Genomic DNA, 72089 nt, shown 5'->3' on the forward strand with positions numbered 1-72089 from the left:
CGCATCGCATCGCAGTAGTGTGAACCTAGGCTTAAGGTCCAGGACATTATAAGACGTCCACCCAGCACCTTCCCACCGAGTTCATTGCATTTTACCCAAATCCTTAACTTTTTGAGAAAATTTTAGGGACACGAGAACCTACCACTGATTTTGTAACCCCCCCCCCAGGTCTGAAATATCCAGGCTGTGTACAAATCTGCAGCAAATTCAAGGAGCAAATGAGAAGTTTGATCAAAGTTTTTACTCTACGTACAATACAAAGAAGTCAGTACAGCTTTCATATTTTCTGAATAAAGTCCCAATATTTCAATCTTTTTTTTTTTTTTTTTTTTAATTCTTAATTTTCATAGAGATTACGATACAATTATCAAAAGCAAATATATCACCACTATAACATCACTTTGACAATACCACCTCTATCTATACCACAACCCTATTGCCTTGTCATTCTACATTATCCAGTTGCCGACCGCCGCACGCCGATATACATCGGCAGAATGGCAGCGGTGGGCAAATGGGCGTACCTGTACGTCCCCTACAAGAGCCAGGGATAGCATGCGCGAGCGCGCGCCGTCACGTACAGCGTGACCGTGCCCGCGGGACCGGGCGGGCTCGATTTCCGCCGGTGTCCCAGGCGATCGTGTCACGGAGCCGCAGAATGGGGAAGTGCCTATGTAAACAAGGCATTTTCCCGTTCTGGCTTGTGTCATGACAGAGATCACCGCTCCCTGTCATCGGGAGCAATGATCGATGTCATGTGACTTGAAGCCCAAACCCCTACACAGTTAGAATCACTCCCTAGGACACACTTAACCCCTTGATCGCCCCCTAGTGGTAAACTCCTTCACTGCCAGTGTCATTTACCTAGTAATCAATGCATTTTTATAGTACTGATCGCGGTATAAATGACAATGGTCCCAAAATAGTATAGATTTAATTTAATGTGTCCACCATAATGTCGCAGTCCTGATAAAAATATCGCAGATCGCCACCATTACTAATAAAAAAAAAAAAAAAATGAATAATAAAAATGCCATAAAACGATCCCCTATTTTGTAGACGCTATAACTTTTGCGCAAACCAATCAATATACGCTTATTGCGATGTTTTTTTTTTTTTTTTACCAAAAATTTGTAGAAGAATACATATCGGTCTAAACTGAGGAAAAAAAATTGTTTTTTTATATATTTTTGGGGGATATTGATTATAGCAAAAAGTAAAAAATAATGCTTTTTTTTTCAAAATTGTTGCTCTTTTTTGTTTATAGCGCAAAAAATAAAAACCGCAGAGGTGATCAAATACCACCAAAAGAAAGCTCTATTTGTGGGGAAATAAAAGACGTCAGTTTTAGTTTGGGTGCAACGTCGCACGACCGCGCAATTAGTTAAAGCGACGCAGTGCCGAATCGCAAAAAAAGCTCTGGTCAGGAAGGGGGTAAAATCTTCTGGGGCTGAAGTGGATATCTTAAACGTATATTCGTTTCCTCGAACTATCCATTGTGATCAGTTCCATAAACAAAATATGACTTCTCTTTTTCTTTGACCACGAGAACCTCATGTTAATATCAAAAAAATAAGGGAAAGGGGAAAAAAAAAAAAAAAAAAAAGCCTCCCCTCCCCTCCCACCCTCTCCCAGCAGAGGGCGCCAACAACCCTACCTATCTTCTCTCAAAGCCCCTCTCTATATAGGCAAGATAAGGGGCCCCATATCTTCCGATATTTCTCATCATGGTAAGATTCTCCATTTGTTGCCAATATTTTAATCTTGATAACTGCAGCATGAAGCACCATAATAAAGAATAAAAAAAAAAAATAAAAAGCATTTTGTGCTCAGTACTGGCGACCAATAATGTGTTTCAGTCTCTTCTTGATACAAGTTACGGTATAAGGAGTCTTCAGGAAGGTCTTCAGTGTATTGTCCTCTCTCCACATGGATTGTCCGGGGGTGTCCTGGAGACAAACGTCAGGACTGGCGGGATCCTCATGCTCAGGTCTTTGTAGGACATTGGATTTTGTAGCCGACCACGTATGCCTGGACATACACCCGGACCTGGTTGATCCTGCCAGAAGACACCAACATTCAGAAGGGCCATCAACACCAAAACAGTCAAACCCAAGTACAACTCTGCCAGAATTTTTAAGCAAAAAGTCATCTCCTGGGACCTGCCTTATAAGAGGGGGGTGGGGGGGGTGTAACCAGTTTACCCGAAAATTAACCACTAGACAACCAGCCGAGCCCAGGTTGGCTCTCCTGGCCAAATCGCTGTAACTATACGTCAGCTACTTTAAAGTGGAGTTCCACCCAAAAGTGGAACTTCCACTCATTAGATTCCTCCCCCCCTCCGGTGACACAGTTGGCACCTTTCAGGGGGGAGGGGGGTACAGATATCTGTATATTACAGGTATCTGTACCCACTTCCGGCGTAGATAGCCGCAGAATCTGCGGGTATTTACGCCACATCCTGTTGCCCCCCCCCCCCCCCCCCCGCTGCCTGCTGGGAAACACACGGGTCCCAGAGGCAGCAGGGACCATCCGTATTGCGCTGCGCGACTCGCGCATGCGCAGTAGGGAACCGGGAAGTGAAGCCGCACGGCTTCACTTCCTGATTCCCTTACCGAAGATGGAGGCGGCAGCACCCGAGGACGGAGAGACGGAGAGACGCTTCGGCCTCGGGTGCCGACATCGCGGGCGCCCTGGACAGGTAAGTGTCCATGTTTTAAAAGTCAGCAGCTGCAGTATTTGTAGCTGCTGACTACTGGGGGGGCGTGCACCGCGACAACGGAGGCGGGCACCTGCGATCCCTCCTGACAGAGACAGAACGGAGATCTGTCATGGTAAACCGACAGATCTCTATTCTGTCAGGGGAGAGGAGACAGATCTGTTGCTCATACTAAAGACCCCATACACACTATTAGATTTTCTGCAGATTTTTGTCTTCAGATTTTCCAAAGCTATATAAATTGAGGTCAAACCTTAAAGCCTCGTGCACACGATTGGATTTTCGGCAGGGAATTGTGTGATGACAGGCTGTTGGCCTAAAGTCCGAACGTTGGTACGCTCCATCAGGCAATTGTTGGCCAACTTTCCGCCAACAAATGTTGGATGGCAGGCTAGTAAATGTTTCGGCGGACAACGGTCTGTTGTCGGATTTTCCTATCGTGTGTACACACAGAAGTCCTAAGTACAAACACGCATGCTCGGAATCAGTGCTCACCAAACACGACATTAGCAGAAGGTGCCCAACGGGTGGCGCTCAAGAGCTGAAATTCCATGTAGTATGTCACTACGTTCGTGTACGTCGGCCGACAATTGTGTGCCGTTTGTATGCAAGACAAGTTCACGGCACACGCCCTTCGGACAAAAGTCGGGCGCTTTGCGGAAAATCCAATCGTGTGTACGAGGCTTAATGCCGTGTACACACGAGCGGACTTTCCGTCAGAGTGGACTCTGACGCTCTTTCCGACGGAGTTCCGCTGAAACGGACTTGCCTACACACGATCACACCAAAGTCCGATCGTTTAGAACGCGATGACATACGAAGGGACTAGAAAAAGGAAGTTCAATAGCCAGTAGCCAATAGCTGCCCTTGCATCGTTTTTGGTCCGTCGGACTAGCATACAGACGAACGGTTTTCTCCATAGGGATTGAGTCCATCGGAAAGATTTGAAACATGTTCTATTTCTAGGTCCGTCAGAATTTTCAAAAGGAAAGGTCCGATGAAGCCCACACACGATCGGATTGTCCGACGGAATGATTCCGTCCAACCTTTTCTGCCGGAAAATCCGATCATGTGTACGCGGCATTAGAGTTTCAATTTGTATACAATCAGGCAGGCCCTCGCACTACATGGTTTTGGTAAATCTGAAGACAAAAATCTGCAGAAAATCTAATAGTGTGTATGGGGTCTAAGTATGAACAGCGATTGGTCTCCTCCTCCAGGCAGTCCCATCCCCCCACAGTTAGACTCTCTCCCTAGGACACACATTTAACCCCTTGATCGCCCCCTCGTGTTATCCCCGTCCCTGCCAGTGACATTTGGCTATTTATAGCACTGATCGCTGTATAAATGTCAATGGTAGCAAAAAAGTGTCCAATGTGTCTGCCGCAATGTCACAGTCCCAATAAAAATCGCAGATCGCCGCCATTACTAGTAAAAAAAAAAAAAATAACAATAAAAATGGCATAAATAAATCCCCTATCTTGTAGATGCTATAACTTTTGCGCAAGCCAATCAATATACGCTTATTGCATTTTGTTTGTTTTTTTTTTTTTACCTAAAATATGTAGAAGAATACATATCGGCCTAAACTGAGGAAGAAATTTGGTTTTTTTTTATATTTTTGGGGGATATTTATTATAGCAAAAAGTATTGCTTTTTTTTCAAAAAAAAAAAAAAAAACCCACAGAGGTGATCAAATACCACCAAAAGAAAGCTCTATTTGTGGTAAAAAAAAGGACGTCAATTTTGTTTGGGAGCCACTTCGCATGACCGCGCAATTGTCAGTTAAAGCGACGCAGTGCCGAATCGCAAAAAATAGTCTGGTCATTAAGGGGGCGAATTCTTCGGGGGGTGAAGTGGTTAAATAGGTTGTAAAGCTCCATTTGTAATTTGTACCTATAGGTAAGCCTAGAATAAGGCTTCCCTTCAGGTACTTTAAATATCTCCTAAACGTGCGCTGATGTATACTGTATACTTCGCTGATGATGTCATCGGCGCATTGCGCTCTGCAGGAACGCCCGTGCCGTTTCTTCAGGAGCGCGTGCCGTGACCGGCCGTGAGTGACATCACGTGTGTCTCCGGCCAGTCACACACCTGGAGTCCGTGGCCCTGGAAGGAAGACAGGTGAAGATGGATGCAGCCTGCAACGGGGACAACGCGGGCTTTGTTTGCAGGTAAGTGTCACATAACGTGCTAGTATGTGATGCATACTAGCACATTATGCCTTTACTTTACAGGGGAAAAAAAACACACAGAGTTTACTTCCTCTTTAAAGAGGGAACTGCAGTCTACTCACATAATTTGTAATAAAAACATCTTTGCCATTCTGGAGCTTCCCTCCAACCACTTTGCATATTATTTCATATATACTGTGATTTCTGTACTTGCCAAATATGCTGCAGAAATCTCCCTCCACTGAGTCTGTCTGCAGCCATTTTAACTGTGGACAGCTGAAGCTGCTGCCTGTTCACTTCCTGGATTTACACAGACACACACCTCCAGCTCTGCAGCTCTCATTGGCCCTCTTATGACTCAACCCCCCCCCCCCCCCCCTTCCCGGCAAACTCTCACAAGAGTGAGAGAGAGAGCTGTGCATGATGTCATAATAGGATAATGACCAGACAAGAAACAGGAAGTGGGCTGTATAAGGGATTTACTGGCAGAAAGAAAATGTTTTACTATCCAAAGTTAACAACAAGGGGAGAAGATTTAATAGATGGAAAGATAAAAAAAATGACTGAAGTTCCGCTTTAAGTAAAGACGTGTGGATTTTAAACTTTGTCTATATTGTAGAGCTGCACGATTCTGGATAAAATGAGAAACACGATTTTTTTTTTCTTAGAATAAAGATCACAATTCTCGACGTAACATCATCTTTCACATTATACAAAAAAATTGGGCTAACTTTACCACACCTCCCAACTTTTGGGGATGGGAATGAGGGACACCTATCAGCAAAAGTATACAGGCATAGGACACGCCCCCTGGCCACGCCCCCTTAAAGGAGAATTGTACAAAAAAACAAAATTGGTTAAACCCACAAGTGCTTTTTTTTTATCACTACTATTCCTTTATATTGGCTTTTGGAATTTACAAATTCAGCAACTTAGAAATCAGATGAAAGGTTTAGCGCTGGGAAACACTTTGATAGATAAAAAGTACATTTTATATACATCTATATAGATCAGATCAAAATGAGGGACAAATGAGGAGGAAAGAGGGACAGAGGGACATTGCTCCAAATCAGGGACAGTCCCTCGAAATCAGGGACAGTTGGGAGCTATGACTTTACTATTTAGTTTTTTTCTTCATTAATTGAAGTGTATTTTTTTCCCCAAAAATTGCTTTTGAAAGAGCGCTGTGCAAATACAGTGTGTCATAAAATATTGCAACGATCACCATTTTATTCTCTAGGGTCTCTGCTAAAAAATATATATATAACGTTTGGAGGTTCTAAGTGATTTTCTAACAAACTCACTGATTTTAACTTGTAAACAACAAGTGTATTCGATAGACAGCTGTCAGCTGTGAGCAGAGAACAGCTCTGCACTGAATCATGGGAATGCCGGATTAAGATCGTGAGGGGGGGTTGAATCGAGATCGCAATTTTTTACCAGTTAATCGTGCAGCTCTACTGTATTATAGAATATGGCATTTTACAGCAATGACACCAGACTGGCCATAGGTCGCAGCGGGCATTTGCGGGGGCAACGGGCAACATGTCTTAAGACGAGCTGGCAGGGCCGGCCGCGGGTGGATGTGCCACATATGCTTGTGGTGGTGGGAGGAGAGGAAAGAGTCTCTCCAATCCCGCACCCACCAAGGCGTTCCATGGCAACCGAAAGTCCCGGTTTACGCATGCACCCCGCAGCTGTTGGTCCTGGTAACCAGGACGCCAGTAGAGGCGGAGGGACGGAGAAGCCGAAGCCGAGGCCGAGGCCTTCCGCACCACCACCTTCTGTATAAGCAGCTGCAGCACCTTGCTGGCTTTCATGTGCGGGAGGTAGGTCTCAGACCCGCCTCCCGCACATGAAAGCCGGCGAGGTGCTGCAGCTGCTTATAGGGAAAGCAGTGCGGCTGGTGTACGCCCACGGCCCACCTGTCTTCCCGCCGGTGAAGGGGTTGGATCTGATGCTCCAGGGCCAGAGAGTGCTCCTTTAATTATGATCTTTTTTTTAATAACTGGCTCTGTAAGTAATGCTTTATAACTGGCTTTTCATCAGTCACAAAGCCAGGTATAAAGCATTACTCACAGAGACAGTTATAAAGGAGCTTTACTTAATCACTAGCTCTGTGAGTACTCTATTATATCTGGCTTTGTGATCACTACTTTAGAAGTTTTATAAAGGGAACTGCACTTTATACCAGGGTTTGGTCATTTGTTTTCTAAAGTAATAGCTCCCGCCCCCTGTTCTAAGGCTACACTCACACGCGCGTTTAGGCACAATGCAAATGGCAGGGGCAGAAATCTGCTGATTCCTACTGCTGTTTTTGACACCTGTGAGTGGCTAGCTGCGTTGTCTTTCATGTGTTCTGAGGGTGCAGGAATTGGGTTGATCTGTGGTGTGAAGGTGAAGGAATTGGGGTGATCTGAGATGTGAAGGAATTGGGGTGATCTGAGATGTGAAGGAATTGGGGTGATCTAAGGTTTGAAGAAAAGGGGGCATACCCAAGATAAGTAATGTATGATTATAGAAAAAGAATACGCAAGGAGGTATGGGTGGGAGGGTATCACGCACCGGAACTGACAAGGACCACACACATACAGTATCTCACAAAAGTGAGTACACCCCTCACATTTTTGTAAATATTTTCTTCTATCTTTTCATGTGACAACACTGAAGAAATGACACTTTGCTACAATGTAAAGTAGTGAGTGTACAGCTTGTATAACAGTGTAAATTTGTTGTCCCCTCAAAATAACTCAACACACAGCCATTAATGTCTAAACCGCTGGCAACAAAAGTGAGTACACCCCTAAGTGAAAATGTCCAAATTGGGCCCAAAGTGTCAATATTTTGTGTGGCCACCATTATTTTCCAGCACTGCCTTAACCCTCTTGGACATGGAGTTCACCAGAGCTTCACAGGTTACCACTGGAGTCCTCTTCCACTCCTCCATGACGACATCACGGAGCTGGTGGATGTTGGAGACCTTGTGCTCCTCCACCTTCCGTTTTGAGGATGCCCCACAGATGCTCAATAGGGTTTAGGTCTGGAGACATGCTTGGCCAGTCCATCACCTTTACCCTCAGCTTCTTTAGCAAGGCAGTGGTCGTCTTGGAGGTGTGTTTGGGGTCGTTATCATGTTGGAATACTGCCCTGCGGCCCAGTCTCTGAAGGGAGGGGATCATGCTCTGCTTCAGTATGTCACAGTACAAGTTGGCATTCATGGTCCCCTCAATGATCTGTAGCTCCCCAGTGCCGGCAGCACTCATGCAGCCCCAGACCATGACACTCCCACCACCATGCTTGACTGTAGACAAGACACACTTGTCTTTGTACTCCTCACCTGGCTGCCGCCACACACGCTTGTCACCATCTGAACCAAATAAGTTTATCTTGGTCTCATCAGACCACAGGACATGGTTCCAGTAATCTGTGTCCTTAGTCTGCTTGCCTTCAGCAAACTGTTTGGAGGCTTTCTTGTGCATCATCTTTAGAAGAGGCTTCCTTCTGGGACGCCGATGTGTGGCGTATGGTCAGAGCACTGACAGGCTGACCCCCCCCACCCCTTCAACCTCTGCAGCAATGCTGGCAGCACTCATACATCTATTTCTCAAAGACAACCTCTGGATATGACGCTGAGCACGTGACCTCAACTTCTTTGGTCGACCATGGAGAGGCCTGTTCTGAGTGGAACCTGTCCTGTTATACCTCTGTATGGTCTTGGCCACCGTGCTGCAGCTCAGTTTCAGGGTCTTGGCAATCTTCTTATAGCCTAGGCCATCTTTATGTAGAGCAACAATTCTTTTTTCAGATCTTCAGAGAGTTCTTTGCCATGAGGTGCCATGTTGAACTTCCAGTGACCAGTATTCACTTAGGGGTGTACTCACTTTTGTTGCCAGCGGTTTAGACATTAATGGCTGTGTGTTGAGTTATTTTGAGGGGACAGCAAATTTACACTGTTATACAAGCTGTACACTCACTACTTTACATTGGAGCAAAGTGTTGTTACTTCAGTGTTGTCACATGAAAAGATAGAAGAAAATATTTACAAAAATGTGAGGGGTGTACTCACTTTTGTGAGATACTGTATATACACATTATATTGTCAAAAGTATTGGGACACCTGCCTTTACACGCACATGAACTTAAGGCCTCATGCACACTGAATGTTTTCACAGCTGCTGTTTTTGGCTTCAGGCATTTTTTTCTGCAGCCAACAATTTCCCCAGCATATTATCCTATATGTCCATGCACACATAGGCTGTTATCATTTTTTTGTCAGGAGCATTTTCTGGCTGGAAAAAAACCCAGAACTAGTGGGTTTTGAGAGGAGTTTTTCAGCTGTGAAAAAAAGCTAAAAAAAAAAAACCACTGAAAAATGCATTTATTCAGCATCTATGAGCGTTTTTAAACCTTTTGTGGGAGTATAGTTTTGCTAAAAAAAAAGCTAAAAAATGCAGAAGCTAAAAAACGCTGAAAAATGCTAGTGCACAAACTCATTCTACAGCTAACTCTACTGGCATTTTTATAACGTTCTCTGTGCAAGGGGCTTTAATGGCATCCCAGTCTTAGTCTGTAGGGTTCAATATTGAGTTGGCTCCGCCCTTTGCAGCTATAACAGCTTCAACTCTTCTGGGAAGGCTGTCCACAAGGTTTAGGAGTGTGTCTATGGGAATGTTTGACCATTCTTCCAGAAGCGTATTTGTGAGGTCAGGCACTGATGTTGGACGAGAAGGCCTGGCTCGCAGTTTCAGCTCGAATTCATCCTAAAGGTGTTCTATTGGGTTTAGGTCAGGACTCTGTGCAGGCCAGTCAAGTTCCTCCACCCCAAACTTCCCTCATCCATGTCTTTACAGACCTTGCTTTGTGCACTGGTGCTCAGTCATGTATGAACAGGAAGAGGCCATCCCCAAACTGTTCCCACAAAGTTGGGAGCTTGAAATTTCTTGGTATGCTGACACCTTAATGCCCTGTACACACGGTCGGATTTTCCGAAGGAAAATGTGTGATAGGACCTTGTTGTCGGAAATTCCGACTGTGTGTAGGCTCCATCACACATTTTCCATCGGATTTTCCGACACACAAAGTTTGAGAGCAGGATATAAAATTTTCCGACAACAAAATCCGTTGTCAGAAATTCCTATCGTGTGTACACAAATCCGACGGACAAAGTGCCACGCATGCTCAGAATAAATAAAGAGATGAAAGCTATTGGCCACTGCCCCATTTATAGTCCCGACGTTCGTGTTTTACGTCACAACGATCGGATTTTCCGACAACTTTGTGTGACCGTGTGTATGCAAGACAAGTTTGAGCCAACATCCGTCGGAAAAAATTCAAGGATTTTGTTGTCGGAATGTCCGATCAATGTCCGACCGTGTGTACAAGGCATAAGAGTTTCCTTCACTGGAACTAAGGGGCCAAGCGAAACCCCTGAAAAACAACCCCCACACCATAATCCCCCTCCACCAAATGATTTGGACCAGTGCACAAAGCAAGGTCAATAAAGACATGAATGAGCGAGTTTGGGGTGGAGGAACCTGACTGGCCTGACCTCAACCCGATAGAACACCTTTTGGATGAATTAGAGCGGAGACTGCAAGCCATCAGTGCCTGACCTCACAAATGCTCTTCTGGAAGAATGGTCAAACATTCCCATAGACACACTCCTAAACCTTGTGGACGGCCTTCCCAGAAGAGTTGAAGCTGTTATAGCTGCAAAGGGCGGAGCCAACTCAATATTGAACCCTACGGACTAAGACTGGGATGCCATTAAAGGTCATGTGCGTGTAAAGGCAGGTGTCCCAATACTTTTGACAATATAGTGTATAAATACATACAGTATATACTACTGAACTATGCATTACACACTCCTAACCCCTGCTCCCTTTACCCTCCCCTGTCAAGATATACTGTACTACTGTAGCGTTGTATAATATGTTGGGCTGTCACCATCACACCATGTACCCAAAGCCAGGAATATTTCCGCGACTTGCTCAGAATAATCCACACCCACGAGAAGTGCTGCGCGCCCACATTCTAAGGTGGGCCCCACTCTGCTTCTTTTGGGTGGGCCCCAAGTACTCCTACACATAGGTGTGCGCAGCCTATTGCATTAGGGTGTGCACCCCAAAGCTCGAACACACACTACCAATCACTCTCGATGTTCTTTCAGAAAGGAAAGGGGCCGGTAAATTACATATTGCATATACACAGCTGGGGGGAGAAGAGAGGAGAGGAGGGAAGATGGGGGGGGGGGGGGAGAGCCAGGGCAGTAGGGGGAATCTGTGCTACACAGGGTGATTAGTATGTGCCTGGGCACACCTGGCACACCTTGTGCGCAAGCCTATGCTCCTACAAGTATACTCGAAGTGTAGTAGGAATGCAGTAATCCTTAGAAATGGACCAGCACTTATCTTTAATTTTTCTTACATTTCTGTGTCGAAGAAAGGTGTGATCTGATTCTTGGTTGGAGCTGAGGGAACTGTACAAACAATCTTGGGAACTGCGCTTCTGATTGTTGGCTGGAGGTTTTGGCACGGTACAAACAATTCTGGGAACTGTGCCTTGCAGTCGTGCTTTTCCATGAAATGATTGACCAGCAAAAAGCGCGGTATGTTATGGGTCTTTCCTAAAACCTGGGTGGTACTCACCGATATTTGGTACACAATTGGACCCCCAGGGGACCACAGCGTTCCACGTAACTCTCTCGCACCCCCTGGCGGACGGCTCTTGACGTGCTCAGCTTGGTGGTAACGATAGGGCATGTCCTGAATGAGAATATGGGAAACAATCATTTATAGGGATGTAGTCATTTTCTACATTTTTACTATATTTTGGGATTCTGTGTTTTTGCTCAGTGTAACACCTGTCTAGCTCCTATGACTTTGGCTCTAAGGATTTGCAGTGATGGAAGGACCTCCACTCTTGAGAGGAACCCTTGAAGATACTGGCTGCCATGGACTTCTATTTAGTCCTAGAGGAAGTGGACTGCAGTTGTCCCTCACTCTGGCGGTGGTAAGTGACTGACTGACTAGGAAAGTAACACAGGAACCTTTTTAAGCTATCCTACTTTGAATACAAATGCCGCATACACACGATCGGACTTTCCGATGGGAAATGTTGGGTGTGAGCTTGTTGGCTGAAAGTCCGACCGTGTGTATGCTCCATCGAACATTTGTTGTTGGACTTTCCGCCAACAAATATTGGGTAGCAGGTGCTCAAATTTTCTACCAACAAAACTTTGTTGTCGGACTTTCCGATGGTGTGTACACAAGTCCGTCGCACAAAAGTGCAAGCATGCTCAGAATCAAGTACGAGCCGGAAGCGCTCAGTCTTGTAAAACTAGCGTTCGCAATGGAGATATCACATGACTATAGAACTTCCTTTTTCTTGGCTCGCTGTACGTCTTGTACGTTCCTACGTTCGTAATTGTTGGCCAACATTTGTGTGACCGTGTGTATGCAAGACAAGTTGGAGACAACAACCTTCGAACAAAAATCCACGGTTTTGTTGTCGGAAAGTCCAATCGTGTGTACGGGGCATTAGACTGAGATACCACTAGATCCTCAGTTGTCTGGGAGTCAATTTAAAGTTTATGGGGTATATTTATAAAACATTTGCAAAACTGCATTTACATTCATTCTGTGTGAATGCTGGCAAAATGTTATTAGGCTATTTTTCCCACCTGGTCAAATGTTCTTAATTCATAAGAATAGCATGAATCAGGAAAATACTACTTTATGGCTACCAGATAGAGCTGATGAGGAAATACTTATTATCAGCTTCAACTAGTGGCCATAACATGATATTTTCCCGATTCTGGATGAAGAACATCTGCCCTGGGATGCAAATAGCCTGGTAACATTTGATTTTGCCTGCATTCATACAAAATGAATGTACATGCAGTTTTGCAGGATGAATAGCTTTGCAAACTTTTCTTAAATACACCCCTAAGAGTACAGCTGGTATGGCCCTGTGAGAGAGGGCCTCGGAAAGTTGAAAAGATATAAAGAAGACGAAGGACTACTGTGTCCTAAGTAGAAACTTACAGGTATCCAATGCCCCCTCCACTCCCTTCCTGTTCTCATTGCACTAGTGCAGTGATCTCCAAACTGCGGCCCTGGGGCCGAATGTGGCCCTTTGGTTGTCTTTCTCTGGCCCTTGGGGGCACTATTCCTCCCACTGACACCAACAATGTGGCACTTTTCCTCGCACTGACACCAATAATGGGGCACTATTATTCCCACTGACACTGATGATGGGGCACTATTCTTCCCATTGACACTAATGATGGAGCACTATTCCTACCACTGACACCAATGGGGTGTACTATTCCTGCCACTGACACTAATGATGGGGCACTAATCCTCCCACTGACACCAATGATGGGGCACTAATCCTCCCACTGACACCAATGCTGGGGCACTATTCCTCCCACTGACACCAACGATGGGGCACTAATAATTCCCCTAATATCAAAGATAAGACATTTTTTACTCCCACTGGCCACGGTCTGGCCCCCTTAAAGGCTGAGGCACGGTAACCTGGCCCTTCGTTTAGAAAGTTTGGAGACCTCTGCACTAGTGCAGGTGTCTCCAAACTGCAGCCCATGGGCCAGATGTGGCCCTCTGCTTGCCTTTATCCAGCCCTGTAGGCACTATTCCTCCCACTGTTTTGAGGCACTATTCTACTATCTTACCGACATCAACAATGAGGCATCATACCATACACCGACACCAACAGTGGGGCATAATTTCTTCCACTGACACCAGTGATGGGGCATTATTCCTCCCACTGACACCAATAATGGGGCACCTTTTCTTCCTCTGACACCAATGTTAGAGCACTATTTCTTCCTTTGACACCAAGGATGGGGCACTATTGCTACCATTGACACCAATGATGGGGCACTATTCCTTCCACTGACACCAATGATGGAGCACTATTCCTATGACTGACACCAATGAAGGAGCACTATTCCTTCCACTGACATCAATGATGGGGCACTATTCCTATTATTGACACCAATGAAGGAGCACTTTTCGCTGGGGGACAATTCCTCCTCCTAATGACAACTAAGCCTGAGCCATTTTCGCTTCTATTGACGCCAACGCATTTTCTACTCCCACTGCCCACTCGGCCTTTGTTTAGAAAGTCTGGAGACCCCTGCACTAGTGCAAAAAAACTACAAAAACCTCAACCAAGGTGACTGGTGTCCATCATTCTAAACGTCCAGAGAAAAAGAATCACCCCTGAGAAGAATGTGAATGGGACCTTATGGTTGAGTAAGTGGATTTTGGACATCCATTCTCAACCAGGGTTTCGTGGAATCCTAGGGTTCCTCCAGAGGTTCCTTGGCGTTCCTTGAGATATGGCTAGTTGACCTCTCATTTGGTGCTGCTTGCATAGTTCAAACGCCAGTGCAAATCTAGTAAAAGTGACATTTGTGACCACCAATGTATGGGTTTCATTTTCCCAACTGATTGCCAATGTAAGAGGCATTTTTCCCATTGACCCTAACGCACTGGTTTTAGTAAGGGTTCCCCTGAGACCTGAAAACTATTTTAGGAGTTTTTTTGGGGAAAAAAGTTTGAGAAAGGATGACATAGAACATTCGTAACTATTGTTGAGTTAAGGATCGTCGTTAGCTGAAGATCAGTCACAAAAGTTTCATAATAATTCAGTAATTGAAGTTGGAAGAATTCTCAGGTTTGTAAAATTTACGCAAATTCTAATTTTCATCCGATCATCACTACCAGCCTAAACTCAGGGCTGAACCAGCAGCCAAAGAACTGTGAAATATCAAAAACTCTGGAATTGTCTATAGCGAGTCCTCTGCAATTTCAGGAATGGTGCTGGTGGTCCTGCTTGCCTTAATGTAAGAGTGGCCAGTAATTCGGTGGCACCTGCTAACTTCATCTCAAAGTGTAATGGTTCAATCTGAGAGCTGGAGGTTGGAGCTTCATGTTTTTGCTTTAGGCACAACCCGTAGATCCTGCATGAATATGGTGTTGTTCTGCTCACTCTGCAGTCATATCTTAAACCTCCCTCCCAGTTGACCTCTGTGAACCACAGAAAACCTTCACTCTATGTTATGACTTATGAGTTGCACTTAAACATGTGACAACTCTTCTCCTTCATAGATTCTGTACAGTGAGGAGCGTTGTCACCGTGGGACAGGAAGTGTGTTACAGACAGGATCACCAGGTAAAGATAAAGAAAATAACGAATAAGCTATCAAATCAAAGGACTGGTAATCTTCAATATATGACATTTGTGTTGTTGGGTTGAGTTATACTAACACTAGACATGTGTAATTCACTCCGCTACGAATCAAAATTCGGATGAAATTTATGTTATTTGGAGATTCGGACGTATACAAATTCCCGAGTCACAATAGTAACGAATTTTAATGAATCCAAAATAAATTATACCCAAACGAAATAACAAATTATCCGACTTTACATTTGAAAATTAATTCAAATACAAAATGGAAACATATTGTAATAAATGCAGTGAGGTATAAAAGTGAAATAAGATCATGATTCTCACTAAGGCTGTAGAATAGAATAGAATAGAATAGAATAGAATAGAATATAGGGAGAGGGAGAGAGAGAGAGAAAGAGGGAGCGAGAAAGAGAGAGAGAGAGGGAGCGAGAAAGAGAGGGAGAGGGGAGGAGAGGAGAGGAGAGGAGGAAGGTAGAGGGGGGGGGGAGAAAGAGAAGGAGAGGGGGAGAGAGAGAGGGGAGGAAAGGAGAGGTGGAGGAGGAGAGAGAGTGGGGGGAGAGAGAGAGAAAGAGGGAGGGAGAGAAAGAGGGGGGGAGAAATAGAGAGGGAGTGGGGGGGGGAGAGAGAGAAAGGGGGGGGAGAGAAATAGAGAGAGGGGGAGAAAGAGGGAGAGAGAGAGGGGGGGAGAGAGAGAGGGAGGAGAAAGAGGGAGAGAGAGAGGGGGGAGGGAGGGAGAGGGAGAGAGAAAGGGAGAGGAGAGGAGAGGAGGAGGAAGGAGGAAGGTGGGGGGGGGGAGAAGGAGAGGGGAGAGAGAGAGGGAGAGAGAGAGAGGGGAGGAAAGGAGAGGAGGAGAGAGAGTGGGGGGGAGAGAGAGATAAAGAGGGAGGGAGAGGGAGAAAAAGAGGGGGGGGGAATAGAGAGAGAGTGAGAGAGGGGGGAGAGAGAAAGGGGGGGGAGAAATAGAGAGAGGGGGGATAAAGAGAGAGAGAGAGAGAGAGGAGGGAGAGGGGGAGAGAGAGGGGGGGAGAAAGAGGGAGAGAGGGGGGGAGAGAAGAGAAAGAGAGAGATAGGGAGAGAGAGAGATAACTGTCTAATACCAGCATGCTCACACCTACTGACCCCCATACCAGAACTACTTACAGCCTCTCACAGCGATGTCCCGCAGTGCCCGGCACGCACTCACACTTGTTGAAGGGTTTACAGGTTGCCCCATGTTGGCAGGGTGGTACACAGGGCTCAGCGACAGCTGGAAGAGAGCCAGAGAGATGAAAGATAATAAGGGGGGTAGGCTCTGTTCTTCACCGCTGTATCCTGTCCATTCATCTTCAATGCTGAGAAAGGGACTGGGAAATCCATGTCCTCAGCCTCTTTCTCTGTCTCAAAGGGTCTGTATAGACCCCTGATATCTCACCAAAGCCCCCCCCCCAACAGGGTTGATTAAAAAAAAATGCAAAAAATATTAAAAAAGTAAATTGTGAACAAAAATTATAAAAAAGGAAATAATAAAAAAATATATAAAATGTAAAAACTACTGACACCACCCCCCCTGCCCTACCAACACTGTCCACTGCCTGAACCCCCTCCTCCCAAAAAGCATTTAAAAAAAAATTGTAAAAAAACAATAAGTAAAAATAAAAACTACTGACACCATCCACTGCCCTACTGACACCATCACCGCCACATACTCTCCGTCCCTTCCCCAGAAGCACTGTGAAAAAAATATTTTAAAAAATTATTTAGAGAAAATAATAAACAACAAGATTGTAAAAAAAATAATAGAGAAAATAATAAAAACAAAAAACTACTGACACACTGCTCTACTGACACTGCCCACTACCCCCACCCCCAATCATTGTGAAAAACAAAAAATCAAAAACTTAATTGTAAAAAATTATTTAAAAAAATACAATTCTAAAAAAAAAATAATAAAAATAAAGAACTACTGACACCGTCCACTGCCCTACTGACACCATCCTGCACATAATACTTACCGCTGTACACTCCACACTCCTCACATGCACATTATACCCACCTACATAGACTCTGCACTCCTCTCCTGCACAAACTACCCACCGCCATACACTCCGCACTGTACATTCCCTATTTAACATTACTACTTTGTGCACTATGTAAGTCATCTCAGACTCTATAAAACCACACCCCATTTAAGCCACGCGCAATATGTAGCACGGTTTAAGCCATGCCCACCTCCCTGAAATTAGATTTTGCAGGTTGGGATGTCTGTGCATAGGATGTCATATAAATTATGTCATGATTGGATGAGGTGGAGAGGCGGGGGAAGTGATATCATGTTCTCTATCGCATCCAATCAGAGTATGCTTTGCATTCATTTAAAGAATGCAAAGCATTCTCGACATGGCGCCTGTGCCTCCTGCATTCACAATGCATCGGGCTGACCACTCAGCACGTCACTCAGAATCTAGTGGAGATCACTGGAGCAGCGATGTCTACTTCAGTGATTTCCAGCAGCATCGGCACAGCTAGACCAATATAATTATGTACAACATACCAATACCTGGAATTATTCCTTAACTCAACTCCTTCCTTCTCCCCTTAGCTATTTTCTGCTATTTTTTTATCATTATTTTTTTATTTCATTTTCATTCATATTGTTTGTTACTTTGTTTAGTGTTGAACAGCAAAAAAACAAAACAAAATGTAAAGCTTCACCTCATTTGGTAAGCTTTGATGAAAATTCCCTTGAAGAGTGCAACTGAACTTGCAAAGTGAACAGTCTATTCGCCCCAATATTCAACCCATGTAATGGGACTTTCAGTGGGTGTTATGCGATATCATAACTCAATGAAGATGGCTTAGGATCAGTGATGATGTCTCTCACCTGTTTCGCACTTAGGCCCTTGAAATCCAGCAGGACATCTGCAGATGTTGTACCCCACACATCGGCCCCCGTTCTGGCATGGCTTCTCACAGCGCACAGGCTCTGGAAGTGAAAGACAAGAAAGTTGTAATCATGTTTGATTTTGTCACATCATCACTGCCGGTCTTAAGATCACCAGGTCTTACACCATCCATAACCACTGAATGGCAGCCGCTTGAGGAGGATGGAAGTCCAGAGCTCCCTTGCCTCTCAGGCTTGCTGCTTAAGGAGGGTGGGGATCCAGAGGTCCTTCGCCTCTCCTTGCATTCTCTGGGGAGAATGTGTGTATGAAGGGTTCAGTTCTGGCCTCTCGGGCTTAAGGAGTCCAGAGGTCCCTTGCCTCTCAGGCTTGCTGCTTAAGGAGGGTGGGGATCCAGAGGTCCTTTGCCTCTCCTTGCATTCTCTGGGGAGTATGTGTGTGTGAAGGGTCCAGTCCTGGCCTCTCAGGCTTAAGTAGGGTGGGAGTCAAGAGGTCCCTTGACTCTCAGACCTGCTGCCTGGGGAAGGAAGCTGAAAAAGTCTTGACGGCCCCTTGATTTTAAGGAGAGAGAGCCCCAGCTGTTGGAAACATCCTTACAAAGGATAACCACCTTCCCCAAGCAGCAGGCCTAGGAGGCCAGGACTGGACCCTTCACAAAACCCTCTTTAATTCATTTTTAATATTCAATGCAAACTCCCCCATCCATTCATGCCTGTTGAGAAATCACTTTGAAAAAACACCCCTTAGTCAAGCCATCTTGAGTAAGGGCAGATAAAGCATTATTAATGGAATCCAGCGCTGCCTGTGACCTAGATGGGGTAAGTGCTGGGCTGGTGACCGACCGTCCCGGGGGGGGGTGGTTCCTGTCTGTCTGTGACCTGAATGACGGGGGCAGCGTCATGTGGATTGTTTCCCGCCCCGAAAAAAATTATACCACCAGCCATGACTGGTTAAAGGTTCTACACGGGCTTGTAAGTCTATGATTCCTAGCCATAGGTGTGCACAGCCTATTGCATTAGGGTGTGCACCCTGAAGCTCAAACACACATGCGTGTGCGGGTGTCTACATATATATGACCCCTGCACATTGAAAGAGAAGAGCATAAACACTTCTCTTATGGCAGAGCCGGTAAGAGGGAGATCTTTCCCCTGTTTCCGCTGCTACACAGAGCGATAACACTAAAGTGCACGGGGTGATTAGGGTGTGCCTGGGCACACCTGGCACACCCTGTGCACACGCCAACTATCCAATGAGAAGGGCTGCAGAAACTTAAAGGTAGCAGTCCGTCTGGCCTATGGAATATGAATTAGCCTGTGGCAGAGGTTGAAGATACTACAAGATACTGCTGAACGGTGGGAATTTGTGCTGCTGTTTTTGGGTATCCTGTACCCCCCCAACCTTCTTTGCCCTCCGACAACAAAATTGTTCTTCTTGTCCCTTGGGACAAAATCTGCAAAAAAGGAGATGGATGGAATGGAAGTCTGTCTGTCTGTTGGTGGGTAGGTCGGTCCAAACAACACAAAACAATCTCCTGCGCTTGGGGGCTTAGTCTATAGGTAGGTGGTGCAGCCAACCCTTTGGCTAGAATGTGGAATGTCAAAGGTCTTGCTGCCCTCCTCAGAACAATGGGTATCCTCAAAACTGAAAGGTGCGCCCTCCTTTTTTCTTTATTTGGTGGGTAGGTCGGTGCCTGGGGGCAGCTACAGGGCAGATCCCCAATAGGAAGGCTAGGGGGGGGCCCGTAAACAGCTCATTCGGGGGCCACTGCTCACCTGTGCTCATCACACACCCAACACATAGAAAATCTCTCACCTATCTGGCAGCGTGCCCCGAGCCAGCCGTTGGGACACACACACTTGTTGACGTCAATGCATTTCCCTCCGTTCAGGCAGGGCGGGGTGCAGAGCGCTGGGAACAGGAATAAACAGATACCCAATTACATATACTCCGAATGCTGCATCTGATTGGATGTAAAATATGTCATATAAATCACACACTTCAGCAGTTCACACAGAGCATATGATGAAAGCAGAGGTCACCTAACCATAACCCAACAGTCAGTAGATCCAAAGATGCGGACAGCTGAAGTTATGTGCAAATCTCATCTTAAAGTAAAACTGCCATTAATCAGTTCAGGAAGCATGCTGACAGGAGGAATGAGCAGAGTGACAGAGATGAACTCACCAGTAAACTGCTTTTGCAGATAAAACATCTTACCTATTTTAATTACTTCTGCACATGTAGCTGTTTGTACAGATTTAACAGGCAGTAAACAAGCCCACACTGACCTCTTAGCTGCAGGCACTGTGGAGCAATTTATTCTCAAATTCGCTCCCTTCTACCAGCAGTGGCTTTGGAACCTTCCATCCTTCTAACTAACTAATGTAGAAAATCAGGAAAAGGGGAGAGAGAGCAGAGTGCCGAGATCTGACTTGAGGACTTCACTGCCCTGGCTATAAACTTTGAGGATGAGTTTCCCCAGAGTGCCGGTGGCTACAGAGGTCAGTGAGGGGCTTGCTTTAGGTTTTATCCACTACTTGGTAGAAACATTAAAAAACGTGCAGGTTCATAGCTTGGCTATGTTTTAAAGACTTTTAACTTTAAAGGACTAACAGGGATGTAGAGGTCTAGCAAAGCCCAGCAAAATATTTGCAGGAAAAGTGGAGATTTGCACATAACTTCAGCTGCTTTATCTCTCCTGATTGCTGCGACATGCAGTTTTCAGTGATGGTATCCTCTGGTTAGAATTCTTTTCATCACACGCTCGTCAGCAAAAAATCTTTCAAACAAGCCCACATTGACCTCTTTAGCTGCAGTCACTGTGGAGCAATTCATTCTCAAATTCTGCTCCCCTCTTCCAGCAGTGAGTTTGGTACCTTCCATCATTCTAACCTCTAATGTAAACACAGGGTAGAAGCTCAGGAAGAGGGGAGAGAGCAGAGAGCTGACATCTGACCTCAGGACTTCGCTGCTCTGGCTGTGAACTTTGAGGATGAATCTCACCAGAGTGCAGGTGGCTACAGAGGCCAGCGAGGGTTTGTTTTAGAATGTATTCACTGCTTGTAAAAAAAAAAAATTCAATATTTGTAGGTCCATATCTTGGCTATTTTTTTTTAAAGCCTTTTAATTTTAAAGGACTAACAGGGAGGTAAATGTGGCAGGACCAAGCTAAATATTTACAGGAAAAAGTGGAGATTTGCACATAACTTCGGCTGCTTTATCTCTCCTAAATGTCGTGACATGCTGTTTTCATTGATGTATCCTTTGCTTATAAGTCATTTAATCACACGCTCGGTTTAAAGCTGCGTACACACGATTGGATTTTCGGATGGGTATTGTGTGATGACAGGCTGTTAGTGGAAAATCTGACCATTTGTACGCTCCATCGGACAATTGTTGTCAGATTTTCCGCAGACAAATGTTGGATGGCAGGTTTTAAAATTTTCCGCGGACAATGGTTTGTTGTCGGATTTTCCGAGTGTGTGTACACAAGTCCGTCGGACAAAAGTCCAAAGTACAAACACGCATGCTCGGAAGCAAGGAGGAGCCGGAAGCGGTCGGTCTTGTAAACTCGCGTTCGTAATGGAGAATTAACATTCGTGACGCGGCAAATTATGAAATCTGGAAATGCAGCGCACAATTCTCTTCTTCTTTAATGGGATAATAATGAAGCTGCTTTGCTGGTGATACTGATGGAGTTTATTGCAAACGAATTTTCAAAGGCTTTTTTTTTTCTAGTGATATCAAGAATAATATTATTATACTTTTTTTTTTTTTTTTTTTTGGACAAATTACCACAACACCATTATCCTCGTAGTTTTTAAAATCAACTATGTTGGTGTCCCTTGTCAATTTTACATTGTATTTTTTTAAATGTAACTGCCGACTCCCAAACTGTCATTTGAAGTAAAACACATAGCCAAGTATTATTCTCCACAATTTTGCATTAAAAAAAAGAAAACATATAAAATTAGACATGTTATCTGCCAATAGAACTTAAGCAAAAATTGCATTCTATGTATCCAAAAATATAGAAAATATACCAAATCAAATCATTATTATTCAACCAAAAAATAAAATAAAAGCCTCATGTCAAGAGTTGGTGAAAGCAGGGGTCCGTCATCCGGAGATAATTCCGAAAAATATCTGGATTATTCTCCTGGAGCTCCCGCAGCAAAGGCATATGACATAATTGGTCACCATTAATAAATCAACCAATTTTTGGTCCAAGAAATCCTCCTCCTCCTTTTCCTCGAAGCAATAACTCCAAGGCCAATAATAAATAACACGTTATCTCCTCCAATTCCGCAACATGGCTGGTTGACGAACGACCGTTCAGAAACAAACTGAAATGTACGAAATGAAAAGCGCAAACTGAAAAGTGCTAAGTGAAAAGCGCAAAATGAAAAGCGCGAATCAATACTCACCAAGCTTCTACTAACAGGAAATTAGCAGAAGCAGCCCAAAGGGTGGCGCTAAAGAGCTGAAAAACCACGTAGTACATCACTACGTTCGTGTTTGTTAGCCGACAATTCCTTGCCATTTGTATGCAAGACAAAATCCAGGCACACGCCTTCGGACAAAAGTCCGAGGTTTTCGTCTGTGGAAAATCCGATTGTGTGTACGAGGCTTTAGACCTTTTATGACCAACGACTGGAAACAATAACGAAGGAATTGGTAAGGGGCATTAATCCTACCCACAGTCTGGTGTTTCTGGAGTGAAATTATCTCTAGGAAAATATGCTGCATAATATGAAACGTATAATATAGCAGCCACCAACATTGGGGATGGAGATGACACCAAATTCCTTCATTCCGGGGGAATCAGCAATCCTCACATATACAAGTACATTCTAAACTGAGCCCGGGCCTGACTCTGAACCAAACCTTCAGAAGCCAACTATGAAACTTTACCCTAACCTTTCAACCTACACTACCACTAACCAACACTTTGGTGGTCATTTAGGCCACTTTCACATGGGTTGCCAGGGGGCAGTACACCAGATGGATGAGCCGTGGTTTCACCGCCTACCCACCACTCACCTAAACCCAACATATAGACAGAGGGGGATGTACTATGCAATGCTTTGGCAAATTTAACGTGGCTTGTTGAGTTGACAGATGGCAACACCTGTAAAACTCACCCATTCATGTCAATGAGGACACCCTGCAGCCGTGAGCCAAATGCTTGGCCCGTGGTTGAGACACATTAGCTCCAAAAAAAATTAGAAATAAAAAAAACAGGCATTTAGGAGGTGTCAGGATTGCCTCCTTAACGCTGCATTTAGCCGCCCCCTTGGGAAGCGATCTACCGGATGTGTAGCTCGGTATACATCCGGCACTGTGCCTGTGCACCGGGATGTCTGAACGCGTGGGATTTACATCATCCTGCGCCAGCCAATCAAGAAAGTCTGAAGTCCGGCTCCTGGAAGATGCCGAGGAGAAGATGCCAGCACCAGGGAGGGTCCTAAGACCTGCTTCGTGTGCTGCTCAGGCTCTATTAGAGGGGGTGCAAGTCCTATGACATCCAGCGCTGGAAGTGCTGGTTCGGGAGGGAGCTTGTCCAGGGTCCCGAAATGGCTCAGAGTGAAGAGAAAGTCACCCTATGGCCGAACATCCATGACATCCCTGAGCTCCCCATGACTAAGCCCCCAGGGGCAGAGCGAAATGCGTTGGGGACGTGGCCTGGTTGGAGTCCAGGCTGAGGTTGCCACACACACCTCAGGGATGTCATGGATGTGTGACCATAGGGAGACTTTCACTTCACTCTGAACCAGGGAGGAACCTCATTGGCATTGGACTGTTGGCGCCAAGATGAGTATCACCAACTTTAGTTTCAGTTTAACCATAACGAAGAACGGATATCGCTATCTGCTCTCCCACTCTACATCGCTAGGATACTCCACACCGTAGCATGCGTTTTGTGGACAATTTATAAAATGCGAGCCGTGGTGTAGCGGTAAAGCTCTCTGCTTAATGCAGATTAAACAACTCTGTGATTGGAGGACACATAACTTTGAACAGGAAATCCATACATGGACCCCTAGGCTGACTATAGAAGCTGGAGGCAGGGCTGGGACAAGGGATGTGCAGGAGGGACGGCTGCCCTGGGCACTGTATTATTATGTGAGGTGGGGGTACTGCAAGGAGATTTAGGGGGATTTGTGTTGTGAGGGGGAATTTGGAGGGAGGCAGGGGATACGAATTGTTCTAAAAGGGGAAAATTAGGTGGGGGATGTGTGCTAGGAGTTGAGATTTGGGGGGATTTGTGCTGGAAGGGAGGTTTGTGCTGGAAGAGGTGATGGTAGAGGAGGGAGGGGAATTGTGCTAGGAGTGGAAATCTATTTTTTGAGGGGGGGGGGGGGATTTGTGATAGTAGGGATGATTGGGGGGTATTTGTGCTAGGATGGAGAGGGAAATTTGTTCAAGGAGGGGGGATTCAGAGTGGGAGGGGGATGTGTGCTTGGAGGGGAAAGCGTAGAGCATTTTTGCTAGGAGGGGGGGTTTGGAATGGGGGGGGGGGGAAGGTATACTAGCAGGGAAGATTTGAGGGGTAGAGAATTTTTGTGCTTGGAGGGGGGGTTTGGAATGGGGGGGGGGGGATGTATACTAGCAGGGAAGATTTGAGGGGTAGAGGATTTTTGTGCTTGGAGGGGGGGTTTGGAATGGGGGGGGGGGATGTATACTAGCAGGGAAGATTTGAGGGGTAGAGGATTTTTGTGCTTGGAGGGGGGATTTTTTTTTTGGGGGGGGGGGGCGCATTTGTGCTGGGGGGATTTGGGGGATGGGGGATACAAAGATTTGTGTTGAGAGGAGAGGGAATTTATGCTTAGGGGTAAGCATGCAGATTAGTGCTCAATTTTCGGGGGGGGGGGGGGGGTAGAATTTTGCTGGCACATAATGCTCAACCATCTTGGGGGGTCGGAGAGCCTCGGAAATGCTCTGTAAAAGCCTCGGAAACACTCAGGAACCGAGTATTTCCGAGTCATTACGAGTATTTCCGAACGGCTCTGAACCGTTCTGAGTGTCCCCGGCGCCCCTGCACCTCTGGCCAAATACGCACTGGTACTGCACCGCCCATTAGCTTGCATGCTTGTTTTGCGAGACAAGACTTGCAAACTGGGTCAGAATTTAAAAAAAAAGTTGCTCGTCTTTCAAAACGCTTGTTAACCGCACTACTCGTAAACCAAGGTTCCAGCGTATTATCTTTTCTTTGGAGGATGAAATGTCTACAGGATGTGGAGGAGGAGTGCTGGAACCAAGGAGGGCCCAGGGACCCCGGATCATATCCTGAGCCAAGGACCCCATGTAGGCCATGGGCTTGAGGTGTTTGAATGGCACTGCCTCGGTATCAGTTATGTTACAGAATATTTAGGAAGGAATCAAAATCACCGTCTAACATTAGAAGTAATGTATTTACATTTATAGGAACCTAGACATGAAGCACCATGGAAAGTAACATACGTGTCAGACATTGCGCTCCGCTGTATCCCGATGGGCACTGGCAGGTGTTTGGGGCCACACAGCGTCCACCATTACCACATGGCAACTCACACACAGCTAGAGGAGAAAATTAGATCATTAGGCAAAAATCCCCAGCAATGATATGGGTTTTAGTGTTATTGTACCCATCACATTATTAGAGTATCATATATTGAGTGAAATAAAACAAAGGGGTGTATTTATAATAAATCCATCAAAATCATTCGCACGCCCGCTAGGAATAAACCCCGTAATGTATCTAATTTGTTTATTTCCTATGATCATCTGCTCCATCTAGTGCCCATAATGTGGTATTTTCCTGATTCATTCTATACCAGCTTCTCTCAACCTTTTTACCCCCGTCGAAGCTTTGCAATAATTTTCAGGTCTTGGGGAACTATTCTAAAAGGGAAATTATTGGTGAATGTGCAGGTGGGGTGCAGCGCGGTGTGGTGGCAATAATACACTCAGTACCAGTCCAACGAAAGAACTTGTACTGAAGTCCAACCGGGAACACTCACAGTGCCAACAGCGTGTAGAGAGCAGGTTTTCAGTCGGACTGACAGCGCCTGTAGAAAGGGGAAGAATGTTTCCTGGCTATTTCGTGCCCAAACAGGCAGATGTTCAGAGAGGGTGCAAAGTTCTGTCCCTACCAGGCAGGGTACTTGTCCCTACTATACCAAATCACAAAATGCATGCCAAACCTGGGAGCCAGGGCCTTAAAAAGGCTCTGCCTGACCCAAGATGGCTGCTAGAGTCACATTAGGTGGTCACCCAGCTTCCCCAGAAAACCATAGAGGAACCCTGCTCCTCTTGACTTCCTCTCCCTTGGAAAAGAGCCACCTGCAGTGGAGAAAGTAGACTGCACCTGCCTAACAAATAGGAAAAAATGTTATTATTGCTGGCAAGTGGGAAGAATGTCCCCCATTGCAATGGTGGTCAGAATGCCACCCTTACAAATAGTTTTGGTTACTTGCAGCTGGCTCTGTCAAGTGGCATTGACCTTAGAACTATGCAGGCACCATCAATTGGGAGGTCAATCAGCTACAGCTCAAGGAACCCCTAGAAACCTCTGGAGGAACCTCAAGGTTTCACAGAACCCTGGTTTAGAATAGCTGCTCTATATTGTATAAATGAATAACATTCTTGGTAGGAGAACTGGAGCCGCTCACCCTTTGTCTCCCCCTACAGCAGCCTCTCGGAGCAAATGCCACGTTTACACATCTGGTGGCTGGTCTCTTCTCTTGGCCTGACCAAGATTGACCCCCTCCAGTCTGTGTGATTGTTTTAGAGTCCACAATCTATGGGACATATATCTGAAACTTGATCAATCCTAGTAACGGTCGATCTCATTTCTTGAGGCCCGAAAACGCCAGGACAGTACAAATACCCCCCAAATGATCCCTTTTTGGAAAGACATTTAGGCATTTAGAAAAAGGCATGGCAAGTTTTTTGAAGTTGTTATTTAGTGTCCCAATTTTTTGGAAAAATGACAAAATTAAATTTTTTTATTTATTTTTTTCAATTTTTTTTTTATTCTTTACATACTTTCCACAGTGCAGTACAGCGTCGTCGTATAACTGGTGTGGAGGTGATCAGGGACACTGACTGGTGACAGTATGTAAGAGATAATTAATTATTTTTTTACATTTTTTTTTTTCATTATTACATTTTTTTTCTTTTTTTTTTTTTTTAAACAGTGACCAGGGCAATATAGTGTTACCATAATAAAACTGTACTACTCTGGTGAAGTGATCAGGATGTTGTTTTGTTATTTTACACATTATGATTGCTTATACCAGTGAATTTCACCGGTATAAGCAACCATGTTTACTGAATTAATTTGATTCATTCAGTGTGTATTGTTGTGATTAGCTGTGATTGGCCCTGTCTGTACCATGTGATGACTGTGACCAATCACAGCTAGCAACACAATTGTACTGAACGCAATAAATGCCATGAATCAAAGCCATTATTTGTTTAAAATGATCTGCTGTGATTGGTCACAGCGATCACATGGTACCGGCAGCAGGCCGATACACTGATCAGTCATTGGCTGTGCCCGATGGACACAGCCTGTGGGGCGTGCATGAGGTGTGTTTCAGGATGACGTCATATGATGTCCACCAGCGGCGACAGCTCCATAAGGGGCATCGCCCCCCTAATCTTTATGCGCCCGGCCCCTAATCTCAATGTGGTGGGCTGAACGCATGGATTTCTATGAGGTTTTTTTTTTTTTGAAGCACATGATTAGAGCTGGAGGTTCTAGTTGGCTTCCAAATGGGTGGGCTCTGCGCCCTGAGCTCAACCACTTGTGACATTAGCGAATCAACATTCGCTATCGTCTTCCTGCTTCTCCTCCCATACAATCAGGACAGGAAGCGGGTCCTAAGACCAGATTGGCCCGGGGGGGGGGGGGGGACACGATTGGCCGGGAGGAGAAGCCGGGGAAGCCGCCCGTGACCTGGCTGGGGTAAGTGTTGGGCTGGCTGGCGGGCAAACGAACGAGCAAGCTAGCGGGTGGGCTGGGGTAAGTGCGGGGCTGGTGGGCGAGTGGGCTGGGGCAAGGGCGGGGCTGGCTGGCTGGCGGGTTTGTTTGCCAACCCCCCCACCTCTCAAAAAATGAAGTACCAGCCGCCACTGACTTGCAACCCAGAACTATGAATGTCCCACCAAGCCATCATTTGACAGGGAAAGCCGAGAATTTTGTGATAGTGTCTGCTCCCCCGATCCCTGTTTCCTTGCCTGACCCAGCTCTACTCATACCTGTCTTGGATCGCCTTGTTGAGGAACTCTGCCTTGTATCCCGAATACTCTTTGCATTGCCTCCTGCACTTGACCTTGGATTGTTTACTGGACTGGGCTTGCTCACCACCTGCTCTCACCTAGGAATTGCCCAATGGATTGGGCTTGTTTGCTCCCTACCCTGACCCTGGAACTGCTACCTCGGACAATCCCAGGATTCTGCTACCAACAGCTGTCCACTGCCTGACCAGCCTTGAGACTAAAGGTGCCCTTCTTAGCCGCATTCGCTCAGTCCTGGTGCCATCTACTCAGAAACGATGACATTGTGTAATGAGACCTGGGGGGCAACCAAGTCCCCGTAGGCCTGCTTGCCTTGCGTAAGAGTGTAATCAGGACACAGCTAAGTCCTTGTAGCCTGCACCCGAGTTGGCAATATGGACTGAATTGTGGAATGCTGGAAATTCGATGCTATGTTATACACTCTCCTTAGAATTTAAATATAAAAATGACTATAATGGTACACATTGGTAATGCTGGTGACTGATTGAGTAGCTGAACCCTGACAGACACTAGTGAGGACCACTGACACAACCTCACATAGCACTCTATGATGGAGACAGCCTACCTGTCTGGCACCCAGGACCGGTCCATCCAGAGGGACAGGAGCACATGTTGTGTCTCATGCAGGTTCCTCCGTGGGCACAAGGCGGGGAGCACATGGCTGACAAGAGAAATGTGAGGTCAGCACAGCGGCAGAGAGGACAGAAGATGGACAATCCTCAACCTAGATATTCCGGCCCTTTACACACAATTCTATGTGGTCATGTATAGGGTAGTGTGTGACTGAGGTGGAGACATTAGAGTGCAAGCCATTGAGGTGTAGAGGGTGATGTGAGTGGCTCAGTGCTCTCTGTACAGCACTGCGGCATATGTCAGAGCTATATAAATGTATAATAATAATAATAGTGTATGACTGGGGGTGGGACTAGAGTGTAAGCTCCTCTGGTACAGAGAGTGATGTGACTGGCTCAGTGATCTCTGTACAGCACTGCGGTATATGTCAGAGCTAAATGTATAATAACAATAGTGTGTGACTGAGGTGGGACATTAGAATGTAAGCTCCTGTGGTGCTGAGACTGATGTGACTGGCTCAGTGCTCTCTGTACAGCACTGCGGTATATGTCAGAGCTATATAAATGCATAATAATAGTGTATGACTGGGGGGTGGGACTAGAGTGTAAGCTCCTCTGCTGCAGAAACTGATGTGAGTAGCTCAATGTTCTCTGCACAGCACTGCGGTATATGTCAGAGCTATATAAATGTATAATAATAATAATAGTGTGTGGCTGGGGGGGGGGGGGGGGGGGGGCGGGGCATTAGGGTGTAAGCTCTTCTGATACAGAGACTGATGTGACCGGCTCAGTGTTCTCTGTACAGCACTGCGGTATATGTCAGAGCTACAGTATATAAATTATTAAATATAATAGTGTGCGACTGTGTGGGGACATTAGAGTGTAAGCTCCTCTGGTACAGAGACTGATGTGACTGGCTCAGTGATCTCTGTACAGCACTGCGGTATATGTCAGAGCTAAATGTATAATAATAATAGTGTGTGACTGAGGTGGGACATTAGAGTGTAAGCTCCTGTGGTGCTGAGACTAATGTGACTGGCTCAGTGTTCTCTGTACTGCGCTGCGGTATATGTCAGAGCTATATAAATAATAAACTATAATAACGTGCGACTGTAAGGGGGGGGACATTAGAGCGTATATAAATGTATAATAATAATAATAGTGTATGACTAGATATTCCGGCCCTTTACACACAATTCTATGTGGTCATGTATAGGGTAGTGTGTGACTGAGGTGGAGACATTAGAGTGCAAGCCATTGAGGTGTAGAGGGTGATGTGAGTGGCTCAGTGCTCTCTGTACAGCACTGCGGCATATGTCAGAGCTATATAAATGTATAATAATAATAATAGTGTATGACTGGGGGTGGGACTAGAGTGTAAGCTCCTCTGGTACAGAGAGTGATGTGACTGGCTCAGTGATCTCTGTACAGCACTGCGGTATATGTCAGAGCTAAATGTATAATAACAATAGTGTGCGACTGTGTGGGGACATTAGAGTGTAAGCTCCTCTGGTACAGAGACTGATGTGACTGGCTCAGTGATCTCTGTACAGCACTGCGGTATATGTCAGAGCTAAATGTATAATAATAATAGTGTGTGACTGAGGTGGGACATTAGAGTGTAAGCTCCTGTGGTGCTGAGACTAATGTGACTGGCTCAGTGTTCTCTGTACTGCGCTGCGGTATATGTCAGAGCTATATAAATAATAAACTATAATAACGTGCGACTGTAAGGGGGGGGACATTAGAGCGTAAGCTCCTGCGGTGCAAAAACTGAAGTGACAGGCCCAGTGTTCTCTGTACAGCACTGTGGTATATGTCAGAGCTATATAAATGATACAAATATAATAGTGTGTGACTGTGGTGGGGCATTAGAGTGTAAGCTCCTGTGGTGCAGAGACTGATGTGAGTAAACATGTGCGGTTCGTTCCGAATCACAATTTGGGCAAATTTCTTTTTTAGTAAGGTATTTAAATGAATCCAAAAGAACGAAACAAAATTTCGGACTAAATTCGAGTCGAATTCGAATTAAAAAAAAAAGAATTCCGAAAACTAATTAAGTGAATTTGACTAAACGTATTCATGCAAATAACGCGTCGAAACGAAACAAATGTTTTCGTTCTGCACATGTCTAAATGTAAGTGGTTTGGTGTTCTTTGTACAGCACTGCGGTATATGTTGGTGTTATACAAATGAATCAAATTTAAGCATCACCTCTTACCAGAACAACCGGGCCCCGGGTACCCTGCGGGGCAGTCACAGGTATCTGGAGCCACACAGACTCCGTAGTTTTGGCAGGGGGGATTGCACACAGCTAGGAGAAAGCCAATAATATTACAGATATTAGAATGTGATTATTAGTGATAACAGAAATATAACAATCTAATTCTGATACTTTGTGATATAATTATATTTTGGACACACATAGTTGTATCTGTTACACTGGATGCACATGGATACTTTGGTACAAGATCTAGGAATGTGAACTTGTGTTGGCCATGTTCTGTTGCAGTGATCGGGTGTTGGGGGATGGGGTAACCGTCTAATAAAATCTCCAACTGATCAGTAAACTGTGCAAACAGGCTCTCAAAGAGAAGGAGGAGGAACCGCTCACCATTTATAAGCCTTAAATCTGGTTTAATTATATCTCCACTGTACAGACTGCTTCACCTGCCATATTTCGTTACTAACGCGTTTCACTTCGTTGGGAGCTTACTCCCTATGAGACGGCAACCAATGAAGTGAAATGCAATAGAAGCCTCTTGCTGCTAGTGAGGGTTTGATTGCAGCAGTGTCTTTCATACTGCACTACCACAGTAACACTAAGCACCGGCATCTACGGATCGAATCCCGGTTAGGGCACCTAATCCCTTCCTGCTCCGTCCAACATAAAAAAAAAAAAATGTTGGCCTTAGATAAACTTTAACAACTTGCGGACCGCCCACCGTACATATAGGACGGCTGCTCTGTGCCAGATCACCTACCTAGTATGTGGTCCGACACTACTTCCAAGCCTGGGGCGTGCACGCGCGGGCGTGTACGCGCGTGCACACCGCCTGCGACCCGCTTCCTCTGTAATCACACACAGCGGGAGCCCAGCGGTGCGGACCACGGATTCGAACACGGACATAGGCAGATTGCCATTCTGTCAGAAGGGAAGGTATTGATCCTGTACAGGAACACAGATCTATGCCTTTCCAATAGTAAAAGCACCTCCCCCCACAGTACACAAACACTGGCTAGGCACACAGTTAACCCTTTGATCGCCCCTGATGTTAACCCCCTTCACTGCCAGTGTCATTAGTACAGTGACAGTGCATATTATTTAGCACTGATCACTGTATTAGTGTCACTGGTCCCCAAAAAAGTGCCAAAAGTGTCAGTTAGGTGACCGATTTGTCCGCCGCAATATCGCAGTCCCGCTATAAGTCGCTGATCGCCGCCATTACTAATGAAAAAAAAAAAAAAAAGAAAGGAATATCCCATAGTTTGTAGACGCCATAACTTTTGCGCAAACCAATCAATATACACGTATTGGGATTTTTTTTTTTTTTTAAACAAAAATATGTAGCAAAATACATATTGGCCTAGATTGTTGAAGACATTTTATTTTTTAAATTTTTTTTTTAATTGGATATGTTTTATAGCAGAAAGTAAAAAAAAATGTTTGTTTTTTTTTTTTTTTCCAAAATTCTTGCTCTTTTTAAAATAAAAACCGCAGAGGTGATCAAATACCACCAAAAGAAACTCTATTTGTTGGGGGAAAAAAAAGGACAAAAATTGTATTTGGGTGCAGCATCGCATCACCGGGCAATTGTCAGTTAAAGAAACGCAGTGCTGGCCTAGTCATGAAGGGGGGTAAATCTTCAGGCGGTCAAGTGGTTCAAGTGACCTCTGCAGGGAATAACCCTAAACATGGTATACGGTATTTCTGAACACTGTAGCACATAAGTGTTATTTATTCCCGTATTTATTAATAATAATGAAATAGAGAAGAGGAGGAGCGGGAAAATATTACCAAAGAAAATAGGAAGACTATTGGCGGGCTGCAAGAAACATCTGAGGGGCGTGACTAAGTACAGAATGAAAGAGGTGCCAAAATTTTTGCACATTGCTAAACACGATGGTAGACGCGTGGTCACATGACATCACCCCAGAAACAGGGCGCCATCTTTGCACCTATATTACTACGGCAGGGGTGTGGCTTTGGTAAGACTTATTTGCAGGATGCCATATAATAAGGAGGGTCTTGTTCTGTCCTACCACCATGACAAATGTTATAGATTTTACTTCAGCTGCTTTTGTAAATAAAAAATATACAAATATATAAATTAAAAATAAATACTGTATCTATACAAATATATAAAAATATACAAATATATAAATGGAAGACATTAGGCTCAATTCACAAAGGTAACACCGGCATGAAGATACTCATGATCAAAAAAGTGACAGTTGTTTTCAGCTGAGACCAATGAGATTTGAATATTACAGTCACAAAAAAAGGCTACAATAAAGATCCTTATTCAGGTGTTAAAGCTTTGTGAATTCAGACTGATTCACTTTGTAGAGTGAAATGGAATACATCGGGCTGAGTTTTCCTTCTACAGCTAACACAAGGCACAGATGGTGTGATATCGCCCTCACGCCGGCATTTGGTGGAGTCATCGGTGCGGACGGCGAATCCTTTATAGCAGCTGCAGTTGTAGGAGCCCAGGAAGTTATCACACGTCTGTTCACATCCGCCGCGAGTGAAGTCCGCACATTCATCGACATCTGGGGAGAGGAACATAAAGTGTATATACACCCAAAAAAATGAAAATGTAATATATGGCAGCTTATTAGTCCTTAGATTATTATTATTATTATTTTGATGATGATGATGAAGATTTATCACTATTTCTATTATGATGATGATTATTATTATTATTATTATCATCATTATTTCTATGATGATGATGATGATTATAGTTATTTTTTCTATGATGATGATTATTTCTATCATGATGATGGTTATTATTAATATTACGATGATGATGATTGCTATGATGATGATGATTATTAATAGTAGATTATTATTTCTATTATGATGATGATTATTATAATTATTTCTATGATGATGATTATAGTCATTTTTTCAATGATGATGATGATTATTATTTCTATGATGATTACAATTATTACTAATAGATTATTATTTCTATTATGATGATGATGATTATTATTATTATTAATAATAGATTCTTATTTATATTATGATGATGATAATAATTTTAATTTCTATGATGATTATAGTTATTTTTTCTATGATGATGATGATGATTATTTCTATTATGATGATAGTTATTATTATTATTTCTATTATGATGATGATGATGATGATGATGATTATTATTTCGATGATGATGATTATTATTATTTCTATTATGATGATGATGGTGATGATGATTATTATTTCGATGATGATGATTATTATTATTTCTATTATGATGATGATGATTATTATGATTATTATTTCTATTATAATGATGAATTTTATTTTTACTATACAGGATTTATATAGTGCCAACACTTTGTGCAGCGCTTTACAATCTAAAGGGAGACAGTACAGTTACAATGCAATAAAATCCAATAGGATTAAGAGGGAACCGCTCATAAGAGCTTACAATATAATGATGTGGCTGTTTTTTTGTTTTTTGTTTTTTTTTCTTTTTTTTTCCCCCTTTATTTTTATTTGGTAATCCTGCAAGTAACAGACTTCCTATCCAAAGGTAACAACGCTCACTTACTGTACTGTATCATTGGAGGAGCGATGTCACCCTATTCACACCAGATGCGGTCCAGTGCGTTTTTTTTTTTCTGCATCAAAAACGCAAGGCCAGTGATTATTATTAATTCCAAGGGCTCTAGTTCACAGCAGTGCAGTGCGTTCTAGAACAGTCATCAAAAGTAGAACATGCTGCATTTTTTTCTGCAAGGAACTGTACAGGAAAGCAGCAAAAAAGATCAGAAATGCACTGGAACGCACCAGAAAAAAAAAACAAAAAAAAACAAACAAACAAGGAGAATGAAGAAAAGTGTAAGAAAAAAATGACAAGAGAAAAAAAACAAATCTAAAATGTGTCAAAAATGCACTAGAATGCATTAAAAAAAAGTAAAAAAACACGCATGCAGAAATGCACCTGGAACACATCCAGACTGTATTTCAATCGTGTGAACTGAACTAGGATTACATAACGCCTCCCCTTCCTCCTCTTCTCCATAACACAGAGGGGAAGGGTTCTGTAGTGCACAGAGAGAGCTGAGAATATTGTAACTGATAAGTTAGAAGAGGAAGTCATCAGCTCATTGGATTTCTGGTAGGATCAACAGGTACTAGAAACACAGATGTAACTATTTCCTAATGGCACCCCAAGCGCGGTACGATTTTGCAGTGATTGTCTGCTCTTTACTGTAAGAGCGGCAAGGATGTGGAATTCCCTTCCACAGGCGGTGGTCTCAGCGGGGAGCATTGATAGCTTCAAGAAACTATTAGATAATCACCTGAATGACCACAACATACAGGGATATATAATGTAATACTGACACATAATCACACACATAGGTTGGACTTGATGGACTTGTGTCTTTTTTCAACCTCACCTACTGTGTAACTATGTAACTATATGTCTGCGACAAAATATAACCCTAAATGGTCCTGGCTTAGTGCCAAAATTTGACATGTTGTTTGAGCAGAGGGAGGTCCATTCGAAATGAATGTTGTTGCTCCAAAAACACACCACAAAAATCTTGCAAAAAAAAAAAAAACGTGATGCTGCAGCGTCGCTTCGTGTCTCTCAGGTGTGAATGGGGCCAGACAGTGCCAAAAACAACAGAGTGGGGAAAAGCTAAACCCTCCCCCACCAGTCCTTTGTTCTTTTGTTTTTGCGCCAGTGACCCCCTTTACCCTATTTTCTTGTCCCTGTGCCATGGGGAGAGGAAGTATGGGAAAATGTTCCTGTAGTATGGGTGTAACTTTAGTTATTGAGTTACAGGAAACTTAGTAATAGTTTTAAGGTGATTACTTTATATATATATGTGTGTGTGTATATATGTGTGTATGTATGTGTATGTATATATATATATATATATATATATATATATTTCTATATATGTAAAATGTATGTTTCTGAGCTAACAGATGGTCATTCACAGAGGGTCATTGTATTCTGAACCATTCTCTGTTTAGTCTGTTGTTAGTACCAGATTAAACCAGCTTTTCGCGCCTGATATTTTGCCTTTATAAAGTCAGACAATAGAGCAGGTCAGGGAACTGCACTGAGGACGTAAGAGGTCCCCAGATCTTGGACTGTCGCTTCCAGAACTATCTGAAAACTCAGAAGTTGAGAGGTTCCCTGGATTGAATGCTAAATTTATCCTGTATTGTAACATCTGTAATACATCTTTAATCGAAGCTAAGTAAATCTCTTTTATTACATTCTTTGTTTTGTGTTTTAATCATTGCATTTACTGACCACATATCTAAAAGGGTAAATATATAAATGAATCTATGAATAAATGTAACACAGAATTTAGCCCCTTGTTACATAATGGCGCTGTGAGCAGGATATTTAACCCTTTCAGTGCTGGTTTGAAGTGCAGTGATTAATCCTGGTAATACTGTTGTGAATTGTAATGTTTTTTGACAATTGGGAAACTGTATTATTAGTGTGCACTGTGATGGGAGGTTTGTTGCTAGCTTTGCTTTGGTGACAGTTGGTGGCAGATATGTTTAACTGGATAAAAGAAGCGAAGGGGGGAGACAGTCAAAAGAGCCCCATCTCAGAGTGGTCAGATTCTAGACGCTGGTCTACTCTGGCTCGTGAATTGATCAAGTATCAGGATGCATTTAAAGTGGAAGACCCCCGCCACTGTCTCCTGATTCTTGATTTGTTTCGATATTCAAAATCGGAACAGAAAGCTGCATCTATATTAGGATGGATATTTTTGCAGGCATTGAAACAAAAAGGGGGTAGATGGTCAAATGTTTCCACTCATTGTGTGCTTAGCGAGCCCCCGGCAAGCTTTTGATCTTTTGAGATATAGAACAGATGAGCTGATGACCGCGTTAGGTGGACGAGTGGCCCTTTCGCTGGTGCTCACATAATTGTTCTTTGAGGTTTGAAAACGATGAGCAGAAAACAGGTAGGAAAAGGAAAAATATGACCTGTATTGATGCTTAGATTGTGATTACCGCAGTAATATATGTGTTGAGTTTAAATGTTGAGCTCGTTTGTTGGTTGTTTAGCTAGCTATTGGTGAGGACCTTGTATGATATGTAAAAATGCATTTGGCTACTGATGTTTAAGTGAGTTTTTGTATGTTTGACTGAAAAGATCAGTTAAACATACAGGAATGGCTGCAGCTTTCAGCTTCCCCCCCTACCCGGACAATGGACAATAGTCCAGCATGTTGTGAAAGGAACTGCAGCTGTAGACTGCTTGTATTTGTGAGAGCTTAAGAGAGGGGGACAGAGTTGTTGCAGCTATTCCCCCTCAAACCCCCCCTCCCCGGACAATGGACAATAGTCCAGCATTTTGTGAAAAGAAGAGCTGCAGCTTTAGACTGTATTTGTGAGAGTCTGCCTGAATGAGACGATCCCTAAGAGAGGGGGATAGAGTTTGTTGCAGATATTCCCCCTCAAACCCCCCCCTCTGTAAAAAAGCTTATGCCTATGATAAAACAGGACAGTGCTGAACATCTGAGAAATGTCTAATCATGTTGAAAAAATAACATCCTAGTTGAAATTGTTAGTTTTGTTAAAATCTAGGATTATTTGAAACAAAGAAAGTAAATGGCTGATGTTAACACCCTTTAAAATCCTGAATAGCAGTCATGATTATTATAATTTTATTGGTGAATGTAATAAAGTGTCATGTTCTAGGATACAACACTAATGTTTTTTATTTAAGTTTTTCGTTAATACAGAAGGAACCAGATCTATTCCTAGAAGTTTCGTAGATCTGTATGGTATTGAACAAGAGGTTGCAATAGAAACATCAATATGAGTTTGGTGATGTATAATGTTTGTGCACAAATGTAATGAACACCATATAATGTTCTTGTGAATTATTTCAACCATGGTTAATGACAACTTTGAATGGACGTCCTTTAATGAAAATCCACGTGGTGATAATTAATTAAGTAATATGAGCTCAATTAATAAGGGTAATAAAAGTGCACTCATGAATAACAGAAATAATGGCCATATGTTTTGTTGTTTGTGGAAAGTGTTGGTTAAATGTGTTTGTTGCTAACTATTTGTTACTTCCTAGGAAGGAACGGTAAAAATATCACACTAAATACCTTTTATTTTGTTTAGTTCCTAGACAATATTAAACAGCATCAACCCACCTGTCTGATATGGTTTGATGTCCAAGAACTAAAGATGAAGATCACAGTCAAACTAAATCATTTATGTTGTATTTGTTGTTATTTTTATGCAATATCAAATGTACTGAAAGTTTTCATTGGAACTGATTGTAAACCAGAGCAGCTAATACTCTCGATGCTGCATAATAGATTTATAAGGGTTTCCTCTGATTGAGTTGAATATAAAATGATATAGAACAAATAATGTTTGAATATTGACAGCAAGATTGTTTTGATATCTGGAATTATATAATACTTGAAATGGTTTGAAGGGTGTAAGAATACCCAAACATTTACATATTGTTATTTTCTGCGTATATGTAAGCTAAATTATGGCGGCATCTACTTCTGTATATTCTGCCATAATTATTTTGGTACCAGAAGTGGGGTGTGCCTGGGGTTTTACATATAAAGTACATTTTTCTGCATGATTGACAGTTTAAATTTAAAAATATCATTTTATTTTTCAAGAAAAAAAGTACTTATGTCTACTTATAACTGTACATTTAGGTTAATATTATTGCACTGAACACAATTTTTAAGTCTATCAACATGAGGTGTTCTAGTGTTATATATATGGTCAGTTATATCTGACACTCAGTGATTCTTTGACCACCCTGTTCTATACACCTGGTTGAGTTTTCATAAAATTTTCTTGGTAAAGGAAAAAGAGTTATAAAATAGGTTCTTAGGTTTTGTTTTCCTCAATTCTCCTTGATTGCTTGGGGTGGGACTGGCATGTAGAATACAGTGACACATCAGTGTAGACAAAAGAGCCGGTTAGCCTGCCAGAATGTCTTTAGAGTGTGGAAGGAGATCAAAGTGCATAGAGGAAACACACATGAACTAGTTTAAAGTTGGGCCTATAATTTGAGACAGAGTAGTGTATAGTTCAGGTGGGGGATGAGTAATATACCTGTAATAATATTTCACCTTTAATGTAGACAGCTGAGTTTTTCAGTGTTAAGACAGGTCACTAATGATTATCGATTTGCCTGTTCAGAAATCTATAATGGGCTATATGGGCATTGTTGTTAATTAAGGAATGTTGGACTGACATATTTGGTAACACACCTGTCAGGATGTCAACTAGGAGCATATTGGAGAAAGGAGACAAACACTTTTGACAGCAGCAACGGTCTATAAAGTCTTTACCAATGATCAGCAGCTGAACTGTTGGTGCAAGTTCCACCTGTTCTGAGGGTCGAGTACCTGAACTGTTCCATCCGCTATCATGGTTAAGTACCTGAATCTGATGGTGAAGTATTTGAACTGTTCCATCCGCTATCATGGTTAAGTACCTGAATCTGATGGTGAAGTACTTGAACTGTTTTATCTGCTCTGATGGTCATGTGCCTGAACTGTCTGTAGAAGTTCCAGCTACTATGTGGTTATGTGCCTGCATGTTTGTGACTTGTGAGCTGCAATAGTCCGAAGGATATGGACTTTGTATTCTACAGTTCTTTCAGTTCTACAGTGTTTCAAGTGCCATGCTGCAGCTGCGATCTGGTAACCGGATGTCTAAGACTCTGCTGTCCATCACCAGATATGGAGGACTTTGACAAGTATCTATGCGTTTAAACTCTTGGAAAGGGAACTTTGATGCTCATGCCTGTACTTTCAAAAGGAAGTTTGGTGTTATTCTGTTAGTCCAACATATAGTTGTTTTTATAAGCCTGGACATTTTTATATTTTTCAGCCCTAACATAGCAGAATGAGATTTCTTGGACAGGTAAATCAGACAGAGAAAGTGGGTCAAGAGATAGAACTTTAGATAAATAAGACGATAAATAAGACGAGGTGTGAAAGGATATAAAACTGTTATACATTGATTTACATGTGGAAAATACCCAAGGGGTGGGATATATGGGACCATATTTAATAATGAGGAGTGTTTCGCATACATACTTATAATACTGGAAATGTGAAGGATGAAATTAATGAAGTCAGAAATGTTTATATTGGAGTACAAGCGAAAGGACTACCTTAAGTAGAACATCTTGATATATCTATAAGTAATCCTGAGTATGATAAACTAAACTAAGAATCTTGTAAGTCAAGGGGTGGAATGTAGTATGGGTGTAACTTTAGTTATTGAGTTACAGGAAACTTAGTAATAGTTTTAAGGTGATTACTTTATATATATATGTGTGTGTGTATATATGTGTGTATGTATGTGTATGTATATATATATATATATATATATATATATATATATTTCTATATATGTAAAATGTATGTTTCTGAGCTAACAGATGGTCATTCACAGAGGGTCATTGTATTCTGAACCATTCTCTGTTTAGTCTGTTGTTAGTACCAGATTAAACCAGCTTTTCGCGCCTGATATTTTGCCTTTATAAAGTCAGACAATAGAGCAGGTCAGGGAACTGCACTGAGGACGTAAGAGGTCCCCAGATCTTGGACTGTCGCTTCCAGAACTATCTGAAAACTCAGAAGTTGAGAGGTTCCCTGGATTGAATGCTAAATTTATCCTGTATTGTAACATCTGTAATACATCTTTAATCGAAGCTAAGTAAATCTCTTTTATTACATTCTTTGTTTTGTGTTTTAATCATTGCATTTACTGACCACATATCTAAAAGGGTAAATATATAAATGAATCTATGAATAAATGTAACACAGAATTTAGCCCCTTGTTACAGTTCCAATGGGGGAAACGGTCAGCAATATAAACATGACAGAAACTCTAACCCTTCCCTACTCCATCTGTTCTGTTTTTAAACGCCGCTTAATGCATTGACATACCTCCTTAGACCCAGTCTTTCTGGCACCATCCACAGGCAGCTTAACTCTTCGATAAGACACTGAATTCAATCCAGCGCAATTTTATTTCAGATAATTGCAGTGCAGAGGATGTTTTTCAGACTTTTTTTTTAAGTGTAAGAAGACAATAACTTTTCTAAGCCCTGTCTCTCTGAGAAAAGCTAACACTGACTGGGGGAGCATGGAAGAAACAGGGAGGGTCTACTGTAGCAAGGACTGAACACAATCACATTGGTAAACATTTTGTAGTGGCCCAAAACTGCCACTAGATGATACAGAACAACATAAACCGAATGCAGTTCAATACAACACATAAAACATACATATAAATGGGATAAAAAACTAAAACTAAAAAAGTTGGGTCTTAATAATGCAGACAGTTCTTTATATACATTTTGTTTCTGGTACATGTCATGCCTGATGTGAAGGATGTAACCTCTTACCATCACAGGTCCTCCTGTTACTACTTAGTACCCAGCCGGCCCGGCAGCTGCACTCTATGCCGTCCTCCTGCCGCTCGACGCACGTGTGCTCACACCCGCCATTTTGCAGGTCACATGACGTGATGTCTGCCAGATAGCATAGAGGAAAGATTTGTTATTTGTAAGGCTATTGGTGGAGAATATAAAACAAAAGGTAGCTGCTAGTTTTACATTTTCTATTGCACATCCTTTATATATTCCATTTTTTGATTCTCAGATAACTTCTTTTGGATCAACATGGGGGTTCAGGGTTCTGAGGATGTGGGTTCTAATTGTATTTTTGGATTTTGGTTGAACTCAATAGACATGTGTCTTTTTTCAACCTATGTAACTTTCTAAATCCAAAAATGTCAAACGCTGAACTTTAAAGATCAAGAACTACTGTATATACTCGAGTATAAGCCGACCCGAATATAAGCCGAGGCACCTAATTTTACCACAAAAAAATTGGGAAAACGTATTGACTCGAGCATAAGCCTAGGGTGAGAAATGCGCAGCTACTGTAAATGGAAAAGTGGGTCAACAATGCCCATTTGCAGCCTCACTGTGCCCATTTGTATGCCTCACTGTGCCCATTTGTATGCCTCACTGTGCCCATTTGCAGCCATAGGTCCCCCGAACTTCAAACTCTGTAGTTAAGGGTTCCTAGATGCCCCCTTGGGGTCTCTGGACCCAAAGAGTCCCGAAATGACATTGCTGCAGATGGACACAGTTGACCAAATATTAGTGTGCAAACCCAGTGGAACGAGCACTGCAACATATCCAAAGCTGGGGTTCCTAGCACCAAGTGGCCCTGAGATACGGGGCCCCAAAGTCGGTTCGGAAAATGTCAAGCACTTTTCTGCAGCAGAGAATGACATTTTCCGAACCGACTTTGGGGCCCCATATCTCGGGGCCACTTGGTGTTAGGAACTCAACCAAGTGGTTTCGAGATACAGGGCCCCAAAGTCGGTTCGGAAAATGTCATTCTTTGCACCAGAAAAGTGCTTGACTCGAAGTCAAGGGGGGCACTTTCAGCACAAAAAAATGTGTTGAAAAACTCCGCTTATACTCGAGTATATACGGTATTTACTGACACAAGTCCTGTGCACCAAAACTAACCCCTCAATCTCCTTGTCTGCTGTAGTATTTACGGTACTAAAGAAGGTCCTGAGGACATTGTGTCTATTCTGACGTATATTATATGATCCTAAAATTAGCATTTACTTAAATAGATCCTGAGGTTCTTGTCTCTGTTGTAGTACTTACTGATAAAGATCCCAATGTCCATCTCAAGGTCCTTGTGTTGCCTCTAGGACTTTCCAATACAGATCCTGAGGTTTTTGTGTCTGTTAAAGGCTCTACTGATATAGATCCTGAGGTCCTTGTCCCAGATCTATGACTTACTGATATAGATCCTGAAGTCCTTGTCTCTGCTCTAGTACTTACTGATACAGATCCCAATGTCCAACTCAAGGTCCTTGTGTTGGCTCCGGGACTTTCCAGTACAGATCCTGAGTTTTTAGTCTCTGTTATAGGTTCTACTGATATAGATCCTGAGGTCCTTGTCCCAGATCTAGGACTTATGCTGCGTACACACAACTGGACTTTACGGCAGACATTGTACGGCGGACTTTTCGACGGACTTTCCGAATGAACGGACTTGCTTACACACGATCAACCAAAGTCCGACGGATTCAACCAAAGTACGACCGGACTAAAACAAGGAAGTTTATAGCCAGTAGCCAATAGTTGCCCTAGCGTCGTTTTTTTGTCCGTCGGACTAGCATACAGACGAGCGGACTTTTCGACCGGACTTGAGTTCGTCAAAAAGATTTGAAACATGTTTAATTTCTAGGTCCGTTGAACTTTTAGGGAAAAAAAGTCTTCTGGAGCCCACACACGATCGAATTGTCCGACGGACTCCGGTCCGCAGGACCAGGTATGCCGTAAAGTCCGGTCTTGTGTACGCGGTATTACTGATATAGATCCTGAGGTCCTTGTCTCTGCTCTAGCACTCACTGGTACAGATCCCAAAGGTCCATCTCAAGGTCCTTGGTCCTTGGGTTGGCTCTAGGAATAATTACTGATACTGTAGATCCTAAAGTCCTTGTCTCCGCTCTAGCACTTACGGATACAGTTTCCAAGGTCCATTGCAAGGTTCTTTTGCTGGCTCTAGGACTTTCCAAAATAGATTCCATGTTTTTTGTGTCTGTTATAGGTCTTATTGATATAGATCATGAGGTCCTTGCCTCTGGTCTAGCGCTTACTGGTACAGATCCCAATGTCCATCTCAAGGTCCTTATGTTGGCTCTAGTACTTTCCAATACAGATCCTGAGGTTTTTGTCTCTGGTATAGGTTCTACTGATATATATCCTGAGGTCCTTGTCCAAGATCTAGGACTTACTGATATAGATCCTGAGGTCCTTGTCTCTGCTTTAGCACTTACTGGTACAGATCCTGAGGTCCTTGTCCCTGTTTTAGAACTTAATGATATAGAACCTGAGGTCCTTGTCCCAGGTCTAGGATTTACGAAAATAGATCCTGAGGCCCTTGTCTCTGTTGTAGTACTTACTGATACAGATCCCAAGATCCATCTCAAGGTCCTTGTGTTGGCTCTAGGACTAATTACTGATATAGATCCTGAGGTCCTCGCCTCTGCTTTAGAACTTACAGATACAGTTACCAAAGTCCATTGCAAGGTCCTTATGTTGGCTCTCACACTTTCCAAAATAGAGCCCAAGGTTTTTGTGTCTGTTATAGGTCCTACTGATATAGATCAGAGCGGCACAGTGGTGCAGTGGGTGGCACTCTCGTCTAGCAGTAACAAGGGTCACTTTGCATGTTCTTCCTGTGCCTGTGTGGGTTTCCTCTGGGTACTCCGGTTTCCTCCCACACTCCAAAGACATGCTGGTAGGTTAATTGGCTTCTGTCCAAAATTGGCCCTAGTATATGAATGTGAGTTGGTGACCTTGGATTGTGGGCTCCTTGAGGGTGAGGACCGATGTGAGTGTGCTATGTATGTGTGGAGCGCTGCATTAATTGACAGCGCCATTTGGGTACCTTAAATAAATAGTGATAATTGTACAAAAAGCACCCACACTCACTCAGGTTGAACTGGATGGACTGGTGTCTTTATTCAACTTTACTAACTATGTAACTATGTATCCTGAGATCCTGGCCTCTGCAATAGGACTTAATGATATAGATTCTGAGGTCCTTGTCCAGGTCTAAGATTTACTAAAATAGATTCTGAGGAGCTTTTCTCCTTATCCCTAGCTCTTACTGATCAAAATTCCAAGGTTCTTGTTTTTGTTATAGGACATATTAATGTATGTCCTGAGGTCCTTGTCTCTGGTCTAGGACTTACTGATATAGATCCTGAGGTTTCTTGTCTCTTGTCTTACCAATATAGGTCATGAGGTACTTGCCTTTGCTTTAGCACTTACTGATACAGAGCCCAAAGTTCATGTGTCTGTTCTAGGTCTTACTGGTATGGGGTGATATGAATATTTGGGACAGGCCATGTGCTCTCTTCCCCTGGGCTGAAGCCTAGGGAGGTGTTGCTGGATGGAGTTCTGTTTTTGCCTGTTAGGCCCAATAGCCTGTTTTCGGGCCTAACGTGTGCTGAAGTGGTCCTGAAGCTGTCCTGCCTGGTCTGGAGGAAGCTGTGATAAGAGACCCAGGGGAGGCCCCTTGCTGGAGAAAACCAGGAAGAAGGCTGGTCTCTCAGAAGGGCCTGGTGACTCACTTGGAGGACACACTAAAATTTGGGAAGGAGCTTACAGTGTTGCCGAGTCGGCTTAAAGGTTCTGACTCTGCGAAGCTGGACATTGATCTGGATCTGGTCTGTAAGTGATCTGCTACAGTATCTGGGACCCCTAACCCTCACCACCTTAACCGTTCTGCAATAAAACTTTTAAAATGAGGAAAGTGACTGGTACCCAATAACCATTTCTTGGTCTGCCCATTGGACTCAGCCCTGGGGTGAAGTGCTGGCCCACCCCTGTATCTGGAGGTGCTATCCTGCCAGAGGGGTGCTATACCAGATTGAAATACTCACTGATGCAGGTCTTCAGGTCTTTGGCCAAGGCCTGGTGAAGAGGGCAGAGACACTGGAATGCTCCTTCTGTGTTGTTGCAGTTGTGTGAACAGCCCCCGTTATCGATCTTACACTCATCAATGTCTGTGAAAAACAAAGTCACACAGTCAATATCAAACACTGATTGGCCATGAGATCAATAAATGGTAAATACAGGGCCCAATTCTTTACCTGCACACTGACGGAGGTCCACATGGAGCTGAAAGCCTATCCGACACGCACATTCATATGAGCCGTCTGTGTTCCTGCAGATCTGCTGACAGCCGCCATTTTCACTCTGACATTCATCAATATCTGACAAAAAAAAACAAGATTCAATCACAGAGTAGCACAGCCACGTACAAACTGTGTTTTATAAAAACTGGTGATATCATTAAGGGTTCTAGTTACAACAATATTCACTGTAGAAATGTCTCAAGCTTTTGCATAACCAACACGAATAATCGCCATATTGTGCCTAATATGTTTCTTTCCTGTAATTATCACCTCCATCTAGTGGCCATAGTGCAGTACTTTCCTGATTTGTGTATGTAGGGAATATACCACATTATGGCCACTAGATGGCCATAATTGTATTGCATTGGTTTGTAAAATAGAGGAGGCAGAGATATTTCCATTAGTTTTCCTCCACACAGCTTCAACACAAAACTCCACAAAGTGCCGATCATTAGTTTCCACCATGATCTTCTCATACCTGTACAGTTCCTGCCATTTTCCTCCAGCTGGTACCCCGGGGGACACTGGCACTGGAAACTTCCAGCCTGGTTCACACACAGATGCTCACAGTCACCGTTACTTAGAGAGCACTCGTCAATATCTGAAATATTAGAAATAGAAGGAATGAGTAGTTGGCAAAGATGGAGAGTAGAAGCTGAGCAAGAAAGAAGGATAGTTGTGGGATGGATAGAAGATGATGAGTGAGGAGAGGTGAGGTGTGGATAGAACATGATGAGTGAGGACAGGTGAGATGCAGATAAAAAATGATGAGTGAGGACAGGTGAGATGCAGATAAAAAATGATGAGTGAGGACAGGTGAGGTGTGGGATGGACAAAGGATGATAAGTGAGGAAAGGTAAGGTGTGGATAGAGGATAATGAGTGAGGACAGGTGAGATGCAGATAGAGGTTAATGGGTGAGGACAAATGGGGTTTAGGATGGATAGAGGATGATGAATGAGGACAGGTGAGGTGTGGATAGAGGATGATGAGTGAGGACAGATGAGGTGTGGATAGAGGATGATGAGTGAGGACATGTGAGGTGTGGAAAAAGGTTAATGGGTGAGGACAGATGGGGTGTAGGATAGATAGAGGATGATGAATGAGGACAGGTGAGGTGTGCATAGAGGATGATGAGTGAGGACATATAAGGAGTAGAATAGATAGTGGAGAACATATGAGAACAGGTAAGGTGTATGGTAACTAGAGAATGATGCATAAAGACTGGTGAGGTGTAGGAAAGATAGAGGAAAAGACAAGTGAGGTGTAGGATAGATACAGTGGACAGAAGATGATGAGTGAGGACAGGTGAGGTGTGAATAGACAGAAGATGATGAGTGAGGGCAGGTGAGGTGTGAATAGACAGAAGATGATAAGTGAGGACAGGTGAAGTTTGGATAGAAAGAGGATGAGGAGTGAGGACAGGTGAGGTTTGAATAGATAGAAGATGATGAGTGAGGACAGGTGAGGTTTGGATAGAAAGAGGATGATGAGTGAGGACAGCTGAGGTGTAGGACAGACAAAGGATAATGAGTGAAGGCAAATGAGGTGCAGTATGGACACGTGAGGAGTAGGGTAGATAAAGGATGATGGGTGAAGACAGGTCAGGAGTAAGAGAGAGGATAATAAGTGAGGACAAGTGATGTGTAGAATAAGTAGTAGAGGATGATGAGTGGGGACAGGTGATGTCTAAGGTAAGTAGAGGATGATGAGTGAGGACAGGTGATGTCTAAGGTAAGTAGAGGATGATGAGTGAGGACAGGTGAAGTCTAAGGTAAGTAGAGGATGATGAGTGAGGACAGGTGAGGTCTAAGGTAAGTAGAGGGTGACGAGTGAGGACAGGTGAAGTCTAAGGTAAGTAGAGGATGACGAGTGAGGACAGGTGAAGTCTAAGGTAAGTAGAGGATGATGAGTGAGGACAGGTGAGGTCTAAGGTAAGTAGAAGATGATGAGTGAGGACAGGTAAAGTCTAAGGTAAGTAGAGGATGATGAGTGAGGACAGGTGAGGTCTAAGGTAAGTAGAGGATGATGAGTGAGGACAGGTAAAGTCTAAGGTAAGTAGAGGATGATGAGTGAGGACAGGTGAGGTCTAAGGTAAGTAGAGGATGATGAGTAAGGTCAGGTAAGTTCTAAAGTAAGTAGAGGATGATGAGTGAGGACAGGTGAGGTATAAGGTAAGTAGAGAATGATGAGTGAGGTCAGGTGAGGTCTAAGGTAAGTAGAGGATGATGAGTGAGGACAGGTGAGGTCTAAGGTAAGTAGAGGATGATGAGTAAGGTCAGGTAAGGTCTAAAGTAAGTAGAGGATGATGAGTGAGGACAGGTGAGGTATAAGGTAAGTAGAGAATGATGAGTGAGGTCAGGTGAGGTCTAAGGTAAGTAGAGGATGATGAGTGAGGACAGGTGAGGTCTAAGGTAAGTAGAGGATGATGAGTGAGGACAGGTAAGGTCTAAGGTAAGTAGAGGATGATGAGTGAGGACAGGTGATGTCTAAGGTAAGTAGAGGATGATGAGTGAGGACAGGTGAAGTCTAAGGTAAGTAGAGGATGATGAGTGAGGTCAGGTGAGGTCTAAGGTAAGTAGAGGATGATGAGTGAGGACAGGTGAGGTCTAAGGTAAGTAGAGGATGATGAGTGAGGACAGGTGATGTCTAAGGTAAGTAGAGGATGATGAGTGAGGACAGGTGATGTCTAAGGTAAGTAGAGGATGATGAGTGAGGACAGGTGATGTCTAAGGTAAGTAGAGGATGATGAGTGAGGACAGGTGATGTCTAAGGTAAGTAGAGGATGATGAGTGAGGACAGGTGATGTCTAAGGTAAGTAGAGGATGATGAGTGAGGACAGGTGATGTCTAAGGTAAGTAGAGGATGATGAGTGAGGACAGGTGATGTCTAAGGTAAGTAGAGGATGATGAGTGAGGACAGGTGATGTCTAAGGTAAGTAGAGGATGATGAGTGAGGACAGGTGAGGTGCAGGATGTATAAATTATAATAAATCAGTACAGGAGGGACAGGTATTATATTCTCACCAAAGCAGGTGTGACCATCTCCATTGAACCCCTGATAACATTGGCAGAAATAAGATCCGATCACATTTCCACACCGAGCGTTCGTGTCACAGGTATTTTTACCAGAAGAACACTCGTTCTCATCTGTTTTAAAATAAAGGCATTAGAACTATAGTATAATATTATCCACACAGCTACCTCATCACGACTATGATCCCCTCACCTTCACAGAAAGTCCCATTTCCACGAAACCCTGCAGGACAACCGCAGCGATAACTCCCAACCGTGTTTTCACAGACGCCAATCCCCGAACATATGGATGGATTGTCAGCACACTCGTCTATATCTGTAAGTGAGCAACAGGTGGACAGTGTTACATATGAACCCGCTGCTAAGAATTGATCATTTTCTTCCACAATTTTTACTGCTCCAGATGATGCAATTATAAATACAGTAATACCTCAGATTGCGAGTAACGCGGTTTACGAGGGTTTCGCAATACGAGGTATTGTTTTTTATAAATACCAACTCAGTTTGCAAGTGTTGTCTCACAAGACGAGCAGGATACAAGCCTCTGGGGTGTGCAGTACCGCATTTGGCCAGAGGTGCGGGGGCGCCGGTGACACTCGGAGACACACTCAGAGACACTCGGAAACACGCCTCTCTGAGTGTCTCTGAGTGCATCCGAGTGGCTCCGAGCTCTCTGAGTGTTTCCAAGTGCATTCGAGCGGCTCCAAGCTTTCTGAGTGTCTCCGGAACCCCCCACCTCTGGCCACATGCGGTACTGCATACAATAGCAGTCACTGTGGAACAAATTATCTGAGTTTCAATTGATTCCTATGGGGAAACTCACTTTGATATACGAGTGCTTTGGATTACAAGCATTCTTTTGGAACTAATTATGGTCGTAATCCAAGGTACCACTGTATTTGAGTTCAATACTGTGCCTTCTCTGCAAACAATTTGGAGCTCAGCATCAATGCCAGGGCAAGGTCATCAAGTACTGGGTGAAGCTGGCAGACCCTACCCCCCAGTCACTCCTGTCAGTGAGGCAGCTGGAGAATGAAGGAGCTGTAGTTCCCAGTGTACACCTCTCCACATGTCAACACTGCATCCGAGGCACGTGTCCCTTCTGCCCACCCCCCTTGTCCTGGAACTGCTCACCATTCTTCCACCTTCTATAGAAGAAGATAACAGGTTCGGATTCTATGGAAGGATGTCCAGTATTTCCAGGAGGTCCCTTGGACAAATGTATAGCACATTATTTAACACTATGCTGGAGGGGGAGGTGGTGGTCACTCACCGACACAAGAGAGTCCCAGTTCCCGAAATCCAGCATGGCAGCTGCAACGATAACTGCCCTCAGTGTTCACACACAGGTTGCCCAATTCCCGCCGGCATTTCTCCTCAAACGTGCACTCGTCAACATCTGTCCATATCACAACACATATTACAATTAGTCAGTCCCATTCCTAAACCACAAACCAAATAATTAGCCAGCCAATCATAATGAACAGTGAGATAATGGCCTAGTGTGATAGCAACCAACATGCCAAGACTTATCCTCATTGAATTCTGTATAAAGCACAGCTGAAAAGTAATCATACTAAAGATGGAAACAGGAGACTAGAGCTCCACCTGCTGGCTGAAGAGAAATATAATATTAATATGCAATATGATACTTATACTTATACCTAACTAATATATATATATATATATATATATATATATATATATATATATATACATTTTTTTTTTAAGGGAAACTATAATGGTTTTGGGTCAATGTTGTTTTAGTTTTTCAATTTTAGTTCTAAAGTTTTAACCCCTTCCCACCCAACCCTGGCGTGCCTTTAACCACCTAAGGACCGGAAGGATGTGCCCCCTTAATGACCAGGCCCTTTTTTGCGATACGGCACTGTGATGCTTTAACTGACAATTGCGCGGTCGCGCGACGCTGTACCCAAACAAAATTGACGTCCTTTTTTTTCCACAAATAGAGCTTTCTTTTGGTGGTATTTGATAACCTCTGCGTTTTTTTTTTTTTTTTGCGCTATAAACAAAAAGGAGTGACAACTTTGAAAAAAAAAAAAAAAAACAATATTTTTTACTTTTTGCTATAATAAGTATCCAAAAAGAAAAAAAATTCTTCATCAGTTTAGGCCAAAATATATTCTTCTACATATTTTTGGTAAAAAAAAAAAATCGCTATTGATTGTTTCGCGCAACAGTTAAAGCATCTACAATATAGGGAATAGATTTATATCATTTTTATTATTATTATTATTTTTTTTTCTATAATATTAATCCCAAAAAAACGAATTTCTTCATCAGTTTGGGCCAATATGTATTCTTCTTCATATTTTTTGGTTAAAAGAAAATCTCAATAATTCACAGTGCTTCACTTTTTCCACATTTTGTTATATTACAGCCTTATTCCAAAATGGAATAAATTCATTATTTTCCTCAAAATTCTACAAACAATACCCCATAATGACAACGTGAAAGAAGTTTTTTGAAATCTTTGAAAATGTATTAAAAATGAAAAAGGAAAAAAAATCCCATGTACATAAGTAGTCACAGCCTTTGCCATGACACCCAAAATTGAGCTCAGGTACATCCTGTTTCCACTGATCATCCTTGAGATGTTTCTACAACTTGATTGGAGTCCACCTGTGCTAAATTCAGTTGATTGGACATGGTTTGGAAAGGCACACACCTGTCTATATAAAGGTCCCACAGTTAACAGTGCATGTCAGAGCACAAACCAAGCCATGAAGTTCAAGGAATTGTTTGTAGACCTCCAAGACTGGATTGTATGGAGGCACAGATCTGGGGAAGGGTACAGAAAAATCTCTGCAGCATTGAAGGTCACAGTGAGCACAGTGGTCTTCCTCATCTGTAAATGGAAGAAGTTTGGAACCACCAGGACTCTTCCTAGAGCGGGCCGCCCAGCCAAATTGTTGGGAGAGAAAGGCCTTAGTCAGGGAGGTGACCAAGAACCCGATGGTCACTCTGACAGAGCTCCAGCGGTTCCCCGTGGAGAGAGGAGAACCTTCCAGAAGAACAACCATCTCTGCCCCACTCCACCAATCAGGCCTGTATAGTAGAGCGGCCAGACGGAAGTCACTCCTCACTAAAAGGCACATGACAAACTCTTCAAGAGTTTGTCAAAAGGACCCTGAAGGACTCTCAGACCATGAGAAACAAAACACTCTGGTCTGATGAAACAAAGATTTAGCTCTATGGCCTGAATGGCAAGCGTCATGTCTGGAGAAAACCAGGCACCGCTCATCACCTGGCCAATACCATTCCTAATGTGAAGCATGGTGGTGGCAGCATCAAGCTGTGGGGATGTTTTTCAGCGACAGCAACTGGGAGACTAGTCAGGATTGAGGGAAAGATGAATGTACAGCAATGTACAGAGACATTGATGAAAAACTGCTCCAGCGCTCTGGACCTCAGACTGGGGAGAAGGTTCATCTTCCAACAGGACAACGACCCTAAGCACACAGCCAAGATAACAAAGGAGTGGCTACGGGACAACTCTGTGAATGTCTCTTGATTGGCCCAGCCAGAGCCCAGACTTGAACCCGATTGAACATCTCTGGAGAGATCTGAAAATGGCTGTGCACCGACACTCCCCATCCAACCTGATGGAGCTTGAAAGGTCCTGCAAAGAAGAATGGGGGAAACTGCCAAAAAATAGGTGTGCCAAGCTTGTAGCATCATACTCAAAAAAGACTCGAGGCTGTAATTGGTGCCAAAGGGGTTTCACCAAAGTATTGAGCAAAGGCTGTGAATACTTATGTACATGGGATTTTTTTCCTTTTTTATTTTTAATAAATTTGCAAAGATTTTCAACAATTTTTTTTCACGTTGTCATTATGGGGTATTGTTTGTAGAATTTTGAGGAAAATAATGAATTTAATCCATTTTGGAATAAGGCTGTAACATAACAAAATGTGGAAAAAGTGAAGCGATGTGAATACTTTCTGGATGCACTGTAGAAGCTTCTGCCATATAGTCACCAATTCCTCTTGGTACTTACCGACACATCTTTTACCGCCCAGAGAGAAAACAAAGCCACCATCGCAGGAGCAGGTGAAGGAACCAATGGTGTTGTGGCAGGCGGAGTGAGGAGGACAGGCCTGCAGACCCGTCACCTCTGCCAGCTGGCACTCATTCACATCTGATGGAAGAAGGACACAATGAGGCACTTCTATCTATTACATCCCAACACAGAGCTTGTATGAGATTACAGGCTGTATTATCACCCAGGGTGCTGTCATTGTGCTGCCCCTTTATAACTGCAGATCTCTCTCCCGGCACAATAACCTGCTCAAAAAACAACATAAATAATATTTTCTTCAAGAAACCTTCCTGGAGACCTCTGTATAAAGAGATACAGGGGCTCCCAACACTGTTGGTTACATTTAATTGCCAATTCCCTATAGCATTCTCATAAATGTTGCATTGAACAAAGATATATGTATTTCCTATACTTTTCAGCTCCATCTAGTGGCCATAATATGGTATTTTTTAGGGCTGCAGAAATTAACGATTAATTCCTCGATTTTTTTGATCAATCAAAATTTCTTTGATCGGTAGGCTGCCTGCCCTGGGGCCACTTTGGGCCAAGCTGTGGCTGCAGCGCAGCGCTCTGCTCCCTCCTCCTCCTCCACTATATGTCATACACAGTCTGCGGGCGTCTCCCGCTGTGTGTCTCCGAGCTGAGTGTGAAAACTTTGGCCGCGCTGTGAGAAAAGTCCCGCCCTCTGTCTATCACACGAGCTGATCTAGGAGGAGGGCGGGACTTTTCTCACAGCGCGGCTAAAGTTTTCACACTCAGCTCCGAGACACACAGCGGGAGATGCCCGCAGACTGTGTAATCCAGGCACTGACTACAGTGAGGCTGCGATTATGGGCACAGTGAGACTGCATTATGGGCATAGTGAGACTGCATTATGGGCATGTTGAAACTGCATTATGGGCACGGTGAGGCTGCCATTATAGGCATGGTGAGACTGCGATTATGGGCACAGGGAGACAGCATTATGGGGACCGTGAGACTGCATTATGGGCACGGTGAGGCTGCGATTATGGGCACTGTGAGGCTGCGATTATGGGGATGGTGAGACAGCATTATGGGCACGGTGAGGCCACGATTATGGGCACGGTGAGGCTGCGATTATGGGCGCGGTGAGACTGCATTATGGGAATGGTGAGGCTGCAATTATGGGCACAGTAAGTCTGAGATTATGAGCACAGTGAGACAGCATTGTGGGCATGGTGAGGCTGCGATTATAGGCACGGGGAGGCTGCGATTATGGACACGATGAGACAGCATTATGGGCACGGTGAGGCTGCAATTATGGGCACAGTGAGACAGCATTATGGGCACGGTGAGACAGCATTATGGGCACGGTGAGGCTGCGATTATAGGCACGGCGAGGCTGCGATTATGGGCACAGTGAGACTGCATTATGGGCACGGTAAGGCTGTGATTATGGGCATGGTAAGGCTGCAATTATGGGCACAGTGAGGCTGCGATTATGGGCACGGTGAGGCTGAGTTTATGACGTGTGACGTCCTAGCCATGCCCCGCTATGTCTGGCTTTGGCCGTTGCCATAACAACGGTGCTAAATCAGCTAAAAGTTGTTGGATCTTTATGTGCGTTATAATTCATCGAAATTAGTCGATTAAAAAAAAAATCGATTAGTTGAACACGAAAATTTTAATCAGTAACAGCCCTAGTATTTTTTAAGACTGCCCATGGTAAAAGATCATTTGGCCAGAAGAGAAAAATGCCAAAAGAACATTCATATCTGCCCAATTCGCACACAATGTGCAAAATCATTGGACAAATGGCTGCCACAAGAATCTGCCGCCGGGACCACTTTTATCAGATGCCGAATCGCCCACTGTGTAAAAAAATACTGGGGATATGGCAGCTAGCTGCTGCCATAACAACAGTATATAACGTCAAAGTAATGACATATACATACATTGGGCAGTCCGGAAGAGGTTAAAAAACAAAACAAAAAACACATTTAGCCACTAGATGGCGCTAATTAACATAGGAAATTCATATAATACTTAGCCCAATGTAGTGGCCGACTGCTGTATTTTTTTGCCTTGAGTCAATGAAATTCATATAATAATTAGCCCCATCTAGTGGCCAACTGTAGTATGTTTGCTTTAAATCAATTAAAAACATTCGACCAGCACAAGAAATATTCTAAAATCCCCCCCCCCCTCCCCATTAACATAGAACAATTGTACATGCACTTTTACTGGGTGAATTGCTATGCAAACTTTTTTTTTTTTTTTATAAATGCAACCTCCACATTACACTGTAAAATTAATCACAAATTAAATAAAACATTTTTATGCAATATCAAAAATAGATCTACTGGCAAGATCAACGGGTACTAAACTATGTTACAAGAAGGACTCATAAAAAACAAAAACAGGTGTGTTTATTCTACTGACAGACTGAATCATTAATGTCCTTTTTTTTAAATTTTGTCCATAGCTCCATAATAACTAAGCAATAGCTTCAAGATAAGTAAATGTCACATCATAATTCACAGTCATTAGAATTTAATAGTTAAGTTCTCCTCACCTTCACACCCCTGTGACCCTTTTAGAAAACCCAGATGACAGCGGCAAATGTAGGAACCAATAGTGTTGGTGCAGTTAGCATATAATCCACAAGGTGGCTCCACAGCTGCACATTCATTGACATCTGTAGAAAATGCAAGTTGATAGTTCACAAACCAAAGACAACATATAAATTAACCACTTAGGGACCGAGCCTCTTTCTGAGATTTATTGTTTACAAGTTAAAAACATTTTTTTTGCTAGAAAATTACTTAGAGCCCCCAAACAGTATACATTTTTTTTCTAACACCCTAGAGAATAAAATGGCGGTCGTTGCAATACTTTCTGTCACACCGTATTTGCGCAGCGGTCTTACAAGCTCACTTTTTTTTAAAAAAAATACACTTTTTTTAAATTAAAAAATAAGACAACAGTAAAGTTAGCCCAATTTTTTTATTGTGAAGGATAATGTTACGCCGAGCAAATTGATACCCAACATGTCCTGCTTCAAAATTGCGCCTGCTTGTGGAATGGCAATAAACTTTTACCCTTAAAAAATCTCCATAGCCGAAGTTTAAAAAAAATCTACAGGTTGCATGTTTGAGTTACAGAAGAGGTCTAGGGCTAGAATTATTGATCTCGCTCTACCGATCGCGGCGATACCTCACATGTGTGGTTTGAACACCGTTTTCATAGGCGGGAGCTACTCACGTATGTGTTCGCTTCTGCACACGAGCTCGGCGGGACGGGGGCGCGTTTAAAATTTTAATTAATTATTTTTTGCCTTATTTATTTTGCCTTTTATTTTTTATTTTTACACTGTTCTTTTAAAAAAAAAAAAAAATTGTGTCACTTTTATTACTATTACAAGGAATGTAAACATCCCTTATAATAGAAAAAAAGCATGACAGGTCCTCTTAAATATGAGATCTGGGGGTCAAAAAGACCTCACATCTCATATTTACACTAAAATGCAATAAACAAAAAAAATAAATAAAATTTGTCATTTAAAAGAGCTATGGGCAGAAGTGACGTTTTGACGTCGCTTCCGCCCTGCTGGTATGAAGACGGGTGGGGGCCATCTTCCTCTCACTCCTCTCCATACCCAGGAAGGACAAGGTTCTGATCGACCTCCGCCACTGCCGACGGCTCCGGTAAGCGGTGCAGGGCACCGGAGCGCGGCGGTAGGGGAGGGGGCCCCCTCTCCCGCCGCAGATAAAGTGATCTTGCAGCGAATCTGCCACAGAGACCACTATTATCGGAAACCGGACCGCCGGTCGAAGAAGAGGATTCCGGGGTTATAGTAGCTAGCTGCTGCCATAACAAAGATATCCCTCTTCAAAGTTAGGACGTATATCGGCGTGCGGCGGTCCGGAAGTGGTTAATAGGATGTACAAATACAATAAACACCATAAATGAAAACATATTGACATAGCGCTGACATATACTGCAGTGCTGTACAGAGAACACTGAGCCAGTCACATCAGTCTCTGTACCAGAGGAGCTTACACTCTAATGTCCCCCCCACAGCCACACTGTATTATTATTGTACATTTACTGTATACAGCTCTGACATATACCTCTCACAGTATGACTCAAACAATGTACTCACCTTCCTGATGATCAGTACTGGGAATGCTGATGACCTGCAATAAGTAGAAGGGGGTCAGTACTGGAATGTCATCTCATTTTAGACATACATATAAAACATCATCATTAATTATAATTGTAATTCTCAGTATCTGTTCTTATTCTGTATATATGGACTCTGCACAGGACCAATTCTCTTTTCCTGTATGCCGGGTGTAATTCTCTGTATACAGGAGCATCTCAAACAGTTAGAATGTCATCAAAAAGTACATTTATTTCAGTATTTCAAGTCAAGATGTGAAGTTACATAGTTACATAGTAGGTGAGGTTGAAAAAAGACACAAGTCCATCAAGTCCAACCTATGTGTGTGATTATGTGTCAGCATTACATTACATATCCCTGTATGTTGCGGTCATTCAGGTGATTATCTAATAGTTTCTTGAAGCTATCAATGCTCCCCGCTGAGACCACCGCCTGTGGAAGGGAATTCCACATCCTTGCCGCTCTTACAGTAAAGAACCCTCTACGTAGTTTCTCTTTTCTTCTAATTTTAATGAGTGGCCACGTGTCTTGTTAAACTCCCTTCTGCGAAAAAGTTTTCTCCCTATTGTGGGGTCACCAGTACAGTATTTGTATATTGAAATCATATCCCCTGTCAAGCGTCTCTTCTCCAGAGAGAATAAGTTCAGAGCTCGCAACCTTTCCTCATTACTAAGATCCTCCAGACCCTTTATTAGCCGTGTTGCCCTTCTTTGTACTCGCTCCATTTCCAGTACATCCTTCCTGAGGACTGGTGTCCAGAACTGGACAGCATACTCCAGGTGCAGCCGGACCAGAGTCTTGTAGAGCGGGAGAATGATCGTTTTATCTCTGGAGTTGATCCCCTTTTTAATGCCGATATTCTGTTTGCTTTGTTAGCAGCAGCTTGCCATTGCTGAGCCTATCATCTACTAGGACCCTCATATATATATATATATATATATATATATATATATATATATTTTTTTTTTTTTTTTATATAGATGCATTACACACGGAGTGATATATTTCAAGCATTTCTTTCTTTTAATTTTGATGTTTATATGGCTTACAGCTAGTGACACCCCAAAATTCAGTATGTCAGAAAATTAGAATATTACATAAGACTAATAAAAAAAAGGATTTTTAATACAGAAATGTTGTCTTAGTGAGAAGTCTGTCCATGTACAGTATAGTATACACTCGGTACTTGGTCGGGGCTCCTTTTGCATGAATTAGTCCATCAATGCAGCGTGGCATGGAGGTGATCAGCCGGTGGCACTGCTGAGGTGTTATGGAAGTCCAGGTTGCTCTGATAGCGGCCTTCAGCTCGTCTGCAATGTTGGGTCTGGTGTCTCTCATCTTCCTCTTGACAATACCCCACAGATTCTCTATGGGGTTTAGGTCAGGCGAGTTTGCTGGCCAATCAAGCACAGTGATCCCATGATCATGTGACCAGGTATTGGTAGTTTTGGCAGTGTGGGAGGTGCCAAGTCCTGCTGGAAAATGAGATCAGCATCTCCATAAAGCTGGTCAGCAGAGGGAAGTATGGAGTGCTCTAGAATTTCCTGGTAGAGGGCTGCGCTGACTTTGGACTTGATAAAACACAGTGGAGAAGAGACTAATCGTGTGTTCATACAAAGTATGAACACCGATCTCTCTCTTCCCCTAGCAAGTTCCACCCCCCCTTCAGTTAGAACACAGAGAGGAAACACAGTGAACCCCTTGATCACAGCACTGATCGCTGTATAAATGACAATGGTCCCAAAAAATGTGTCCGATGTGTCCGTCGCAATCACGATAAAAATCGCAGATCGCCGCCATTACTAGTAAAAAAAAAAAAAATAATAATAAAAATGCTATAAATCTATCCCCTATTTTGTAGACACTATAAATTTTGCGCAAACCAATTAATATACGCTTATTGCGATTTTTATTACCAAAAAATATGTAGAAGAATACGTATCGGCCTAAACTGAGAACAAATTTTCTTTTTTTTAAAAAAAAAATGGGGATATTTATTATAGCAAAAAGTACAAAATATTGTGTTTTTTTTTTTCAAAATTGTCGCTCTTTTTTTGTTTTTTTTATAGTGCAAAAAATTAAAACCGTCGAGATGATCAAATACCACCAAAAGAAAGCTCTATTTGTGGGGAAAAAAAGGACGTCAATTTTGTTTGGGTGCAGCGTCGCACGACCGCGCAATTGTCAGTTAAAAAGACGCAGTGCCGAATCGCAAAAAATGGCCCGGTCATTGAGCAGCCAAATCCTCCGGGGCTGAAGTGGTTAAAAATCCTTTTTTTTTAAATTGGTCTTATGTAATATTCTAATTTCCTGAGATACCGAATTTTGGGTTGTCACTCGCTGTAAGCAATAATCATCAAAGTTAAAAGAAAGAAATGAACTTAAATGATTTTAGCAAATGGCTGCAATATAACAAAGAGTGAAAAATGTAAGGGGGTCTGAATACTTTCCCTCCCCACTGTATATCACTCTGTGTGTAACACTTCTATATAAAATATATGAGTTTCACTTTTTGAGTTGAATTACTAAAATAAATTAACTTTTTGATGATATTCTAATTTTTTTAGATGCTCCCGTATGTTCTTATTCTGTATGTATGGTATGGTTGATGCAAGAAGTGTGGCCACCTGAACATCTACCTGTTTCCTGCCAGTCTACTATTGGTTCACCTGGGAACTCACTTTCTGATTGGACGTTAGATATAGCGGACCCCTAGTATCCTGACCCCTCTCCAGTGGCCCCTGGTTGCGATGTCCAGTTTCTGCCCCCGATGTCAGAGGGTCGGTGTGCAGCTCATTTCCAGGATCCCGGGTCAAGGGCTGGTTTCCATTGTCAGATGATTGCCTGGTTGATGCATCCCTCTCCTGTTCTGTGGATCGGTCGGATCCTCTGGGGATTACCGCCCCTGCTATGGATCCTGATTGGATGGTATTGTCCTCCTCTAGGGCGGGGTCATTCTGGGCCACCGTCACCAGCAAGAAAAGCAGCAGGACTTGTAGAAGCCTCTGGGGATTCTTCATGTTGTTATTGGAGAAATCCCTCAATACTGACATCCATAAGACGGAGCTGGAGATCAGGGCAGATTCCTCTTGTGATCCCTGTGGAGAGATGGACAATACTTATCATTATATAATATGGCACAAGCTTTATTATATAGTATTTTTTTTACTTTGAGATACATATCCTCAGACTGTAGCTGCAGCTGCTGTTTAGTATTTCTGGTCCTCCATATTAGCCAGCAGGTAAAGGCGTGTGTGTGATATATCAGCTTCCTGCTAATTGCAAAAGTAAAAGAACACATTCCTGGGAACCCTTTAGATTTGTATGTTCCAGGGAGGGAGCTGGCCACTGTGTGATGTAGGCTTCAGCTATGCAATCTGCCCATCAGTTGCTTGATTAAATGGAGCTGAAACTACCAGGGGGGGGGGGGGCATAACTCAATGCAAAATGCTTTTAAACCATATCATTCAGCAGTTAGCAGCTCTATTATTAAGGCTTAAAGGAGTTGTAAAGGCAGAAGGTTTTTTATCCTAATGCATTCTATGTATTACTAAAAAAAAGCCTTCTGTGTACAGCAGCCTCCCCAGCACCCCCTAATACTTACCTGAGGTCCCTCTCTGTCCACAAATGTCTCGGCCATCTGAGATCCTCCTTTCTGATTGGCTGAGACACAGCAGCAGGGCCATTGGCTCCCACCGCTGTCAATCAAAGTCAGCTAGCCATTCTGGGAAGAGAGGGGGCGGGGCTCCGTGTCTGAATGGCCACAGGAAGCTGTGACTAAATTCAGGTGCCCCCATAGCAAGCTGCTTGCTGTGGGGGCACTGAACAGGAGGGAGGGTCCAGGAGCACCGAAGAGGGACCCCGAGAAGAGGATCGGGGCTGCTCTGTGCAAATCCACTGCAACAGAGCAGGTAAGTATAACATGGAAACAAAGAAGAATGGCGACACATCCGGAAGTAAAATCAAAAGAATTCATTGAAAGTCCATAAAATCAAGCAGACATGACAAACATCAATCCAAAAAAAGGTGCTCAGTGGACGCGTTTCACACAGACGTGCTTACTCATCACTGGAGTACCCCCAAATGTGCATGTTCATTTGTAGCAAAAAGTCCATGGAAGAGACCAATCGGGAGCCCAGAATCACGAAACCTTCACCTAGTCTCCAAATGGCTAAGCATGGATCAACTAACAGCAAATGAAACACAGCAGTGCACAAGAAAAATCCAACATTGCAATGTGAAGATACAAATATGCACACAAACGAAGAAAATACGTGAAAGCGTAATATATTATGTGTGACTGATTTCTGAAGGGAATTTAAATGGAGAAAAAAATTGTGAAAAATATATGTAGTAAATGATGTTATGCAAGCATTAAATATAATGTATGGTGCATCCATATGAAGAGGACGCACAGAGCATTGAAGAAAAAAATAAAATAAAATGTGTAAAGTGAAATGTGAATATAATGAGACAATTGAAATGAATCAACAATGTAATAAATATATAACAAAAATATCAATATACAGATATTTAAATGCTAAGGGGCAAATTTAAAAAAAAAAAAGCAAAAGAAAAAGCACCTGATTTACTCAAAAGAAAGGCATAAGGCTACAAAAATGGCCAGTTTCAAGGGACATATGGAAATATAAATTGTATATATACATTGAAAAAAAGCCAACCTGAAAATAGCGATCTAAATATAAGTACTGGTAGAAAATAAATGCAGCATTAGGCTGGTTGTAAAACAATTTCCAAGAAAAGGAAAAGGTCAACCCCTATCAAGGACGTAGCCTGAAGCACCAAAAAAAAAAAAAAAACAAAAACAAAAACAAAAAAAACAAAGCCCTTGCAAAAAGCAGGTAAGAAATGTTTGTTATTTTTTTATAGGAAAAAAAAAATGAGACTTTACAATCACTTTAACAACATGCCGACCGCCACACGCCGATTTACGTTGGTAGAATGGCACAGGCAGGCAAAAGAGCATACCCGTACGTCCCTTTGAAATTCCCGCCAGGCGGCCACGGGGAGGGGGGGGGCGCTCGCGGGTCCCACAAACTCGATATTTGGCGGCGGCCCGCAATTGCACTGTGGAGAGGCAGAACGGGGAGATTTCCCTGTTCTGCCTAGCGACATGACAGGGATCTACTGCTCCCTGTCACCGGGAGCAGTGATCTCTGTCATGTTGTAGTGAGCCCATCCCCCCTACAGTTAGAACACGCTGTGGGAACACACTTAACCCCTTGATTGCCCCCCTAGTGGTTTAACCCCTTCCCTGCCAGTGACATCAATACAGTAATTAGTGGCTATTTTTAGCTCTGATGGCTATTAGTGGCTATTTTTAGCTCCAATCACGGCTGATCACGATGTAAACAGGAAGAGCTGTTGATCGGCTTTTCCTCACTGGCGTCTGACAGATGCGAGAAGAGGAGAGACGATCGGCGGCTCTCCTGACAGGGGGGTCTGCGCTGATTGTTTATCAGCACAGCCCCCCCTCGCGAATGCCCTTACTGGACCACCAGGGACACCACCAGGACCACCAGGGATGCCCACAACAGATGGATGACCAGGGATGCCACCCTAGACCGCCAGGAATGCCAGTAAGTGCCCAAATACTGCCAATCAGTGCCCACACATCTTGCCAGTCAGTGCCAGTCAGTCAGTGCCTGCCAGATGACTCCTCATCAGTGATGCCCAGCAGTGCCATCTATCAGTGTCCATCAGTGCCACCCATCAGTGTCCATCAGTGCCCGCCAATCAGTGCCAATCAGTGCCCACCCGTGCCACCCATAAGTACCCATCAGTGCCCATCGGTACCGCCTATCAATGCCCATCAGTGCTGCATACCAGTGCCACCTATCAGTGCCACCTCATCAGTGCCAACTCATTGGTGCCACCTCATCAGTGCCCATCAGTGCCACCTTATTAGTGCCCATTAGTGCAGCCTCATCAGTGCCCGTCAGTGAAGGAGAATGAGAAGAAAGCAGAGCTGCACACAGAAGTTTTTATACTTTAATGCATTTAAAAAAAAAAATTAACCCCCCCCCCTCTCCTCCATCCCTTATCCTCTTACTCCAACTTTCAGTTGTTTCCATCTCCCCACAGGGGCCCCTATTATTATCCCAGATCCAGATGCTGAACAGCCGAATGAAAGCTATGGAGCTAATAGGAGAGAATTCTCCACCGGCCCGGACCCATTACATATCTCGCTTCAACTAAGCTGCAGCCAATCACTGGAGAGCAGCGACCATTGTTGGTCACAAAATCTTACACATCTCTGCTCTATATTATAACAACATGAGATGAGATGGAGGTGGGCACAGGGGTTAGCCCAAGGGGCATCAAGAAGGAAAGATGGTGGGAAAAAAAAGTGATAGAAATAGATCTAACCAATGAAATATCACCAACCTAGAAAGGAGAGGTCACATCACGGGACACTGAGGGGCCCGATTCCAGAAGGGCCACGGACCACGTACAGTACAACTTCCTCCTCTGAGACTCGACACCCCCCCCCCCCCCAAACCATCCCGGGAGAGCAGAACGCAGCAGGATGTAATTATAGAAGAAAGGGAAAAAATGTGAGGGGAGAGCTGGAGGGGCTCAGATACCTCCCACCCAATCCAATGTACAGAACCAACATCTGTACTGTATATACCACCAATACCGGGACACCGACCCCCTCCTAATACACAGATATCAGGACACCCTGACCTCTCCTCTCCTCCTAATACACAGATATCAGGACATACTGACCTCTCCTCTCCTCCTAATACACAGATATCAGGACATACTGACCTCTCCTCTCCTAATACACAGATATCAGGACATACTGACCTCTCCTCTCCTAATACACAGATATCAGGACATACTGACCTCTCCTCTCCTAATACACAGATATCAGGACATACTGACCTCTCCTCTCCTAATACACAGATATCAGGACATACTGACCTCTCCTCTCCTCCTAATACACAGATATCAGGACATACTGACCTCTCCTCTCCTCCTTTGAGTTTCTCTCCCTCTGTAGGGTTGGTGCTCCCGGTTAGTCGGTAATGAAGTGACTACACTTTGTTCTTCTCTCTTCCTATCCAGTTAGAAGTGGCAGATGTGTCCCCTCAGGGCCTGGAGAAGTTCACCAATCATCTCTAAGAGAGGGGCCACCAAAAGATTGTTATCTACAGAAGCATCAGGAAATACGGATTCTTTCCCAGGACCTTCTCTGCTTCCATCTCCCCCTTCAGAGGGGTCTCCTCTGATGTCCAGCATATGTCTAGCTTTTCTACACTGGGTATATACTATATATATATAGAAACATTCGGGTGGGTTACTTCAAATGTTCCTCCGGTTCTCAATGTAGAGATCAGCGTCAAGGTGGACTCCCGATATTCCACCAATATCCAATAGAAAAAACGACGGGACACGTCCTCCAATGCAAAATGTATTTATATCAAATGCTCTTCAAGGCATTTAACAATTGTATGCCTTGAAGAGCATTTGATATAAATACATTTTGCATTGGAGAACGTGTCCCGTCATTTTATATATATATATATATATATATATACAGGGCTTTTTTTCTCAGAAAATAGGTGCAGGAACTCAACCACGACCCCCCCCCCCCCAAAAAAAAAAAACCTCATGGGGAGAGGGATGTTACACACAGAGTTCAGAGTTCCAGTGTGCGCTACATACAGTGTGCAGAGTTCAGGGGTGCACTACACACAGTGTGCAGAGTTCAGGGGTGCACTACACACAGTGCGCAGAGTTCAGGGGTGCACTACACACAGTGCGCAGAGTTCAGGGGTGCACTACACACATAGTGCAGAGTTCAGGGGTGCACTACACACAGTGCGCAGAGTTCAGGGGTGCACTACACACATAGTGCAGAGTTCAGGGGTGCACTACACACAGTGCGCAGAGTTCAGGGGTGCACTACACACAGTGCGCAGAGTTCAGGGGTGCACTACACACAGTGTGCAGAGTTCAGGGGTGCACTACACACATAGTGCAGAGTTCAGGGGTGCACTACACACATAGTGCAGAGTTCAGGGGTGCACTACACACATAGTGCAGAGTTCAGGGGTGCACTACACACAGTGTGCAGAGTTCAGGGGTGCACTACACACAGTGTACAGAGTTCAGGGGTGCACTACACACAGTGCGCAGAGTTCAGGGGTGCACTACACACAGTGCGCAGAGTTCAGGGGTGCACTACACGCAGTGTGCAGAGTTCAGGGGTGCACTACACGCAGTGTGCAGAGTTCAGGGGTGCTCTACACGCAGTGTGCAGAGTTCAGGGGTGCACTACACGCAGTGTGCAGAGTTCAGGGGTGCACTACACGCAGTGTGCAGAGTTCAGGGGTGCACTACACACAGTGCGCAGAGTTCAGGGGTGCACTACACACAGTGTGCAGAGTTCAGGGGTGCACTACACACAGTGCGCAGAGTTCAGGGGTGCACTACACACAGTGCGCAGAGTTCAGGGGTGCACTACACACATAGTGCAGAGTTCAGGGGTGCACTACACACAGTGCGCAGAGTTCAGGGGTGCACTACACACAGTGCGCAGAGTTCAGGGGTGCACTACACACAGTGTGCAGAGTTCAGGGGTGCACTACACACATAGTGCAGAGTTCAGGGGTGCACTACACACATAGTGCAGAGTTCAGGGGTGCACTACACACAGTGTGCAGAGTTCAGGGGTGCACTACACACAGTGCACAGAGTTCAGGGGTGCACTACACACAGTGCGCAGAGTTCAGGGGTGCACTACACACAGTGCGCAGAGTTCAGGGGTGCACTACACGCAGTGCGCAGAGTTCAGGGGTGCACTACACGCAGTGTGCAGAGTTCAGGGGTGCACTACACGCAGTGTGCAGAGTTCAGGGGTTCACTACACGCAGTGTGCAGAGTTCAGTGGGTGCTCTACACGCAGTGTGCAGAGTTCAGGGGTGCACTACACGCAGTGTGCAGAGTTCAGGGGTGCACTACACGCAGTGTGCAGAGTTCAGGGGTGCACTACACGCAGTGTGCAGAGTTCAGGGGTGCACTACACACAGTGCGCAGAGTTCAGCGGTGCACTACACGCAGTGTGCAGAGTTCAGGGGTGCACTACACGCAGTGTGCAGAGTTCAGGGGTGCTCTACACGCAGTGTGCAGAGTTCAGGGGTGCACTACACGCAGTGTGCAGAGTTCAGGGGTGCACTACACGCAGTGTGCAGAGTTCAGGGGTGCACTACACGCAGTGTGCAGAGTTCAGGGGTGCACTACACACAGTGTGCAGAGTTCAGGGGTGCACTACACACAGTGTGCAGAGTTCAGGGGTGCACTACACACAGTGTGCCGAGTTTAGCCTTCTTCCGCAGCTGCTTACCTCTGCATCCTCCATCCACATCTCACTTTCAACCCTCTTCAGCTCTGACCTCTGCATGCAACTCCGCTTCCACTGCCCCCATCTTCTCCCTCCCTCCTTAATAGCTCCACCATTTTCCACTTGTCTTACTTGTGTTGCTGTATTAAACTGAAGCACCCTGTTGGCTGTAGTACCTCCTCACACACTGTAGGTGGCTCCTCTCTCACTTGTAGGGAGATGATCCAGTGGGGGAGTTGGGATCTGCTCTGCACCTGTATCTTCCTTGTCCACTCAGGAGATCAGATCTGTGGGAGCCATTGAGAGACAAGCTGTCCCTTGTAAACACAGAAGTCGGACTTCAGTGTTTACAAGTAATAGTGGTGAGCAGGGAGCGGAGGGCCTGAGCCAGAGGTGGTGGAACCGAGTTCCACCAAGTTCCAGCTGAAAAAAAGCCCTGTATATATATTTATATATACAGTGTCTTGCAAAAGTATTTACCCCCCTTGGCTTTTTACCTATTTTGTTACATTACAGCACTTTAGTTCAATGTTTTTTTAATCTGAATTATATGTGATGGATCTGAATACAATCGTCTAAGTTGATGAAGTAAAATTAGAAAAATATATACATAAAACTATTTTTCAGAAATAAAAAAACAGATAATTGGCATGTACGTATGTATTCACCCCCCTTTGTTATGAAGCCCATAAAAAGCTCTGGTGCAACCAATTACCTTCAGAAGTCACATCAATGATGTCCACCTGTGTGCAATCTAAGTGTCACATGATCTGTCATTACATAGACACACCTTTTTGAAAGGCCCCAGAGGCTCCAACACCTAAGCAAGAGGCATAGGAGTGCGCACAGGGTGTGCCAGGTGTGCCTGGGCACACCCTAATCACCCTGTGCTGCGCAGATTCCCCTTACTGCTTGGCTGCAGAGAAAGGGACTGGGAAATCTCTGTCCTCAGTCCCTTTCTCTGTCTCAAAAGTGAGGCTGTTCAGACCCCTGATATTTCACCAAAGTTCCCCAATGGGGCTCCTAATAAATTGTAAAATAAATAATAATAATAATAATAATAGATTATTATTGTAAAATAGTTATAATAAAAAAAAAAAAATAATAAACTACTGACACCAATCCCTGCCCTACTGACACCGTCCACTGCTCTACTGCCATATATATATATAAAGTGTGTGTGTTTAAGCTTTGGGGTGCACACCTATGGCAAGAGGCACCACTAACCAAACACTGCCATGAAGACCAAGGAACTCTCCAAACAAGTAAAGGGACAATGTTGTTGAGAAGTACAAGTCAGGGTTAGGTTATAAAAAATATATCCAAATCTTTGATGATCCCTAGGAGCACCATCAAATCTATCATAACCAAATGGAAAGAACATGGCACAACAGCAAACCTGCCAAGAGACGGCCGCACACCAAAACTCACGGACCGGGCAAGGAGGGCATTAATCAGAGAGGAGCACAGAGACCTAAGGTAACCCTGGAGGAGCTGCAGAGTTCCACAGCAGAGACTGGAGTATCTGTACATAGGATGACAATAAGCCGTACGCTCCATAGAGTTGGGCTTTATGGCAGAGTGACCAGAAGAAAGACATTACTTTCATCAAAAAAACAAAATGGCACGTTTTGAGTTTGTGAAAAGGCATGTGGGAGACTCCGAAAATGTATGGAGGAAGGTGCTCTGGTCTGATGAGACTAAAATTGAACTTTTTGGCCATCAAAGAAAACGCTATGTCTGGAGCAAACCCAACACATCACATCACCCAAAGAACACCATCCCCACTGTGAAACATGGTGGTGGCAGCATCATGCTGTGGGGATGTTTTTCAGCAGTCGGGAAACTGGTCAGAGTTGAGGGAAAGATGGATGGTGCTAAATACAGGGATATTCTTGAGCAAAACCTGTACCCCTCTGTGTGTGATTTGAGGCTAGGACGGAGGCAGGGGCGGACTGACCATTGAGCCACTCGGGCACTGCCCGAGGGCCCTGGGCCACTAGGGGGCCCCATCAGAGTTGCCAGCCTCAGTAAAACCAGGGACAGTATGTATAAATCTGTTTTTTTTTTTTATATCTGTCTGTTTATACTGTGTGTACATGTATGTGTATACTGTGTGATTGTATGCTGTGTGTGTGTATACTGTGTGGCCCCATAATCTCCTATTGCCCGGGGGCCCCATGAGTTATCAGTCCGCCCCTGGGACGGAGGTTCACCTTCCAGCAGGACAAATTACCCCAAACACACCGCTAAAGCAACACTTGAGTGGTTTAAGGGGAAACGTAAATGTGTTGGAATGGCCTAGTCAAAGCCCAGACCTCAATCCAATAGAAAATCTGTGGTCAGACTTAAAGATTGCTGTTCACAAGCGCAAACCATCCAACTTGAAGGAGCTGGAGCAGTTTTGCAAGGAGGAAAGGGCAAAAATCCCAGTGGTAAGATGTGGCAAGATCATAGAGACTTATCCAAAGCGACTTGGAGCTGTGATAGGTGACTCTACAAAGTATTGACTTAAGGGGGGTGAATAGTTTTGCACATTGACTTTTTCTGTTACTTTCTCCTATTTGTTGTTTGCTTCACAATAAAAAAAAACATCTTCCATGTTGTGGGCGTGTTCTGTAAATTAAATGATGCAAATCCTCAAACAATCCATGTTAATTCCAGGTTGTGAGGCAACAAAACACGAAAAATGCCAAGGGGGGTGAATACTTTTGCAAGGCACTGTATATATATATATATATATATATACACTCACCGGACACTTTATTAGGTCCCCCTTGCTAGTACCGGGTTGGACCCCCTTTGTGCCTTCATTCTTGGTGGAATAGATACAACAAGGTGTTGGAAACGTTCCTCAGAGATTTTGGTCTATTTTGACCTGATAACATCACGCAGTTGCTGCAGATTTGTCGGCTGCACATCCATGATGCCAATCTCCCGTTCCACCACCTCCCAAAGGTTCTCTATTGGATGAGATGTGGTGAGTGTGGAGGCCATTGGAGTACAGGGACCTCATTGTCCAGTGGTGAGATGATTGGAGCTTTGTGACATGGTGCATTATCCTGCTGGAAGGAGCCATCAGAAGATGGGGACACTGTAGTCATAAAGGGATGGACATGGTCAGCAACAATACTCAGGTAGGCCGTGGTGTTTATATGATGCTCAATTGGTACTAAGGGGTCCAAAGTGTGCCAAGGAAATATCCCCCACACCATTACACCACCACCACCAGTCTGAACCGGTGATACAAGGCAGGATGGATCCATGCGCCAAATTCTGACCCCACCATCTGAATGTCGGAGCTGAAATCCAGACTCATCAGACCAGGCAACGTTTTTCCAATCTTCTATTGTCCAATTTTGGTGATCCTGTGCCAATTGTAGTCTAAGTTTCCTGTTCTCAGCTGACAGGAGTGGCACCCGGTGTGGTCGTCTGCTGCTGTAGCCCATCTGCTTCAAGGTTGGATGTGTTGTGTGTTCAGAGATGGTATTCTGGTGTAACGAGTGGTTATTTAAGTTACTGTTGTCTTTCTGTTATCTCCAACCAGTCTGCCCCATTCTCTTCTGACAGCAACAAGGCATTTTCCTCCACACAACCACCGCTCACTGGATATTTTCTCTTTTTCCCACCATTCTCTGTAAACCCTGAGAGATGGTTGTGTGTGAAAATCCCAGAAATACTCAGAGCAGCCCGTCTGGCACCAACAACCACGCCACGTTCAAAGTCACTTAAATCCCCCTTTCTTCCCCCATTCTGATGCTCGGTTTGAACTTCAGCAAGTCGTCTTCACCACGTCTACATGCCTAAATGCATTGAGTTGCTGCCATGTGATTGGCTGATTAGTCATTTGTGTTACCGAGCAATTGAACAGGTGTACCTAATAAGTGGCCAGTGAGTGTATATACTTTATATACAGTGTAGACATACATTTCAGACCCAATGGGTTTGGTATAGAATTTGGGGGGATATCATGGCATTTATTTTTAAAAAAAAATTGCGTTGGGTCCCCTTTTAAACTCCTTATCTGCTGTAAAGGGCCTGCTATGAATTATGGGGGAACCTCCACACCATTTTTATTATCTGGGTTTGCAAAGGCATTGGTTGCTCACAGAGTTGATTTTTATCTTATGTTGCTAATGAGAAATACACGATATTACCAAAAGTATTGGGACACCTGCCTTTACACACATGATCTTTAATGGCCTCCCAGTCTTAGTGACGGTTCACACAGGGTCGCTCCTATTAGAACGGTTCCGTAGTACAGAACGGGACGCGACATGTCAGGCGGCTAGGTCGCCTGACAAGTCGCCCCTGTGTGAACCGGCACTTAGTCCGGAGGGTTCAATATTGAGTTGGCTCCGCCCTTTGCAGCTATAACAGCTTCAACTCTTCTGGGAAGGCCGTCCACAAGGTTTAGGAGTGTGTCTATGGGAATGTTTGACCATTCTTCCAGAAGTGCATTTGTGAGGTCAGGCACTGATGTTGGATGAGAAGGCCTAGCTCACAGTCTCCGCTCTAATTCATCCCAAAGGTGTTCTATCGGGTTGAGGTCAGGACTCTGTGCAGGACAGTCAAGTTCCTCCACCCCAAACTCGCTCATCCATGTCTTTATGGACCTTGCTTTGTGCACTGGTCCAAATCATTTGGTGGAGGGGGATTATGATGTGGGGTTGTTTTTCAGGGGTTGGGTTTGGCCCCTTAGTTCCAGTGAAGGGAACTCTTAAGGCGTCAGCACACCAAGACATTTTGGACAATTTCAGGCTCCCAACTTTGTGAGAACAGTTTGGGGACGGCCCCTTCCTGTTCCAACATGACTGCGCACCAGTGCACAAAGCAAGGTCCATAAAGACATGGATGAGCGAGTTTGGGGTGGGGGAACTTGACTGGCCTGCACAGAGTCCTGACCTCAACCCGATAGAACACCTTTGGGATGAATTAGAGCGGAGACTGCAAGCCAGGCCTTCTCGTCCAACATCAGTCACAAATGCTCTTCTGGAAGAATGGTCAAACATTCCCATAGACACACTCCTAAACCTTGTGGACGGCCTTCCCAGAAGAGTTGAAGCTGTTATAGCTGCAAAGGGAGGAGCCAACTCAATATTGAACCCTACGGACTAAGACCGGGATGTCATTAAAGTTCATGTGTGTGTAAAGGCAGGCGTCCCAATACTTTTGGTAATATAGTGTATATGTGAATGGATGTTTTTTTTTTTTGCCCGGAGTTCAGCTTTAAACCCACAAGTTTTCACTTTTTTTGGCATTTAAAGGAACAAATGAAATATTTTGGAGGCGGGAGGAAAGGTTTTAGTGTAATAGAATGTTTTTTTGGTGGTAAAATATTACATTTTTTTGTAGCGGTCAATACATCAGAACCAAAAAGAGGGAGAACTGATGAGGAGTCGGACAGACGTGACTCCTTAGGATGGACTGCCCCTTGAAATGATGGTGCGGAGAGGAAATCTTCGATGACACATATACTCTGAGTACCGACAATATGAGACAACTCGGGGCCTCCGCACAGGAATTTGGGGAGGGGGCGGCGGATTAATCACGAGGTGTGATTATTTCCCCTATAAAAATACAGGTTATTCCGGAAATATCAGGCCGGGGAATCTACAACACAACAAATGCTGAAAAAAAGA

The 72089-nt window shown here is 43.9% G+C and overlaps 1 protein-coding gene across 2 annotated transcripts; it reads right to left on the reverse strand.

Annotated features, from left to right (window-relative positions):
* Positions 1-1634: 1634 nt before the first annotated feature.
* On the reverse strand, positions 1635-60166 carry LOC141145771 (uncharacterized). Of its 2 annotated transcripts, XM_073632649.1 has the most exons (20): positions 59756-60166; positions 57054-57087; positions 55464-55586; positions 52886-53026; positions 50138-50263; positions 49058-49180; positions 48856-48978; positions 46309-46431; positions 45786-45908; positions 45576-45698; positions 41494-41619; positions 33503-33631; positions 31077-31169; positions 28849-28944; positions 25461-25556; positions 19809-19904; positions 17978-18079; positions 16258-16363; positions 11541-11657; positions 1635-2059 (listed from the first exon to the last, which is right to left on the reverse strand). In XM_073632649.1, the coding sequence occupies exons 1-20, from the start codon at positions 60125-60127 to the stop codon at positions 1987-1989; spliced, it is 2445 nt and encodes an 814-aa protein (XP_073488750.1). In that variant the 5' UTR covers positions 60128-60166; the 3' UTR covers positions 1635-1986. The 2 variants fall into 2 exon arrangements, with proteins under 2 accessions (XP_073488750.1, XP_073488751.1); XM_073632650.1 differs by lacking the exon at positions 25461-25556.
* Positions 60167-72089: the final 11923 nt, after the last annotated feature.

Source organism: Aquarana catesbeiana, linkage group LG05 (assembly GCF_042186555.1).
Source record: "Aquarana catesbeiana isolate 2022-GZ linkage group LG05, ASM4218655v1, whole genome shotgun sequence".
NCBI lineage: Eukaryota > Metazoa > Chordata > Amphibia > Anura > Ranidae > Aquarana > Aquarana catesbeiana.

Coding starts and splice junctions, on each gene's coding strand:
- LOC141145771 (XM_073632649.1), bottom strand. CDS start 60,127: ATGTCAGTATTGAGGGATTTCTCCAATAACAACATGAAGAATCCCCAG. Junction 16,364..17,977: donor AGGGCCTAAGTGCGAAACAG/GTGAGAGACATC, acceptor GCTCTCTTCCAG/CTGTCGCTGAGCCCTGTGTA. Junction 2,060..11,540: donor CAATTGTGTACCAAATATCG/GTGAGTACCACC, acceptor GTCTTCTGGCAG/GATCAACCAGGTCCGGGTGT.